General features: G+C 34.3%; 6 protein-coding genes across 6 annotated transcripts in view; 4 read left to right on the top strand and 2 right to left on the bottom strand.

The window, feature by feature from the left end:
- Positions 1 to 5,050: 5,050 nt before the first annotated feature.
- Positions 5,051 to 9,057, top strand: TRIADDRAFT_19623 (uncharacterized protein; the record flags this gene model as incomplete). The annotated part of the gene is made up of 11 exons (XM_002108643.1): positions 5,051 to 5,165; positions 6,088 to 6,126; positions 6,301 to 6,443; positions 6,495 to 6,604; positions 6,704 to 6,926; positions 7,036 to 7,126; positions 7,218 to 7,289; positions 7,389 to 8,536; positions 8,606 to 8,707; positions 8,794 to 8,865; positions 8,956 to 9,057. The coding sequence occupies 11 exons, from the start codon at positions 5,051 to 5,053 to the stop codon at positions 9,055 to 9,057; spliced, it is 2,217 nt and encodes a 738-aa protein (XP_002108679.1).
- Positions 9,058 to 11,098: 2,041 nt separating this feature from the next.
- On the bottom strand, positions 11,099 to 14,259 carry TRIADDRAFT_51854 (uncharacterized protein; the record flags this gene model as incomplete). Its single annotated transcript, XM_002107853.1, has 10 exons — positions 11,099 to 11,176; positions 11,263 to 11,403; positions 11,512 to 11,580; positions 11,659 to 11,718; positions 11,798 to 11,867; positions 11,977 to 12,030; positions 12,151 to 12,223; positions 12,727 to 12,850; positions 13,206 to 13,327; positions 14,235 to 14,259. 10 exons carry the CDS (start codon positions 14,257 to 14,259, stop codon positions 11,099 to 11,101), a joined length of 816 nt encoding a protein of 271 aa, XP_002107889.1.
- Positions 14,260 to 16,274: 2,015 nt separating this feature from the next.
- TRIADDRAFT_51853 (uncharacterized protein) lies at positions 16,275 to 27,655 on the top strand (the record flags this gene model as incomplete). Its single annotated transcript, XM_002108642.1, has 46 exons — positions 16,275 to 16,379; positions 16,865 to 16,939; positions 17,524 to 17,637; positions 18,015 to 18,116; positions 18,240 to 18,318; positions 18,438 to 18,491; positions 18,590 to 18,665; positions 18,764 to 18,815; positions 18,903 to 19,003; positions 19,113 to 19,176; positions 19,305 to 19,365; positions 19,573 to 19,688; positions 19,792 to 19,877; positions 19,957 to 20,022; positions 20,105 to 20,136; positions 20,244 to 20,331; positions 20,560 to 20,637; positions 20,674 to 20,743; positions 20,874 to 20,965; positions 21,060 to 21,196; positions 21,266 to 21,336; positions 21,407 to 21,515; positions 21,596 to 21,648; positions 21,795 to 21,881; positions 21,959 to 22,048; positions 22,166 to 22,272; positions 22,344 to 22,422; positions 22,530 to 22,618; positions 22,704 to 22,907; positions 23,006 to 23,096; positions 23,353 to 23,385; positions 23,554 to 23,655; positions 24,560 to 24,612; positions 24,714 to 24,768; positions 24,885 to 24,938; positions 25,031 to 25,246; positions 25,332 to 26,063; positions 26,219 to 26,353; positions 26,480 to 26,514; positions 26,608 to 26,736; positions 26,846 to 26,888; positions 26,980 to 27,031; positions 27,106 to 27,161; positions 27,238 to 27,306; positions 27,397 to 27,456; positions 27,602 to 27,655. 46 exons carry the CDS (start codon positions 16,275 to 16,277, stop codon positions 27,653 to 27,655), a joined length of 4,506 nt encoding a protein of 1,501 aa, XP_002108678.1.
- Positions 27,656 to 28,612: 957 nt separating this feature from the next.
- On the bottom strand, positions 28,613 to 38,329 carry TRIADDRAFT_51852 (uncharacterized protein; the record flags this gene model as incomplete). Its single annotated transcript, XM_002107852.1, has 20 exons — positions 28,613 to 29,488; positions 29,613 to 29,704; positions 29,822 to 29,941; positions 30,114 to 30,180; positions 30,261 to 30,679; positions 30,773 to 30,919; positions 31,021 to 31,058; positions 31,242 to 31,481; positions 32,099 to 32,166; positions 32,241 to 32,304; positions 32,426 to 32,484; positions 32,576 to 32,617; positions 32,756 to 32,842; positions 32,949 to 33,009; positions 33,221 to 33,310; positions 33,490 to 33,560; positions 34,072 to 34,122; positions 37,193 to 37,258; positions 37,331 to 37,396; positions 38,297 to 38,329. The coding sequence occupies 20 exons, from the start codon at positions 38,327 to 38,329 to the stop codon at positions 28,613 to 28,615; spliced, it is 2,757 nt and encodes a 918-aa protein (XP_002107888.1).
- A 4,678-nt stretch (positions 38,330 to 43,007) lies between these two features.
- TRIADDRAFT_1085 (uncharacterized protein) lies at positions 43,008 to 46,466 on the top strand (the record flags this gene model as incomplete). The annotated part of the gene is made up of 7 exons (XM_002108641.1): positions 43,008 to 43,308; positions 43,513 to 43,691; positions 43,853 to 44,051; positions 44,179 to 44,344; positions 44,442 to 44,686; positions 44,848 to 45,083; positions 45,987 to 46,466. Coding segments are annotated over 7 exons (1,806 nt in total), but the record flags the coding sequence as incomplete, so codon positions are not given.
- Positions 46,467 to 62,396: 15,930 nt separating this feature from the next.
- TRIADDRAFT_18605 (uncharacterized protein) overlaps positions 62,397 to 62,582 on the top strand; it is a gene marked incomplete at both ends in the record, with an annotated part of 1,798 nt that continues 1,612 nt past the window's right edge. The window contains one exon of the mRNA XM_002108640.1: positions 62,397 to 62,516. Within this exon, the coding sequence (XP_002108676.1) occupies positions 62,397 to 62,516 (120 nt within the window). The remainder of the gene's footprint in view (positions 62,517 to 62,582) is intronic.

Genomic DNA, 62,582 nt, shown 5'->3' with positions numbered 1-62,582 from the left:
AGCTGATTGCTACAAAAAATTACCTTATTCCTCATAAATTAGTACGATAATTACCACCGGTAATACGTAGTTGAACTATAGTATCACCCATAGCAAACAATTTGAGATATAAAAAAGCAAAATTTTCGGTAGTTATTACATGACGATCATTTACGCGCACAGCAAGCGGCAATAGTCGTTATTACTAAGCACTGAACAATATCACATAAAGAAAGTTGTTATAAAAATGAGACTATTAGACGGATTATAATTGATAGAAATTTACAACAAAGATTAGCAATTTTCGGTCTAATGGCGCACTAATTTGAGTGTACAATCTTACTATAATGATTTAATCGTTAGTATGACAATAGTGAATCCTGGGATAGGGTAATTTATAACATTTTGCGTGTTCTAATGATGTCTTATTATTTGAAGCGATGCTAAAGCTTCATTGATAACAATTCAATGTTCAATTAATTATTACTATACTTCAACTAGCAAGCAATGAAGCAAATGCCAATATACAAATAGTTATTTTATATATAACACATTAACTAAGTCAATAAACAACGAAAGGACGACCACTTATAGCCAATACGCATTCCGAATTGAATAATCGCTTGGGAATAAATGTAATATCATACACGACTGTGTCTATGTTTTGATTGATTTTTTACACGAGCAGATCGTCGTATGGCATATTTGGCATCCTTACAACGTTGACATATAAATACCTCAGGTACGTTTGATTTTCTAATCTTTGCGCATGATAGGTGGATCCATGTATTACACTCAGAACACTCGATCATAGGTCGACCTGCGAATAGTTATAAAAGTAAAATCAAAGGAGGCACCATAACAATCTTATAATAACGACAAAGAATATTGATCGGCAATTATATGTATAAATTATTCACAGATTTAGATTCATTATGTTTAAAAACATACCAGCAAATGGTTTAGCACAGTAGCATGTAACAGTGTGATAGCCTTCATCCTCTATTATATGCAACATACAGAAAATTAACATTAAAAATCTCTACCACTCAGAATAAAATTGCAGCTAAAATTGAAATCAATTTATAGCTATCTTTAGCCCAACTAAGGAATTCAAAATGAGTTATTTACATTACTTTCTATTAGTATGAATGAATTTTTAGTACTCTGTAAACTGCTAGTATGAACTTGGATATAAAAAATTCGAAATGTATTTCCGTACCAGATTCAAAATCGCTCCTATCGGAATCATTATGCAATATAGGCGATGGACTAGAAGCCGTAGCAGTGGAATCCATACTGTTAGGGCTAGAGTTTATCAGTCTTCCGTCAACGTCCTGTTCATTCATTCAAATAAATGGGTACACAAAATGATTAGAATACAAGTCGCAGATTAATATTGCTAACTTTGATGTACTGTACGTTTAATTGAAGAAGAGTAAACTCCTCAACTTCTCTATGACACAAGAGATGTATTGCAATTATTCATAAGTGTTTCTTTGCTTGTATGATGCATTGTCTGCCGAGTAATATCGGCATACCACAAAAACGTATAGCACTTGAAGTCATAGAATGACAAAGTTACTAGGAGTTGTAACCACTAGTAGTATACAGTACTGTACAGTGTACACTCAAAGTGTACCATTGTACTTCAGTACGTGTGACTATATAATCAATTCATTGCATTATCGTCTAATCAATAAAGCTCACTAGTGAAATTATACCTTCTAAGAAATGATATTACTATACTGTCGCGGATTATTATCGAGTCTGGCACGAAACAAACATTTTTATGTTTAATGTTTGCTGTTACAAAAGGCAACACCCGATGAATGAAAAGTTCGATCTACAGTACTGTACTGTACTTTAATTAAATAGTGTACTGTATGTACTGTACCGTACTCGGCAGGCGTGTGTATCGTCCAAAGAAATGAACCGCTTTTCGCTCCATTTCCTACAGTACTTGTACTGTACACTAGTACAGTACTCTTTCTTTCACTGTACCGGTGTACTGTATACTTCCGTCCGTCTGTAGGGTTAAACATAGGAGGTTGACTTGTACCGTGGTACACTATATCGTATAGTACTGTAGGGCTATGACTACGGAACTGCACACTGTACAGGAAACAATATAGAAAGCACAAAGATTGATACAAAATATAGTCCAGTACTGGCTAAGTATCAATATACCGCATTCAGTCATGACATGTTTCTAAAACGCAACTGCACTGAAAGAAGTTCAATCGTCGAAAAATAAGAAAAGTTCTGAAAGTTGTAAGAAACATTTACGACGAATTATCAGGCACTAGGAAAGTCTACGAAGAATATGCAGTGATCGTTTCAATTGAGACCATTTAGCAAGAGGCATGAAGTGTACGATAACCATACATTGAGGGGGTAAATAAAGCACAAAACATCGCCATCTAAGTTCATAAAATGGAATGGCAAAAATGAGGACATAGCTTTCTGCTTTGAAATGTCTCAACCTGTTTGCGGTACTTGGTAGAAAAGTAGTGATTACTCTTGAATCATGCTGCGTACAAGTACAGTATAACATTTTACATTGTAATTAGAATTTATTAAAGTGCAGTTTATAAGACTAAAATGCTTGGAGAGCAAAACATTTACTGTACAGTACAGTATATAACAATTATAATTCCATAACAATATTGGAGAGTTTTAAAACCGAGGATTTTATCTTGAAGGACAAAATACAGATTTTTGGACGTTTATGATCACAGTACTGTGGGTGTATAGTACTTCAAATATCTAGTAAAAGGGAATAGCTTCGAAGAATGCTTATGACACGAGTCAGTCCACAGTCCATGGTTAATCAACAGTCATGTAGTAGAGTACAGTAAGCGCCTTCAGGTTACAATCAATCTGACTTGGTGTTACGTGATAACGTTGTTCAGAAAGTAGAATTTAAAAAAAAATGAGAGATCAGTAAAACAAAAGTCTAACCTCTTTAGCAACGTAATCCAATATGTAGTTCACCATAAGATTGAAATCTTCTACGGTCCTAGGTTTCTTTGGCTCGGGGTAAGATATCTGAACGTTATTCACAAAATGATAAAATTGATGACATAAAGCATCTCGACAAGATATAGCCCTATTTTATGAGACTACAATTGTAATCGTGGTACACGCTCTTATAGAAGGGATAGTTCAAGTTATACAATAATAGTACAGAAACACTCAACATCTTCGTTAAAGTTGGCCAATAAAATTTAGCTTGGCTAAATTGGAACAAATCACGTATGTACAGTAGAGTATCCTCTACGATAGCACCTTCTATAGACACAATACTTTTCTATGCGAAGAGCAGACAAGATTCACTCACCTGAGAAGGAGCCTGTCTAGTGACAGCTATATCTAAGTATCGCCATTGAAATAAAAAAAGAAAAAATACAATCAACAACAAGTATTCAGTTACTACACAGTCAATTTGTTATATATCAACAGCGCTATTTCATCCAAACAGTGGCAGTCACTACAGCAAAACTGTGTCTGATTCAATCAATGTGATTGCCGGATCATGTCAGACACTTGGACGAGACTTTTGATAGGAATTGAAGATGATTTACAACTATGGAGAATAATCTGATATCATGTCATCCATTTCATTCTGCACTTACTGGCTTCGAGTTTAACTCCTTCCACTTTTACTTTACTATTGGGCATCTGACAGTAGCGAACTTCGCTAAGAGCTTACGCTACAATCAAAAAGTACCAAGAAGGCTGCGAAACCAAATCTGTTCCGATCTTGACACAGGATTTCTCGTTATGATTAGGACGAAAATAAGACACCGTACGATGATTCCAATCGATACTGTAATCCTCTAACACTAAGAGGTTGCTCCGACATGTATTAACGTCGACGCTTACAACGTTATGATCGATTTATGCTTGAAAGAAGAGATTCATTAAACTACCAATATTCCACAGAAAGAAATGTTGTGCGTGCCAATGCTTAGCGCTGGAGAATAACGTTGGGAAGGTTTCTCCCGTGACAAATAAACCTTGACGTTGACGGTACAGTACATACGTCCTCCTGTATGTACGTACTACACTATACTCAGTAGCCCAGTAAGTGAGTACTCAGCTCAATACTGTACAGACGTCAGTATTGATGACTACAACAGTACTAGCAACGGTAAACACGGACGTTATACAGTACCAACAGCAATGGCACTACAGTTCAGTCAATAGTCAGTACAGTACAGTATTTCACTGTAAAGAAAGGCCTCTTATTTGTACTGTACACTGTACAAGTAGGCAGTGCCATGATACTCAAACATGCCGTCGTACTACTGTAGTAATACTACATGAATACAGTTTACTGTCATACTGTATGTGTGATACAATAATGTGACGATCGTGGCGATTGGGTTGTGACACTACTGTACTACGCGTAAACAGTCACTCGTCACTGCCGTGATGTACACATTTGCACAGTGTACTGCACAGTATGCCGGTGTCACCAACGTCGCAATGGATATGGCAGCACTATGGACTACTATCTAAAAAGAAGCGACGAAACGGCTTCAGTGCAAAATAATGTAGAGGTTTACCACTTTTTTACGCATTCTACTATAAGCTAGCGATGAAACTGTAGACCATATTGCTTAAAACCAAGCTTAGTAGGCTAAGCAGGCTAATAGCAGCCAATTTTGGATAGCGATCGTGGACGTTATACTGTAGGGTGCTGTTACAAACATGCGATAGAGTTGAAATGACCAGTAAAATGTACTGTAGAATCAGCCTCCACATTACAGTACAGTATTCGTATACTACAGTATAAAGTACTGTAGTAGAAACAAGGGTTTTCCTGTTCTGTTGCGTCTCTTTCTAGCGTACCGTACACTGTACACTGTACTGTACTGTAACCATACAGTACTGTACAGTATAATGACTGTGACGTCGGACTCCAGCGAATGACACACACTGAAGATGATACTACTGTAAGGTCAGCAACGCGGTAAACGTGGTCGACTTCTCTACTGACGTCTTCTGTAGCCTACTGTACACTGAGCGAGAGAGAAGCTGCTTCGTTTTTCAGTTTGGCAAAATGCCGAGTGTAGAAGCTTCGCAAATTGAGACTAATGGCAATGGAGAGCAAAATATCGAAGAAGAGCCAAGCAAACCCGTCATTGGAATTATCTATCCGCCTCCAGAAGTGCGCAGTATCCTCTTCAACCATTCATTATTATACATTCAACATGATTATGGATAGGACAGTCACACAGTCCAATGCTCCTTTCTTTTTCTTAGACCACTTCTCCTTGTAGGTGCTAGAGAGTATAGAGATTGTTTCACTTTTATTCCATTACTACCTGTTTAATAGGAATAAAACGTTTTATAATACGTTAAAAAAACACTTTTACTGTAGTAGAAAATTCATTCACTCCAATCTTGTGTAATCTCTTAACGTAATCATACTGTAGAGTAGTGTATGTAACAGTACTGTTCAAGATGTAACCATCTCCTATTTTCATAATGATACTTACAATTGGCTGGACACTGAGACTCAGTGTCGAAAGTAGAATGACATAGATAAATTGTACGGGTATAATTAGGTTGTTTTGAGCTCAATACTATTTGAATTTTCCTTACTGGAAAAACTGATATAACAGCAAATTGATTCAAACTTGCTATTTTCACTACATACTCCATCGTATACTATATCAATCCATCTGAAGTTAATGGACGCTTTACTGGCTTGTATTGTAAATTCTACTGACAGCTAATTTACCTTGTACATATAGTGCTGTAGTACCCGCACCTTTCAAATAGAAGCCGTTGCAATTTTAAGCATTTCAGAACATTTTTTGAAATTCCTAATTTGAAAGCAATACACTCTGTAGTTCGATGTACGTGTACAGCATCTACCTAAGCAGCACAAAAATACCCTTTCTACAGCAATTATAAATTATTGTTGTGAATGATATACGTATATATCTTATACTTCTTGTAATTTATCCATGTACGTCAACGTATTGTTGTCCATTACGTAATATCTTATATTGTAACTACTGCAAAAATTGATAAAGTTGATATTAGAGGCGTAAAAAACATTGTTAGATCCTTGACACCAACCAACAACAGATATCGTTGATAAAACGGCAAGTTTTGTGGCTCGAAACGGTACGTATATATTGGTTAATCTGCTTTCTTACACTCAAAGTTGCATTCACAATTTTTCTATAGCACAACTTGTTCATTAGTACTGTAGTGAAAATCGACTTTGTTGTAAGATAGGTTTAAATTTGAATTTATACTAAATGCTATGCTCTAATCTTATTTGTATGTCGCTTCTAGGTTTGGAATTTGAAACTCGTATACGTCATAATGAAGCAAATAATCCCAAATTTAACTTCTTAAATTCAAATGATCCGTATCACGCGTACTATCAACATAAACTAATAAACTTTCGGGAAGGAAACTCAACCACCGAACCTCCTGTACCGTTATCCTTGCAAGAACAGCAACAACAGCATCAGCTACAGCAGCAGAAACAGCAACAATCTATACAATCGCAAATTACTGAAACATTTATACCCAAAGATCCTCCACCTGCTCCTCAATTTATAGCTGAACCACCTTCGATATCGGCTTTTGATCTGTAAGATAAAACCATAAAAATTCGGACTGTGCGAGAATTCTCGTTCTTAAATTCATATTAATGATACTATCGAATATTGGCGCGTTGTATATCTTTTAGGGATCTCGTCAAACTGACAGCATTATTTGTGGCCAGGAATGGTCGCCAATTCTTAACAAATTTAATGAGCCGCGAGCACAATAATTATCAGTTCGACTTTTTAAAGCCTCAACATTCACTCTTTCAATATTTCACTAAACTGGTAGAGCAGTACACCAATGTTTTGATTCCTCCAAAAGACATTGTACAGAAATTAAAGGAAGACTGCAGAGATTCGTCTAATGTATGTTTATCACAAGCTATTTTTATTCATTTTCGCTTGATTCATTTGACATGCCGAGTTTAAAGTCTCGTAAGTATAATGACCGCATTTTATATCGGTATCTGTTTAGATACTTGATCGCGTAAAGTATGCGGTAAATTGGGGCAAGTACAAGGAAGAGCAGCGACAAAAAGAAGAAGCAGAACAAGATAGAGAGAGAAGTAAATAAATCCTTTTAGTCTCTTGTTAATTTTGAATTCTTTCAATACTGCTACATATATGACAAATGATTATGATTAATATATTTTTTAGTTGCATTTGCACAAGTTGATTGGCATGACTTCGTAGTTGTAGAAACTGTTCCATTTAAAGATGACGAAAAAGGTTTGATTGTTGAACGCAGCAAGTAGTATTGAATTTTCAGATTGTGCGACGTTAATGAACGTTGTAAATATTTTCTTTCTATCATTTTTATGGCCACAGACAATCTTCCACCTCCTGTAACACCGGAAGAATTGGGCATTCGTATCATAGCACAGCAACGTTATGAAGAAGAACAAAGAACTACTGAAGTTGAAATGGAGGTTGATGAAGACGATCAGGAAAGTTCACCACCCCCACTTCCACCCACCGAAGCGGATAACGCTAGTATGCCACCTCCACTACCTCCTGTTGCTAATGCTGTCGTTAAGAAAGATTATGATCCAAAATCTTCTAAAAAGCTATCTGAATCAACTACCCAATACCTTATATCTCCATTGACTGGTGAGAAAGTACCTGTCGACAAAATGGACGAACACATGAAATATGGTCTTCTTGATCCGGAATGGCGTAGTGATAGAGATCGGTCGATGAAAGAAAGAATGGAACAATTGGCGGTTTATGCCGTTGGTGGTGATATAGGTGATCATTTGAAGAATTTAGCTTCACGTCGTACCGATATCTTTGGTGCGGCCGATGAAGAAACCATCATCGGTAAGAAGATTGGAGAAGATGAAATTGCTAAAGCAAAAGATCAAAAAGCTATCTGGGATGGTCATAGTGGAAGTATGGGATCAGTTACTCGAGCTGCCCGAGCCAATATTACTACTGAAGATGTAGAAATGGCGGAAAAGAGAGCAGCAGGTATTACTAGGGAAGGAGAGGATAATATCGGTCCGACTGTAACTTCAAAGACAACTGAATTGTCCCATTTGTCAAATCCAACACCTACATCGAGTACCAACACGTTACCACGTCCACCTATGTCTATGCCATCATTACCTCGTTCTCTACCTCCTCCTCCTCCTCCGCAATCCTTTGCGCCAGGCATTACTCCAATGCAATCAAATAATACTATGAGGCCAACTTCACTTCCATTTAGTCACCCACCACCGCCCGGTGTTCCTTCGCATGCAAATCCAGGAAACATGCCACGAGTACCGATGCCACCTCGGCACGGCTTTATGTTAGCTCCACAGCCTCCACCACCAGGTCAAGGAGGTTTTGCCCCACGACCACCAAGTGGTATGCTACGTCCAAGAGCAGAACCTACTCGTGAACCAGATAAGGCAGAACCATTACAAAAGAAATTAAAAGCAGACACAGATACAGGCCTTACTCCTGAAGCAGAATTTTTGGCTAGAAATCCGGTTCGTAATAGTTTCCTGTGTCTAATGCTACAGACTAGCTTCTGATGTAACAACTATTACCTTTTTTAGCCGTTCGTCACGTTCAAAGTGCAAGTACCATCCTTACCTGAAAAGAATGAATGGAAGCTAAATGGCCAGATGATATCATTCAATTTACCTCTGAAAGACCAGGTTATGACTAATTCATATCAACATTTGTACTTGATATTATATTCCTCTATTATTCGATATGCTAACTTAACTAATACTATATGAAGATATCTACTATTAAGACGAAAATACATGAATCAACTGGATTGCCGTCAGGAAAACAAAAGTTGCAAATTGGGGTTAGTAGCAGCACGCTTTGCTGATGTTGTGTCCTTTAACTTAAATCTAATTAACACAACAATTATCTATATTGTTTCCGATATTCTTAGACTATCTTCATCAAGGATTCCTTCAGTCTTGCTTATTATAATGTAACCCCAGCAACCGTTATCCAGTTACAATTAAAGGAAAGAGGAGGAAGAAAGAAATAATTTTTGCGTATTTGCGTTGATGGAGACTCTCGTTGATTTGTACAGACTTGAAAGTTTTAATATTAGATAACAATTTTAAATCACCTTATTGAAACGATCTAAGCTGAATTTGCAAACTGCTGTACTAGTCAAATTTCATTACTTAGCCTCTGCGATATGATAGCAAGGCTACAGTTGCAATTTTGATGTTGTTTGGCATACTCACATGATGCAACCATTACATTCTTTGCATTCTACTTTTCTTTCGAATTATGTTAAATGCTAAGGATAGCATGAAATTTGATACAGCATAAACCTTTTAACTTAACTTAATAAAATGGTCTATTTGGAATGTTATACTGCAGTAAATGATAACTTATGTTCAGTAGTATATAGCACAGTTGACCTTCGACTGATGAATAATTTCAATTGATTACTGTATCCCATGTAGCAAATGTGTACTATTATATCCCTATACTGTACGTATTAAGTCTGCCATTGCACTTTAGTGTGCAATGTCTTGTTTTTGTGAACTGTTAAAACGTTAGGCTAGCCCTTTGAAACTGATCAAAAAAGTCTAAGACTACTTCGTTTTATATACCATATACGTATATACGAATATGCGGGTATACGAGTATATAATCTGATGCTTTTATATTGCTCTACAAGTATTCAACGTTAAATGTAATAAAAATGCCGCGACTCACTTGCAATTCATTTTATAAGAATAGCGGCTGTGTTATCGAAATGTTTCTCGCCACCTGTCCTAATAGAAAGTATTAAACATGCAGGAATGGTTATTACGGTAGCAAGGCTCTTAATATTTGCATTTGTAGACTCATCATGACTTTGATTAGGCTATGAAAATTATAAATAAATCTGTTAACGATTAACGGCTGTGTTCAAATGGTTATAACGTGAGTAGATATGGTAATCTATCAAATGGGAGACTTCCTTATAAATTAAAGTAATATTTAGGTTGAAAGTATCAAAGTAGCATCTATGCATAAGACTAACTGTACGCAGTGTTTATTAGTCCCTCATTCAATGTAGAGGCATGGACTACTAGATCATAGTAGAGGGTAACTAGGACTTTGTTCTATCGCTACAACGCAAATGCTGAAATAAGACATGACAAAAGTTTGTATGCGTTATTGCTCGCATAGTAACGTATCTGTACAGTACCAAAAAAAACAGAAACTACTAAGCGAAAAGTATAATCATATAGTAGAAATACGGAAATTCCGATTAGTATTAGTACAAATTCTAATAGTTCAGCTTCAAGCAAGCCAACAATTGTAACAAAAAACAGCCTTACGCAGAAAAAGATGACGTCATAGTAATTTCCTTTATTACTTTGCAGAATGGTTAATATTCATATAACGTTTTAAAATTTACTAGTTTTATATAAAATAATTTGGAAGACAAGTTACATGAGTTGCATTAATTCTTCTTGACGAACTAATTTCACAGTAGTAGGTATATCCATTACTTTATACATTGTATCTTGATACCGCATTAACGGTAATAATATAGTTAATTATAATTCACGGTATAAATTACAATATATTATATCGTCGTTGTAATTAGTAATTTTAAGAAATCAGTTTTATTCTAGCCAAACTACTATGTATTGATTTTTATATACGCCACCAAGACTATTTCGATGGCATACTAGAAAGTTGAAAAATTAGTACGTTTAATTGCCTTCTAAAATTATAAAATTCAGAAAGGAAAGTACGCAGTGTTTAGAAGCTAATTTTCACTATTTAAGAATTCTCCTACATAATTACCAATAAAGCCAGAAACTAAGTATACAGTATATACTCATATTTTTGTACAAGTCAATAGTGCCTTAATAGCTGCACTTTTAAGCGAGGCTTTAGTTTTGCTAATAGTACCCGTAGTACTGTATATGCTATTACGTTAATTGTAAAAAGATCTCAGGACGTCAGAGAAGCATAGTGCATAACTGTATATCATGAATGCTTTGGTTGTTTGAATAGCGATTACCATTACGACTTGTCATAAAATAGTTTAACTGATTTGTGTTTAACACACACTACCATCCAAACATATATTCCATTACTTTAGCAATTAAACCATCATTCTTTTGAGGAGTATCAACCTCTGCAGAGACCTAAAAAATTTATCAAGGAAAGAGTAAAAATTTAAGAATTTATTATATAATTACTAATTCCATAACGACATTATAATCAATACAACCTTATTTTGGTTATTAACTGCGCTATAAGTTGCAACCAGTGGGCGAATTCCAGCAGCAGATTTTGGTGTTGAAATATTAGAATTAACTGGGTCCGGACTTTGAATTGTTGAAGACATTTCTTGATTACCGATTATAGCAATCTGCATAATAAAACAGATTTTTAGTATTAGCATAAAGCAACCATAATAGTGTCACTACGTTAATGTAAGTCGATTTTGGATCATTTTCAAAGATAGAATAACAAAAACCTTGTCAATGCACGGTCGAACACCAACCATTATTCCGTTACCGAATATCCTTCCTGATTTACTTATAGCCTACAGTTAGCATTGGAGGGATCAGATACAACTGGGTAGGACCAAATATAACTGGTAAAATTTATAAGTTTTACACACCTTTTTCGCTTGGATCTTAAATTGATATTGAATATGCATCCAGTTACTATTTGCCAGCATCTGTTTGGTAAAGGATAACCACTAATTTAGTATATTTATGCCTCACACTATCACATCAGAAGTCATTAATGACACTCACCACATGCTTTACGATTACGCCATAATGGGAAAATTGCTCTAGGATATAGGTTGCAGCTGACGGAGGAAAACTAGAAATAACAAATAATTGTTTTAGTCAAGATATCTCCAATATGCTAAGAGAAAACTGAACTTTACACCCGGTACATTTCCGTATTTTCATCTTAACTTAATGCATACCCAAATATCGTTACCCAGCATTCATCAAATACATCATCGCTAGTAATTTCTTCTCTGTAAATGGAAAAATTTGACAATCAATGCTTTAATTACGAATCTAAGACTGCTTTTGCAAGGTTAACCTTCGTTGGAAAAAAGTAAAGAAACATTTCTTTTCAGTGATCGGAAGCTTACCCTTGAGTATAAAAAGGATCAATCTGAGTAGGAGAAGATACTTGAGAAGCAAAAGACTGACCAAGAACTCCCGCTGCATAGTATTAGAATATATACGGATATAAGATTATCATAAATCAATCAATAAAATACATAATGAGTATTTATCGTAGCTAAGAATGACTAATAATAAATAAATTAAATATTACTGGAATCGTAAATTGAAGTTCGTGTCGCATTCATAAACTCGCTCGTCTGACTTTCATTCAAGTTGTCACTCCTCATAAGGTGTCCATACGATGACTCCTGAAATTAGCAGCAAATATTATCACAGTTAGCATTGAGAATAATTTATTAAATAATTCGGATAGAAGAAAATAGTTGTTACATCGATGCTGTTATGAATACGAAATGTTACGTACGCGTTTGCCATTCAGGAAGCTATCTTCCAATCGATTTATTTTAGATGATGTCTGATTTTGGTACATGCTATTGGGAGTACTATATTTTTTATCGGCGCTTTCATCGTAAATTTAAAGCAGATATGGTTAGCATCAACTTGCCTGCTACGAAAAGGAGTTGACCCACTACCATTACCCTTGCCAGTAACCCATGGAGCATTTCTATGTGATGACGAGTCTTTGTTGGTTAATGTACTTTTCTCACGCGATAGGTTTCTCCGTGTTGGATGGCCAGTATTTTGATGATACCGTGATGGTGTCTATAACAAGAGAACTCTATTAAACCCATCGCCACAGAAACAATGTTATACTTATCTGCTACAACCGTCATGTAAAGTAATGATCGTTACATCTTGATGTTATGAAAGTAAATCAGGCAACACTATTTTTTCGATATTATTGTACCTTGTCTCTTACAGTTGTGTATGGTGCAGTATAACTGATGACAAAGAGACGAAAGTTATAATAATAATACTATGTCATTTTTCAAGTAAGAGACTCCGGCACTGGAAATGGAGTTGTAATAATATAGACAGTACTAGAATGTTAACAAATGTTACCGGTGCCAAGCATTTACTTCTACGGACGCGCTAAAAGTAAAATGAGTGCACATACATTTCCTTGAGGCGTTCCTCCACCAAGCAAGTATCGTGGTAGGTAATTGCTGTTGGAAGTTGGCGAAATGGATGGTTGATCAGTGGTATATTGCTGTTGTTGGTGTTGCTGAATAGTTGAAACTGTAACAATTAGAATAAAAATTGAGTAAACGGTACGATTTTCCATTCACCTTGTACTGTAAAAACAAATATCATAGTGTCCGTTTTTGGTTTGTAGGTGGTCAAATACACAAGGATAGTCCTGTATGCTACTATATAGTAATTTGTGTAGGAGTAAAACCTGTTTGTAACAGAACGATACATGACTTGCACTCGTCATGACCAAGTTTGCATGTCTGACTTTTAGTTCCATTCAATTACTCGTAGCCATAGACGTATATGTCATTAATGGATTGATTCACTTCACAAGTAGCACTTGCTACCTATTTCCTATGGTTGTATTTGTAATAATACACGTATTTTATGGGATAATATAGAGGAAGTAACAGCATGTGCTATCCATTTGGCGTTGTCCTACAGTAGTGCTGTAGTGTATTGCATTTGTAGTCTTGTACAACTGTAACGGTAAAATAGCGTCTATTCTACAGTACTGTATTCGACGTCCATGGAAGTATATCGTGTATATTGGTAGATAAAGGGGCAAAACGAGATTATCATTTACCCTTATTATCAAGATACTGCATCAATGGCATAAAATAATGCTTACAAAGTTTGATAAAATGTAGTTTAAACCATTACTCTGAGTCTACATTGTCAAGTTGATAGGCTACACTTGTTATGTAGTTAAGCAGGCATTGGCTGCAGCATGCAGTGATGCCCATCCTGCAATACGCGCATGCAGTACTCTCTGCTGTGCATACTGTTACTGTACGTATTTTGATCAAATCAACTGATTGTGTTATCCCTATTGATATTTCAACATACATAAGCGGATAGAATATTGACAATATTACGTCTGACTGATTTCAATCATGATTGAATGGCTTATTTCCGTTTCAAATGTGTAAAAATAGCATGGGATACTCACTTGCGATGCCCGATTGAAGATCCATCCTTTCCGGATGATTCGCTTCCTTTTCGCATGCTATGGCAACTCGTTTTAGCTATGCCGTATACTGTAGTAGTGCCCTGACTGCTGAGCTGAGTACAGTACTTTCCACACAGTACAATACACTGTTGTTTACAGTACAATGCACTACAGTACTGTACCGTGCACTGAACTACAGTACTTTCCACACAGTACAATACACTGTGCACTGAACGACTGTACTGTACTGTAGTGATTAGGTACGGCATGAACCAACCAGTCAATGCCAACTGCTCAAGTCTAGAGCGGACTTGAATTTTGGCGCCAGTCGACGATTACTGTACTGTACAGTGTACAGTACAGTACAGTACCTAGCACCACACTACCGCTGTCCCAACATTGATACTGTACAGTGTACAGTGTACAGTACAAGAGATTAGTGTCAACCAGGAAGTACTGTAGTAGGACAAAAATACACAATTTGACCAGAGTCCTGCTAGCTGTCCAGCCTGTCCTAGTCCTGTAATTAAAGCAGAACAATCATTTCTAGTGTACTGTACTGTGCCGTCTGCTGCCTACAGTATCAAGAGGGGACTGACTGTTCTGGTCATACAGTACAGTACAGTACAGTACTGTACAGTACAGTACTGTAGCAATGTACTGTACTGTAGCAATGTACTGTACTGTAGCACGACTGTCAGCCAAAATGATGCCAGTAATAAATACACTACAGTAATAGTCAATTGTTCACAGCGCAATACTCTGATATTGCTCATTACTTCCAAAAGCTCTTTCATTTATTACCTTTTCTGAAAAAAAAAATTGGTTCACTGTGCATTAACCTTGCCACCTTGTCAATAAGCGGATTAAAACAAGGAGAGATCAATCAAAGAGCAATGGTATATCTATTACTGTAATTGAATGATCATTACTATACATAAATAAATACTATTTTACATACAGACTGTTGATTCAAAAAGACCTACCAAATGATAATGAATAGTAGAGTGACTGCAGTGCTAAGACTACCACTTCTCTAACAATCTGACTGACATCAAACGCTGCAAATGTTCTTCACTCTCCGATCTTGCAATCAATGCTATTGATATCGACTATCTGTAATGTTTTCGTTAATTCTGTCAATGATTCTAGTAAAATTCAATTTCACGCCAGCATTGTATCCTATTATTCTTACAGCATCGTTTCAACTGCGCTGCAAAGAATTTACTTCTAGATAGATCTCTGTGATAACAATACAAACGCACCCGTAGTTATATCGTATGACAAATGCGTAATTTTACCAACCAACAGCAATATATTGGAAATGAATATCCCCAATATAAAGTCATTAGCAAAATTCTCATTCATCGAGTAGACGAAATGGACTAATAGTAAAGTGCTAGAAATGACTTGGAATGATAGTTTTGCGTAATACCGTATCGCACGATCCATACTGTACTGTACTGCTCATCCAATGTTGTTGAATGACGTTAGTACCACTACCACGATATGACTATATCATACCATAGCATTTGCATCGCTTGGTCAATTTATTCAGTACAGTAGCATCATACTATAGTTTTATTGCTAAATAATCAGATGATGGTTAATGGATAGACTTGAAATCATGTTCAGAATTTAAATGAATCTACTATATACGTATTCACTACTGTATTACAGTGATAACGAAAAATGCCTTCGATAATGCTTTGCTGCATAAAATTGTAAAAATTAAATTGACTGTAGACTGTTTATAGTGTCATGATAACTGCACCGTCAATACAGTACAGTATAGTAACTCTATTACATCATTAATTAATATTTCTCAATAAGGAGTTTAAAAATGCTGATGAATGCACAGTGACAGAGATATAGAAGCATATGGGTATAGATCTACTTCATGCAAATTAAATGGTTCTGCAATCTGCGACAGCCATATTGAATTCTGTAGTAAATAATAGTCAACCAATTCGATATTCGTTGTATAGTAATACTTTTATAGTTCATTATGAATTATAATTATTTATGCCTTAATTGGAAATGCCACAACTATATCCACCTTACGATAGCTTAAAATCCTGTGGAATGTCAATTTTATTATACATGCTCAAAAATCCATTGCTAAGACTTGAATCCCGAGATACAGTATGTACATTTGAAAAAATGAACAAGTACAATACTATACTGTCTTGAGATACGTACTCTTTCGTGTACGTACACAGTACTATCTCCATATACCCGTATACTCATGCTAATTGATAATCCACAGATACTGTAGAGATAATAGAATTAATAATCACTTCCTTTTCAATTAGTAGTAAGCTGATAGCTAAATCCTATTCTCCAAGTCTTTCTCCTTATTTATTTACTACTTGTTAATTATCAGTCATTTCATTCAATGGTTTAATTATCTGAAACCCTGCTACATAAATTATCATCGATCATACCGTGCTTTCATCAAAGTAATTGAAGTTGACTGTTTATATAGTATCTTCGGTAAATGCGTTATAAAGATCTAATAAAACCGTTATATTAGATTAGTTAATACATACTATTCCTACGATGTTTTATCTGTATGCAGTCAAATAGTGAAATAAATATTGTGGTGTTTTGTACTTTTATCATTTTAGGGTAGATTTCGAGCTATCGAAGAAACATCATCGGATGGTACTAGTGACGACGAGATTGCAACCAAAGAATCCCAGGTAACACAGTGTATTATCTTATATAATATAGGAAATTGTACTTAAACAAGATAGTAACTAGATTAATGAAACTAAACGCTGACCACTTAATTTATGTACTCCTTGCAGAGCCATCATCAGGTTGTGTATAAGATACACAATAGTTATTAAATTGCTACATTTCAAAGATCCAGTCTTTCCCATTAAGATTAAACATCATTAGATCGATAATCCTTTTACCTACAGCACAGTATACCAACGTTGTTAACTTTTTCTCAAGTTACTGGGTTTATTGATATCAACTTTCCTTTTATAGTCCAGCACTCAATAACGGACATAGTATGGCATACAGCATTCTCGCCTGCCTACTGAATAGTTGATAGTAATATTAGAAATGTAGTACACAAATTGTTTTCACCATGCTATAGGCTTTTGTAAAATACAATACCTATCAAAATAGATAGTCTAAAATTTTCGCAATGTAATATGGTATAATTATTACTGATGTTCTACGTTGCAAATTACATGAATATAAAAGATTACAAACTACTGGCAGAAAGATAATTTTTTAAAACGTAATATTGATATCTTTACACTACTTCTAGGAAGCTGAGGCCAAAGGTAAATATTATGATGCTTTAAAATCTCACTCGCAGGAAAATTATGAAGAGGCAAAAAAGCTTTACACGCAGGTCTTAAATTCTGATTTCATAAAAGATGTAAGTAAAGCTTGCATGCCAATGTATTATTGCTGATAACACCAAAGGATTATTTGCTAAACTTTGTATTTTTTCTACAGTAGGTGTGTTTTATTTTTTGTACGGTTGCAACTATAAAAGTTCTTATATTTGATACCATTTTATAATATCTATATATATGGCTTAGATCTTGAAGCATTCAATTGAAAGCAACAAAATGATCCACCCAGCATTTCAACTCAAATATGCTGTACATAAAAATCTCGGTAGCATTGCGGAAAAACAAGAGTTTTTCAGTACAGCAATTGACTGCTACAACAATGTATGCTTGTATCTATAGTTTACTGTTAACTCTGTATATACCTTTATTAAATAATGACTATTTTATGTACTAACAGGCCATAGATATCGATGATACTGATGTTAGCTTATGGTCTCATGTTGGCTCTCTTTTTATTAAAATAAATAAATTCGCTGATGCCCGCACCGCTTTTCAGCAAGTAATCTTTAAACTAACTACTAGAACTACTTTATACAGCAAGCTGAACTTTAACAACTGTTTACTGCTCTAGAATTAACTGTTTTCAATGATATCGTATTTCTGTGATATAACCAACCGGTAGGGACTAATTCGAAATCCCGCATACAGGCCTTGCATCGATAAATTGATGACTCTCCTATTTGCTGTTGGTGACTATCACAGTAAGTGATATCCTTAAAATGATAATGAAAGAACAATTTCTGATTTTTAATATTATATTGTTTGCAGTATTAATGCATTTGTATTGATATTCAACAAATATTATATATAACCCTTACAGATTGTTTAAATCTTATATTCATTGCATTGGAATTAAGCTGTGCAAACAGCAGAGGTATGGTGCTTTACACCTTCAATTGATTAAATAATTTCATGCATTATTATATTTCATTAATGATCGCTGTTTTAACACAATTAAATTACTACTACTAGCATGGTGTTTAAAAGAGCAAATTTTTAAGGAATGCCCATATCTGGCCGACGTAAATCAAAATTATATCTTGCAAAAGTAAGCAGAAGGGAAGATATTCTATATATATTTTAATTTACCGTATATACATATAGGCATGGAATTAACCATCTCATGTGATTTTATATGTATTGTAGGATAGGAATTTCTGAGAGCTCTACGGCGATTGACCCTGAGTATAAACAACAGGTAAACAATCTCATCTTCCTTTTATCAATTCAGTATCCTGATAATATTGATATCAATTCCTTTTTAACCATCTTTTGGTGATAATAGATTATAGAAGAAGCTTTGTCAATGCGAAATGAGCATAAGAAACTTGTCGAAATGACCCTCCCGGAAGCGGTTCATCTCAAAAAGCCTCTAGCTAGTCTGACGTAAGTTATCTTCTTTATTGCTCACTTTGCTCGTTAATTATATATAGGTTTTTAGCTTCAAATGATAACATTTATTCTTGACTTAACTTTATGATATTCTTTGCAACAGCTGGTACCATCTTGGACAGCATTTAATAAAAATTTACGACGACCTGCAATCTTTACCAGATGCGGTAACTCTAGCTTATACTTAAAAAGAAATTCTACTCTTGGTCTGGTTTAGTTTTAGTTTAATGATTAAACAATATTATGAAGTGACTCATAAATAGTCATCTTATTCGGTAATCTATGAAACTGATAGTCAATGCTGACATTGATCGATCTGCAAAGTATGGTACGACCAAAAAAATCTAATAGCAAAGGTATTACTGTGTTTAAAATTGTTTTAATTTTTTAATATTAGATATACATTATTATATAACATGGACGAGCAACACTATTGCTAAGATTAATATAGATTGCGTTTTATTATATTTTATACGATATATTTGATGCATTTAGATTGTAAGTTTTACTTATGTATTTTTACTTAAAAATAAAAACAGAATTGATGATTTTATTTTACATAGATAATAATGAATCCCCCACGAAAGAAACAAATACTGATGGTAGAAAACGAAAAAGGATAGCCTCTGAGAAAGCTCGAGAGCCATCAACTCCGGAACCAAAGAGACGATCTAAACGAGTAATGACTCATTGTTGACACTTAACAGGAGATTCAGACGCCTGCAAATACATCGCTATCTATGCTTACCTGCAGTACATCGTATACTTAATACTCATTCTAGGTCAGAACGGTCAGCGCTAGTGATGATCAAAAAAGTCAAGCTTTTATAAAAGAATTAACCAACCTTATTCCGAAATCACTCCAGATGTAAATTATTACTATTCTACTGTAACTATTCAATTTGATAAAGTCAACTTCAAGTTGCTATGTTGTATTTCATGTGCAGAGACATTAATAAGAATTACGATGCAAAAGGAGCTAGCCAAGCAGAACTTAAAACAAATTCTGGAAGGTTAAATTATTAACTCTTTCATTGCAAAGTAGCTCTGATGATAATACTAATGAAATATCATAAACTATTTGAATCGTCAAAGCGAACAGAAACAAGCTGCAGCAGAACAGAAAGGTTGCCTTAGAGAACTATTCGTGACATGATATTCTTTAATGCAATAGGCTTCTCAGCTGTAAATTGTTGTAGTATCTCGCTTGCTAACGAAATATTCTCTTAATCAGGTTCAAGCTGGTCTACTCTTGGTGACTCAGAAATGATTGATGAATCATTTGACGTTCGTGAATTTATCCACAAACAAAATGATCATAGGTAATATATAATAATGTGAAAAAGTGACGTATACATAGTAAAATAGTTCTTCACTGTTTATGATTTTTTATAATCAAGGAATATCATACAAATTCTTCAAGATTTTATCATATCATTAACTACAAAATGGGCGATGAAATGGTACCTAGATTAATTGTCTTCAAGCTCTTTTTATGGACCTTTTATTGCTAATTACTTATATTAGTATCCTTTCAAATACCTCTGTAGGCCAGAAAATCTGACTGACATCGTACTAAAAGTTTACGCCAGATTAAGACCTCACATCATACTACCGTCTATCTTCAGGTAATTTGATTTTTCGTACATTAATTCCAATAAAAGTCAGATACATAAGCGTTGTTGTAATTACAGTGATGAATTAGACGAGCAAGCCTGCCAAGAGCTAGTTACGGTATGATGATAAGATTATACAATATATCTAAGCGTGAGGCCTTACTGTCTTCATATATGAATATTGAATAAAGAAGTTACTGTACCTAAATTTTCTGCTGGTTGTATTCATGCGTTGTTTTACTGGTTAGTTATGTCTCGTAGTTTTGGAACTTCAGCTTGATACATGGCTGTGTATGAAAGCAAAGTCTAACAACTATTCACCTTCCAAAGTAACTCCTTTGTAAGTATACCGTAAAGACCGGTACGACCTTTTCTATGTTATGACAATTTGTAAATCTGACACCGTAAGAACTTTATAATATCGTTATCCTTAGAAAATTGCCAGAATGTCCGGTCACTCTTCCACGTTCCTGTGTTGGAGATTGTATCCAAAATGATATTACGTTCATTAAGAATTGCGTTTTCACGGATCGGTTATGCTTTTACAACAGAATGGAAATTGCAGTGCGAGGTATGAAAGAAATCAGAAATGCAATACATCACTATAAAAGTATGGATTAACTTGCAAAATTATTATTAGTGTTGTGGGCTCAAGCAAGGTATATGATGCACGAAGGTCAAATAGATACTAGTCTGTATATATTAAAACAGGTTAGTAAGTTATGTATTAATTTTATAATTAAATTACTAATTATTCAATGTTATTCGTCGTACGTGATAGTGTCAGCAAATAATTAGTAATGGCAGCCAAGAAAATATTTCAGATGCACCGAAGCAAGCTTGGAGCATAACATTAACTAACTGTACCCTAGATAGGGAAATATCACAAGGTTTGGTGGTGGATACTTAAATACTTGTTACGTATAAATTGCTTTTTAAACTTACAAATTTAAAATAACATCTATCACAGAAACAGTTGCGAAAAAAATTAAATCACTTCTACGCTGTCAATCATTTGATGAAGTAAGCTATATGCCATTAGAAACTATTTTTTAAATGCAATCTCTTAGTACTTGTTCCGAATTAAATAATTTAGTAGGATGCACAGTCATTCGAGTGATTTAATTGTACTCACTATTAAAATCGATGCGATCTATTCGTTATGTCAGGTCCAGCAACTATTTCAAATAGATGAATTTGAGAAAGTTATAGCTATCCTTGAACTAAGACTAAATGATGAAGGCAATAAAGAGGAAGTATGCCTCTCCGTAACTGATACGTTTTTTTACGAATCACATATTCTATACTAGTTAATGGATACATTTTTTTAAAGTCACTTGAAAAATACGATAATACCATCCCTGAGAGACCCGCTCATTTTATGCTACTGTGCGAGAGCTACTTGAAACTGAAAGATTATCATGTAGGTCCACCTAGCATGTAATATCGAATAGAGAAAGAAATTGAATCTATTCTGTACTATAATAAACTACTTAGGCTGATCGAACTATTTTTAATTAAAATAATTTTGGCTTACTAGGGCTACATTAAGATTGCTGAAAAGACTCTGCATGAGATCATACTTAAATTAAATTCAAGTGCTGCTTGGAAAAATATCGTTGGTCAATTGCTTAATGAAATACAAGAGTGAGTATTCTAAAACAATTAGCAAGTTCTGATATATCCTAAAACATAACGAAACTTGTCTACTTTTATAGTTGTTTAGATCAACATCCTAAATGTTTAAAAACTTTAGAATGGGATAAAACCGTTCGCTTTGTTCAAAATATTATTCAGGTACTTTCGTATAGAAGTATTAATCCACAAAGTAATTGCCAGATTAGCTATTACTTTACAATAATAATTTCTGTCTATTCCGTTTCTAATTAAATGATCTCCGTCAGATGATTGATTTGGTAATGAATACAGACTCAGTTGATACGAGTGAAGTTAACGTGCAACCTTGGATCTGTTTGAATACAATTGTTAGACAGTAAGTTTACAAATAAAATATTTTTTACCTTTACTTTACTCAGTTATATGTGAATCATTTCGGTCTAAAATGTATTTAAATGTAGAATGGAAAGCGAAAGGCATTTAAACGAAAACAAGAATGGTAACATCGACACAGCTGGAAATAATCTAGATCTTGCCAACGGAAACCAAACTGAATTGGGTGAACCTTCTGCATCTCACTGTAATGACTCTACAGCTAGTGCTAATTCTTTTACTGAACCTTGCATCTTTCAACTGTTAAAATGTAGTCATCAATATCTAGGAAAGTAAGTTACTCGCTAGTTTCTTAAAGTTATGTAAAATTTTGTGGCATTCTGCATTCTCATATCCTAAAATTTGTGCAATTCATTAAACAAACTTATAGAAAATCATGGTGTTGTCGCAATGACGGAGCGTTTCTATTTTTTGCGGAAAAAACCTTTACAGAACTCCTAGACGAATACGACTATTTAAAGGTTCTATTCAAATCGAAAAAATTCAAATTTGATTAAAGATGTAAATCTGACTCTGTGAATGCGACTTTTACATCGTGACTAGGACTACATCAAAAAGGAAATAGAGCAATGCTACTATTGCTTGTATGGACATCCTAGAAAAAAGTCTAAAGTATAAGTTCACATATTTAAATATATATACTATACAATTAAACAATGAAACTGTTAAATCTATGCAAATTATTTTACAATTTCTTCCCTTAAATTGAACTGTTAGGCAAAAGCCTTTGAACAGCACTTATCGCCACAGGTAGATTTTTATATCATGAAAATTACAGAGAAATTATTCTTGTATTCGTCTAGCACTTATACCCATATATTTAGCAGAAATGATTTAATTTACAGTATTTTAGTCGCAGTTTATAATAGCTTGTTATGATATCAGAAATTAGCAATTAAATGTGCTAACTATGCTTAGGTCGAAATCAAATGGGAGAATGTCTCTGCTTTATTCAATTTTCTAAAACCGAATCCATTACCAAATTTCAATAGTCCTAAGACACAATCTATATCCCTAGAGGTATTGCATTACTGTACTGTTGTATGTCATTGTTGTTACCATCACTTGAAATAAAGGTTTCTTAAGAATTTACTAATGACCAATTTTTTCAGTCACTGCCTATTTTACTCACGATTTCAAGTACTGTCCCTACAACGGATCAAATCGGTAACTGTTTCGATATATAGTATAAGGTTGCATTATTTTAATTACATTATCACTGTTGGATGACTAAACCTGTCACACTAAAGACTTTCTAAAGTTCGACCTTATTAACACAATGAAAGCTGTATAATGTTGCTATTAAATTTTTTTGATCTCGTTCGCAGAGGATGTAGCCTTCAGGTTTAATGAATACCTATCTGGTAATAATGAATCCTTTTCTGATGGCTTATCACTTGTAGATAATAACCAACCAACGTTAGTAAAATCAGGAACTGCTGTTATCTGAATATTAATTAAACAAAATTTTTCAAAGACGTTCTTCATTGTATATTCCAGATCAATCTTAAAAAATCTATATTACGTGCTTGCGGACTCTTTCTTTAAAAATTTCGAATACAAGTACAGTATTTATTACAATTATGTGGCAAATTCATTTTTTCTGTTTCTAAAATATTCTATTTCTATTCTCAGTAAAGCTATCAAATATTACACCTACGACATTTGCTATAACTGGAATCATTTTGATTCATGGATAGGAATGGCATTAGCATGTAAACATCGAATAGAAAGTAAACTGAATAATGTATGTTTTAAATAGATATAGTTGATTTTTGTAGCAATGCGCTATATATCGCAATAGCTTTGTCCCTCCCAGATGCACTACTCTATCGTAGGGATGGTTACAAATTCATAACTTAGCTCAAGCAGTAAGATAAATTCTGTTCTAATCATTATATATATACCTACCATTAAATATTAGCGTGAAAATCGATTTGATAAGGCTCTCTTAAAGCATTGTTCATTTGCTTTAAAGTAAGGAAGAACAATAATGATTTGATAATGACCTAGTTATAATTACCGGTAAAGCATGTCAATGATTGATTAAAATCTCTACAATGATTTTTATCTCTCAGATGCTTTGAAAAGGCTACACGTCTCGATGATTCCTACTGTTTAGTTTGGACAGAGGTATGCTAGCAGAGAAAGTAAATTTTATTTATCATAAATGGCGGTCTTCTTGGTTTTGCAATATAACGAAGGATTCTTACTTGTAAGTTAATTTAACCGGCGTTACGTTATTACAGTATGGATCTTTAGCGTATATGATGCAGGCTCATACCTCAAGGCGGATGAAGGAAGTAAGGTTCATTTATTAATCTAAACGAAGGCATCGTACGGATGTAATTTTATTGCAGCACATAAAATATTTTTTTTCACTTTCTTGTTGCAGCCATATAGAACTATGTATGCATCTAATACATCGGAGAATGACGAATTTATGATTAAGAAACACAAAGAAATGCTTGAATTAGCTTTAAAATGTTTCCTGAAAGCAACATCGTTAGCAGGTGACAATGACGAAAAGTGGTTCTTGTATTACATGACTGGTAAATGTTACGAAAAGTTGAAGATGCCACCGAAGAAAAGCTTAGATTTATACTTGAAGGTTTGTGATTAAGCCACTAAATCAGCTCTGCTAGTTATCGATATTAAAATAATTTACTTAGCTAAGTGTTGTGTGCGTTCTTTAGGCTGCCTCGCGGCTTCATCACGAAAAAGCAGACTATCCGAAGAAAGTAACATACTCCCAATCAAGCCAACTTTTAGCAGTAGAAGCTGTAGAAATACACTATCGATTATTTGCATCGATGCTGAAAGCTTTGGAAAATAACTCTGAATCACAACATAAAGTGATCGATGAATACGTATCAAAAGTTTATAAGTTACCGTTTATTTTAGCTGAAGAAAAGTCTAGTAAAGATTCTGAAAAAAATATGCTTGATCAAGATCGTGTAGAGAAGATAACCAGTGCAAAAAACGAGACAGCAAAGTCAAACCCTATTCATTCGAGAAAAAGAGTAAAGGAAGAAGACAGTGATACTAACGATACCCGAGATAATGATAAGAATCTATCGGCTATTCGTGTGCTTAGAGAACATGATTATGTAGAGAACGCATGTCGTGCTACCATTAATAGAAGATCTACAATTACTAGGCGAAAATCAATCGATAAGAAAATCAATATTACTTCACCTGTCGGCAATCAATCGTCTATAGTTAAACATCAAAGGGGAGATACAAATACTGATTGCTTAGATGAATCCGTAAGCCTTACTCAGCAGTCCGAAACAGTGGAACTCCGTCGCTTAAAGAATATTGAATTATGTTTAAAAGGCATTAGTATATGTCTCGATCGGTGTTCATTTAGTTACAAGTCTGTATATCGACTTGCTTCTACGCTGTTCTATTCCAGTGTTCATAAGGTAAATTTGCTTTACTAAACAGATCACTTTTTTATATACTTCTTAGAAAACTTTTTAAAGGCGTTTGCTTTGGAAACTTACGTTTATACTTTAAATTTTGTTCTTATTACGCATAACGTTAAACCTTAACTGATGAAACATGTATACTTTATCAGGATATCACTCTGTGTCGTTCACTGTTACTAGGATGGAGTAAATCAACTTCAAGCGCATTCCCAACAAAGACAGATGTCCAATTTAATATTCCAAAATATAGCATTTTCTGTCTAAATAAGGCGAATTTTTTTAGTGTAAGGCTGTAACAATGCAATAATTGAAATTTTATAAAAGTCAAAAAGTGACAAATACGCCGCCTATTCGATGCATACGTATTAAAGGATTTAACAACTAATCCTTCTAACTTATTTTCGGTACAGTCCATGTATAAAAACCCCGTTGAAGACTTTGAAAGGTTAGTTTGTATTACGTTAATAAATAACTCTTATTTCTCAGCTTATTCTTAAGTCTTTTTTAACCCTCTACGTTTATACTTTTCGTACAACAGAGCAGGAGGATTTTGCGCTGCTATCAATAAATCATTGCTACTTCTGCTTAAAATTCTAGCTGAAGTTAAGGATATCTCCATGATATTTACCCTTTCTGGTATATTGGACAAAAAGCCACAAGATAAACGGTAAGTGTTATCAATTCTCTCCTCAGAGGATGACGATAATAATAATAATTCAGGCCTTTTCTAACACTCCAAGAGTCATTTTCCAATATGTGTTATTTATTCAATTCAGGAAGTACATGAAAGATGTGGATAGATGCCACCTAGCAAAGAAGGTAATTGTCATTAAAGTTATCAACTCTTTATTATAATTCCAGTCCAGTAGTAATTTAAATATCGTAATACTTTTAATTACGGACATTTTAGGCGTATCTTATAGGAGTTGGTATTGTTTCGGAACTAGTTGATCAACTAGAATGTAAGTGTTCAGCTCTATTGTAGTCGATTAGTGATAAATAAATATCATTAATGCATGCTTCTATCATTACATAGTTACAACAAGCGGTGATGTATCGGATGAAAAGGCTAACTTACCGAAAGATTTTAATGTTAGTGAAATAGTATTCATTCAATTACTATCAAAATACCACAAATGCTTAATATACTTGTTTCTGAATTTGATAGAAAGCAAATCTCACTTCAGCTTTACCAAAAATGAAAGAGCTGAAAGACAAATTTGAGGACGAAAATCAGGTATTTTCGAAGGAATTACAAAATAATGTCATCTGCACAACTACGCTAGTCTACTTGCATTTATTTGCTATATTAAACTTTATAATACAGGTTACAGAAACTTTGTTGGCTAAAGCTGAAAAATTATTGTCCTTAGCCAGTGATAAGCAAGTTAGTATATTATTAACTATCGCATTTACCGACTAATTGCCGATAGTCGTTTTCAAATAAGACTATTTTCATACTTTACTCTGGTAGCTTTGTGCAGTAAATATCTTCTTACTAATTAATAAGCTACTACTTTTTCTGATTGTAGCCCTCAGAGACTCAAAAGGAAGAACTGCCAACAACTTCAGATCTTGTAAACTAGTACTGCACATAATTGGGATCAATTTGTAAATAGCTATACGAGTCTTGTTTAGTCTACCGCTAATGTAGGCCCTTGTAGACATGTACTGTACTAATGTAATTAATATAATGAATTTTTTAAATTACCGTGTTGTGTTAAGTAATAAAACACCATTACTTCACATCTTGGAATGAGTTAAAATCATGAAATATTAAAAACCTATTTTGATTTCTTTAAGGATTTTAACTAAACCCGGCATTTTTACGTATGCGCCGCAGTATTATATTTATAGACATATACTATAATTAAAACGATATCGCTCGAAAATAAATTGTTCAACATTGGTGATTACTATAGTTACTGGATTGGCTCCATTGATAAATCTTTAAAGTGATTTCATAAATTAAAAGCTTTTAAAATTATGTCGTTATTGTCAAAACCTTATTCACAACCTTTCCATGCTTACAATTCAGATGCTACACCTATTCACAGAAAGCGATTTGTTTATCACATTTTATGATGGATGCTAATAACGCTGTGCTGTGACAAAAGATCCCATGTTTTAATTTGCGACGAGTGTGCGAATGGAATCGATCTATACCATGACGTACACGTATACAATATAAATACAGGCATCTCAATTTTATCCTATGAACTGATGTAAAATTTATCGGGTAACTTGTGACCAAACTAAAACATACTGTAACTATTATACAACTGTATTCATGCGCTAGGTTATGACTCATGATCATCGTCAAATCATTGATTTACACATAAAACTCTGATAATTATAATTAAGGGTACTATATTAACCGCAACTGTAGTAGTCTAGTATAATCTTTGAGTAGCAGTGATTAAAATTTCCTTTGACTTAAATTGGCAACAGCGTAACGTTGTAAATCAAGCGATTCGGTATGCAAGAATTTGTCACAATGAAGTCTTTCAAATTTACAAATTTATTGTTGCCTAAATTTATTGCTATTCCTGATTGTGTATTGATTTTTCATAATTAGTATTCGATATGGAACAATTTTTCCTGATAACTGCATGCAATTTAGCTTCACAATCCTGCACCTCTTTTTTTGTATTCTCAATTTCCACCTCTAAATGATTAACTATCGTGTCTGGATCGGTGTCTTTATCATAATCGACAGCTATAGATTCACTAAATTTGGCAGGTAAAAACCCTAAATTTAACGACTCGGTGGTTGATTTAACGTAAGTAGCAATTTCACTTTTAGCAAGGTCATTATCATCGGTTGGTTTTTTCGATTGAAGTTTTCTTTGTCTTTTCTTCTTATTCTTCGAAAGCGACTTTATAACTTTATTGTCGGTTTCATCAATATCATTGTCATCTTTTCCTTTAGTTTCATGGGCCTTTGAAGGCACATTATTGTTAATTACGTTTGTTTTAGGTTTTATAGCAGTTCCTGCTACATCTACATTTGTTTTCCAATCTTTTTTAACAATCCGCACTTTTGACGATTTATCATCACTTGTGTCAGCTTCCGTTTGTAACAATTTGGGCGCTTTAGTAGAATTTGTATTAGTAGAATAGGATTGGTTTCGATTTTCAGCTTTTCTCGCTGGCAACGTATTACTTGCTCTATCACGACCAGGTGAATTTGGATATACATTCGAGCGTATGCCACTTTTTACGTTATTCTTATGCTTATGTTTATAGCTTTGAGCTAGCTTTCTATCTCCCAACTGACTATTGACAGAAGGTAAATAATTCGTCCTTGTTACATTATCATTCTTATTCGCATGTATGCGATACTTGTTCCCTGTAATATCCTCTACTTCATGCTTAATATTCATCTCCTTCATTTTATTAACAGGAACGACGGTTTCCTAATGAAATTACGACCCATCAATCATGAAGGTTTAAGAACACTTTATAAATCTATTACAGTATAAAGATATATGAAGCTAACTCAAGGTTTATTAATAAGTTATCGATATGCAATCAATCTACCTCAGTTTTAATAAATGACGGATTTTCAGTATTACCTATTTCATCACGACACATAAAACAGTCGTTAATACCAATGTTTAATAGAATTTTACCTAAAATATTCCAAATATGCTATCTATCCATGTAATAACTAAATTAAGACCGTAGTAACCTATTCCATACGTATTTATCAATAGAAGCTTCCTCATAAAATATATAACTGAACTTACTCTTTGATTCAATTCCATGTTTCACGTCGCTTTCCATTATATGATGCGGTTTTGACTGGTCGTCGTTCTCTTTATGAGATAGATCTTTGCCAGATATTTCGGTACCTTGCAGAGTATTACCTTAAAATTGTAGTTACTTAATTAGTCATCACTAGAAAGTCTAAAATGACAAACTTTCATCTATTCACGGGGGGAAAGTTAACAACCGAATTTTGGCGAATCCGAAATAGCACAGTACACATCACACCGACAACCACAAAACTGATTAGCCATAGTTACTGTAACAACTTACCAAACCCAAATGTAATATTGACATTAGGCAGTAGAGAACGAAAACCAGCTTGCCATTCTCGAACATTCTAAAATTTGAATTCCGAGAAATACCGATACCATAGGTGTCAATGATTAAATCAAATAGAAATTTAATCTTCGTACGTACCTGTAGCATTCCATTATTGCTAACACAGGGTGTGGACGTGTTCTTATCATTATGCTCTGCCTTGATGGCCGTATTAGGAACCTTTGCCCCTCCAAAGTTATTCGCAGATGAACTGTTTCCTTCAAAACCGCTTTTTATACCAAAGCTTTCGGTATCAATTCCAACGTTTGAATACGAAGATCCAGCATCAATATTGTTGCTGCTACTATCTATATATTTTGACATATTAAAACCATCACCAGGATTATAATAATTCCCAAAATGGGCATAATTCTGCGCATTTTGAAAGTAACTCTGGTTTGATTGCGGGAAGATATTCTGCTTCCTATTAGCATATCCTGTATTATTGTACGGATTTCCGGAAGCCATTTCTGTATTCGTATTATCTAATGAATCCACGATATTACTATACGTATTACCTAACATAGACACAATTTAACGGGATTATCTCGTAGAAGTCAGACATGTACACTCTAATCTTACAATATACAACGATAAAGCATGATACTAACCAAGCATAGATGTCGTTCCATTTTCATAGAGGTTACCATTTCTTTCGTGCTCAACTGTAACTGGCAGTTTGTTATTCACATTATTATTACTTCCAAGTAAGAGTAAGTCTGCAAAGCCTTTATTAGATTCATTCCAAGGGTCAAAATCTAACCAAAAATCATTACGTATTTCATTATTAATGTTTCAAAATTCATACTGTATAATAAAGAAATCTATTTAGATAGCATGTAAAAGTTTGATTACATACCTAAATCCTCATCTGTATTATTAGCATACAAGTTTACACTATAAATTTGGCAAAAAGTGACGATTAACATAGAATAAGACCCTGGTCAATTCTGTTTACGTAACTTTACTAACTTTATGAAGTAGAACTGTGATATCGACACAAATAACACGACTAACACAATATTATAAAGAAAATACCCGTATTTATAAATGTGCTATATATAAAGGAGAATGACTTACTGGGATGGAACTGCGTCAGTTGCACGAATATTCATATAAGGAGGATTGTAAAGTTTATTTGGGGCTCCACTGCCCACAGCTTTATCATAACTATTCTGGGAAATTGTTCCCTTCGTTGGTTTTTCTACTTGTACATCACTTTTCATTTCTAATTCCTCTTCATAATTTTCTGATACTTCAGTGACAACCTTCGTGCTAATTTGTTCCGAAATAACCCTAACAGAAATCAAATCTTTAGATCTAAACGTGGTATAGAATCACCCTTATCACCACTAAATAAGGTCATTTACGCTAGAGACTGATTTTCAGGTTGTGAATTCTCCGTGTTCACGTCATCTAGAAATAAATATAAAGCAAATGATGCCAACTATTTACACACTTATAAATGCAATTGCGTCTATTTGTTTAATGCACGAGTATAATAAATTAATAGATTAATAACTAATAGTAAAAATTACCTTGCACGGCTTTTCCCGTAATTATCTTTTCCTAATTATGGATAGGAAATGAAAATTTAGACATACTGAAAGACGCAAAAAGTCAAAAATGGTAATTGATTGAAACCTTATTATCAGGCCAATCAGAATTTTCTGAAATCTTGCGCTCACGAACTTGACTGCAAATTTCGTAACAACAAATACTTAACGTACTATCAGATTAAGATAACTATATATATTACCATTATTGTATTTCCCATCTAACATTTACTAAATTTTAATTTAACTCTAAAACCAACCTATGCTTTGAATGATACGTGCTTATACCTAAGTGTTCTAGATGTTTCCTATCAGTCATAACGCTTCTTTAGATAAATTGTTATTATCATATACATGAGAATATGTAATTCTATTTATTACCTTTGTTGAACATCATCTTTAGTAAAAACACATGACTCATCACCAAGCTCGTGCAAAAAAGGACAATCCTACAAGATATCAATAGGAATTGGTTCATAGTTCATATTCAATAATAAAGCTACGCCATAATTTTAGAACAAACCGATTTCGTGCAAGGAATATTCTTTAAGAAGTAATTGCAATATTTTGTAGTACCATGAGACGTTCTGAAAAGTTGTTGTATTCATTGTTAGTAAAGTATTTAAAATTTACTATCATTATATTATAGACCCATATACAGTATAGTGATATTCTTTTTAACGGTAAATTAAAAGAATGATAACATACTTAATTGTTCTACCATGAATAATCAAACCGGAAGTATTTTTAATAGCTTCCAGTGCATCCTGTAAGAAATTTGGCAGTATTTCGAGGCATTACTACAACCGATCAACATAAAAACAGTTTAAATTCTTATACGTAGATATTTAATCTTACCTCATTTCTAGTATATGTTATGTAGGCACTTAAGCTTGGCGTCTGTCGGTATATGATTAAAATAAGCATAAATGAATACATTAATGGATAATATCATCTAATTATTTACATCTTTTTGATCAAAATTACCCTTATAAAAGTACAGAGAAAAAAATTTGTACATTCCTATTCTACTGTTACCTGGCTTTGTGCGTAAGACGTGTTACTGTTAATAGCAACACGTGTTATTTTACCAAATTTACCAAAATACTCTTTACTTTTTAAGACCTTTATATAATATTAAATTGATAATAAATTAATTAATAATTATCCAAAAATATCCATTAAATTCACAAGCTGTCAAAATCACTTTATAATATACTTTCAATTTTACCTCCTCGGTCGCAATACGTGGTGATAGACCAACAACAAACACTAAATTTTTTTGTATTACTCTAATCAATATAATAAGATTACATATTAGTACATAATAGCGAATATTCCGTACAGTATTGCAGTCAATGCCAAGCAGTAATCAATACGTAAACAATGTAGGGAATTATCGGCAAAATAATAAACTAGTATTACAACTAATAAGTATAAGTTCAAATTTGATTTCTGCTAATCAAATATCATAGAGTGTATCATTTGCCGTTATAGTAGTACCTCATTTTTTCTAGATGCTTTCTGGATTCATCTTGTTTCTGCTTTTTTTGATGATCTTTTTTCTTTTTATCTTTCTTCATAGATTTAATCCTAAGATATAGCCGATTAAATGAGCCAATAATGCATGAGATAACAATCAACGCAATCATAAACCACTCGTAACACATCAACACATTTACATTTATGTAGGAATGCAAGTGTTAAACATCAACTGTATATTTCTATCGCTATACACACATTAATTAATTATCAGCATATAATAACATCACAATGTTAAACCTTTATCACTTAACTGTTCTTCAGACAGCGGCTTAAACTTGACCACATCTTCAGAATAAGTCTAATAAAGTTTTAAGCGAAAAGTTACAAGCATTAATTTACTGCTTGTAATGACGCATAGTAAACAGCATTAAATCAATTACGATAACGCATTAATGTATCTAATTTATTAATTTTTTTCAATCGTCTCAGGTTTCACATACATTGCTATTATTATAATAAAGTCTACTGTAAGAAAAGAAGTAAAGGCCATGACAAATATCGCAAAAATATTATCAAGAGAAGCCTGTTATCGTACAATAACTAAGAAAAGATGCAAATCTCCAAAGAGTATGCGTATAGCAATGTAAAAAGGCGCAAACAATGTATTGTACATTATCAGTATGTCATACAAGTAAATATGATGTAGTCAGAATTAAATATTTAATATATGACACTGGACTTATTTAGTGGGCTATACGTTACTTTATTAATTGTTCACAATTGGCAACATCACTAGTTTTATTATCTATTTAATTATGAAATTAGTCGAGAATTGCAGTACAAATTTGAAACACCGTAAAAGCGATTACCGTACTGATAATAATTAATTCAGAACCTTTTTGGAACCCAAACCCATAATCCTGTATAATGGAGTTACAGCAATTGAGAGAATATGCGTATAAGTTACTGTCAATATCAGGGAAGTAAAAGATTTACGTTATAATGGAAATAGCTCTCTATATGATACTTTAGCACAAAATATTTTATTGCTCTATTCATTTATTGAAATGACACCTTGAATTAAATAAAATTTACTGCAGGCCTACAATCATTGAGGTACATTGCAATAAAAATTCAAAGTTGGATGATTAACACAACCGGAATTTCAAGAATAACTTTTGACAATACGTCACAACATTTATTACATCTACAATTTCACAATCTTTAATTGAGCAAGTTATCGATATTTCCTGTCAGTATAGTCTAGTATCTATGATGAAAGAATTAAATTTATAAATTGAATTCAGAGTATACTACTTCAATTGAATAAGACTACCCCTGATAAGTTATGCAAAAATATGTTTAGGCACATGAATAGCATATTCATATGGGATCTCAATTCGGGCTTGCATAAAAAACAAATGCAGTCCATTGATGTAGTGAGAGAGGCGAAGATATACGCGCATAAAGAGGTAATCGAATATTTGAGCAATCCTTACAGGTTATGCCCGTTGCTAAAATTAAAGTTATAACTAATGTTCCTACAGTTTTATCAAGGATGATAACACAGCACAGTCCATATTAAAATCAGGTGATTAATACTCCATCTACTATACGCACTTTCAGTGCTGATATTGTGTTTTCGCTAAAGCCGGATAGGCAACTGCATTGATGATTTCATGCCAACATATTTGAATTTTAATGTAATATTGAAATACAGATGACGTACAACGGAAATGTCTTTCTAATTATATATTTATGAGTAGACTTTTATCAATAGAATGGCATTACTGTGAAGTTAGATTCTTCCATTTAAACGTTAGTGCATTTGACAGAGTCAGTAAATGTCCGGATCAATAATTATAATTAATGACATAAAGGTAAAAAATGATAGACAGATGACAGATCGATATTGGATCATGAATCGATTATAATTATTCTCTATCTATAGTGTAAATAAAGTTGATTATAAAATTGATAATACAAAATTGGGCAAGTCCTTGTCATTAACGTCAACATTTGATTCATATTCGTTCTTGCAGTCTAGATTGAATTGTGTAAGTCCAACTATACAATTATGATTGGCAAAAGACATGGTCAATGTCTACAAATTAGGCTAATACTTGCGATTGTAACAATACAGTTCTCACAATAGTGAATTTGATTTGTAACCCTAATTGTACAACTACGATTAACAACCGTTATTGTCTGATGATTATCAAACTAGGTTCATCATAATCATTAAAGTCAAAATTTGATTTCAATTTATTCTAGCTACATACTACATTAAAGTCATTCTTGCAAATATGGAAATAAAACTGAGTGCCAACTAAATGGATGCCAATGTCTAGAAGTGCGCAAATTTAGAGCGTGGTTACTTCTCTTCGCTTACGTCGATAGTACAGTAAAAGTATTATGTTGATTCCTGCAGTCTTGCCCAAGTCAAATTATAATTCGTATCTATGATTGAAACAATACCAGCATCACATCATGTAAAAGTACTAGTCTTTGAAAGTTGTTCTTCAATACTGCATGATTGACAAATGCATAATACTAGTTTTGGCAGAAGTAAAAAAAAATCTTTTCAAACTTGATAGAATAAGTACCAATACCTATCCATGTAGAAGTACTGTACTAGTCTTGATGCAAGTTTGCGAGTATGATTGAGCAAATATCATCACAGCTATGTACAAGTACTAGATTGGCAGTAGTTAGAAACTTCTTTTAATAAATAATGTAAGCCAGCAAGAACGATCGCAGTGTATCAACTAAACTCTAACGTTGTACTGTACATGATGTTCAAAATAAAAGAATATACTACTATACAATGTAGTACTGTATAGTGTACAATGTAAATGTTGCCTTCAATAATACGGATGTTACATCGATGTACATACACCACAAATAACACCAGAACAATTTTATGATAACAGTTGACAAGGCTCCATGGACTAATGCGCTTACGTAAAGTCATATCGGTTGAGTGCAGTACACACTCGAGACGATAACTTTTGATCGTTAAATCTCATTTTTCATCCAGGAAGAAAAAATGTCAAGGTGTTTTCCTTTCCACTGTTAACTCCACCATCGATTGCTAAAGTACTACATTAACACCGTAACTAGTCATTCCGTCACTCATCCCACTTCCTAAACCGGGCAGGGCAATAATCTCACAACGTCAAGTCAAAACAATTGCGAATAGGGTTGAAAAAGACGATACGTATACATGATGTGATGAAATATAGTAGATATATACCGCCGTCCTGTAGAGCTGTAGATCAGAAATGAAAGCAAAGGAGAATAAGGCTGATTATACTCATGAATATCAGAAGAGTACAGAATCACTCTGGGATATAGTTCAGAACATGAGTAGATTACTCACACGATATGACGTCTATCAATCTTATAACCTCTCAGGATTAATTAACCCATATTTAGTAACAATAGCAAGATTGAATTCCACGCACGCTGGATGTCGGTACTTTATCGAAAGTTTTACATGATGATGTAAATGATCTTTTTGGTCATGGAATGATGATAGATTACCCAAATTGAAGAGTTCCCCAAAAAGTGATATCTGATCGATAGTCATGGAGTGCTAATGTAGCAGGAAAATATGAAAGTCATAGTCCAAGCTATCTATGTTTACATGTACGTAGACTGCATAGTATAGGTTTGATTTGTATTTGGTTAGTCAACAGTAAGTAGAAAGACATGAGTTGATACAGATTGGACATGAATTTGTCAAGATAGAAATCGATCTAGGAAAGCAATTGCAAAATAACACTAATTGTTTACGTTGAATGTGGTGGTGTGTTGACGTACTGTAAGCGAAATCTATGTCAGGGATAGAATGCTAATAGACTGTCCAAGTATGGTATCGTTAGTGAGAAATTTTGCACATTTCTGTATTCATGTATGGCAGTTTGAAACAGGCAATACATAGTTACGGCTAGGATAGGTAACCGATTTCATTTCTAGTTTACTTACACGTCGGCAAGCGGGACATAATCCATTTTCATGGGTACGTATACGGTGCCAACAAAAACCGCAAATCTATGGATAAATGAAGGTGATATTATCAAGTTGAAATGAATGATATCAGTATGAAAATTGACTTGTAGTTACCTGATAGCCACATTGACATGGAAAAAAGTTTAGATCATCCTCCAATGGTTCCATGCACAATGGGCACTAAAGCATGAACGCCCAAGAGAGAGAGAGAAGAGAAAAAAATATTGCAAGATGAAATAATGCTTTTCCTCCTTCGTACTATTCTACGCGTCTTATGATGATGATGACGATAACCAATAATGATCACTTCTACATCAGCAAATGGTATATCAACTTATATTTGCAATCTATCGTTATAGACAGCAAGTACAATCATTGATTGATTGGTATAACTTTGGTTGAAGAGGAAAACTGCCTCATGACCTAGCCATGGCAATTTGGCAGGAAAAAAAATTAGCTTACAAGGTCGAAATGACTACATTATCCAGTCATGCTTTTACTCTGATCCATGCTAATTGTAAAAACTAGGGTATAATTTAGAGTCAAAGGTTAACTTGATGTATTTGTAATCGATCTCTATTGACAGCCAATACAATAATCGATTGCTTGGTATGGTTGAGCCAAAGGAGGAAAAGCTGATTCATAGCAATTGGATTGGAGAGAGTTTAAGCCATGCAGTGGAGATGACCGTCGGCTCCATTTTATTTATGTCAAATGCATTGTCACTAGAAACTAGTGTAGAGTAGAGTAGAGAGGAATCCGTTCTATCGTCCTTTGCCTACTTTCTATACACAGTGACTACAGTAAGCAATCCATCATTGGTCATGTATCATCTCAAGTAAAAGAAGAAAATGAATTGCATTTGCTTTTTGCTATCCTCATTGCAGAGGTTTTAGCCCATCCAGTGCAAAGTTACTAACGACTACGCCATCATGCATTTTTGGAGGGGGGTTGCACTCCACCCATCCTCACATCAAAAGTATTGTATAGTATAGCATACATTGGTCTACTTTACGACTAGGATAGCCTACAGTATGAGAATGCATTTCGGTCAAAGTAACTGACTGTCATTTTGCTCACCTCAACCACTTCTTCATTTTGTTCGTTGGACATAGTACAACAACAATGTCAACTAGGCGATTTTATCACATAGAGAATTGCCTAATGGTCAAGTTGACTGAAGAAAAAGAAGATGGCGGATTCAAGATAGAGTCAAGGCGGAAAATTTCACTGGATTGATATTCAGTAACGCTTGTTTGTCCACAATTTGCAGTCGATATGTTCGTCGTTGACTGGCAGGAGTTGCCGCAAGGCTTCCACTTTTCAAGTCCTTTCTCACTGTGTGTCTGTCTTTCGCGCTGTTGGTGGAGTGAGAGCCAGGCGCCGACTGAGATATTCTTGCAACTCCCTTCTCTACTCTACCCTCTACAGTATGCTACAGTCCTAGTTTAATTAAGGTTTGCTGTGACTTCCATCAGCCAGTCAATCAATGGTGGGTCGAGCCACTGTGGTGAAGTCGTGTATTGTACAGTACAGTACTGTACAGTCACCAACAGTAGGTGACGTACCGTGCATGTCACTCGTCTTCAGTAATACGTACTGAAATATTCTTGCGACTCTCTTCTCTACTCTACCCTCTACAGTATGCTACAGTCCTAGTTTAATTAAGGTTTGCTGTGACTTCCATCAGCCAGTCAATCAATGGTGGGTCGAGCCACTGTGGTGAAGTCGTGTATTGTACACTGTACAGTACAGTCACCCCAACAGTAGGTGACGTACCGTGCATGTCACTCGTCTTCAGAAATACGTACTGAAATATTCTTGCGACTCTCTTCTCTACTCTACCCTCTACAGTATGCTACAGTCCTAGTTTGAGGTTTGCTGTGACTTCCATCAGCCGGTCAATCGATGGCGGGTCGAGCCACTGTGGTGAAGTCGTGTATTGTACAGTACAGTACTGTACAGTCACCCCAACAGCAGGTGACGTGCCATGCATGTCACTCGTCTTCAGTAATACGTACTGAGATATTCTTCCTACTCTACTCTACCCTCTACAGTATGCTACAGTCCTAGTTTGAGGTTTGCTGTGACTTCCATCAGCCAGTCAATCAATGGTGGGTCGAGCCACTGTGGTGAAGTCGTGTATTGTACAGTACAGTCACCCCAACAGCAGGTGATGTGCCATGCATGTCACTCGTCTTCAGTAATACGTACTGGGATATTCTTCCTACTCTCTTCTCTACTCTACCCTCTACAGTATGCTACAGTCCTAGTTTGAGGTTTGCTGTGACTTCCATCAGCCGGTCAATCAATGGTGGGTCGAGCCACTGTGGTGAAGTCGTGTATTGTACAGTACAGTCACCCCAATAGCAGGTGACGTGCTGTGCATGTCACTCGTCTCCAGTAATAGGTACTGCTGTCACTGTGGCTGGTTGCAACGACAACGATACTACAGTAGGGACAACGACTGCTTTGGTCTATACATACTACAGTAGGCTCACCGCTATAACATACTAAATCTTACCGGTGCTGGTAAGATTTAGAGTACAGTAGAGTACATTAAGTACAGGTCCATACGGTAAGCTCACCTCCACATACTGTAGACCTGACAACATACTAAATCTTACCGGTGCTGGTAAGATTTAGAGTACACTACATGTACAGTGTATAGTACTGTAGCCCTGTACTGTACTGTACGTACTGTACGGTGGCTACCGTATGAAATGATTCTGCGCATCGTGTTACCATGTAGACCACGGACTCGTAAGCCCCTGACCGTCAATAGTGGTGTACTAGTAGTCAACAGTCAACGATCACTAGACTGGCTGGACTGGACGACAGTAGACGTCATACGCAAAAAATTTTTTACGCTACAGTAGTTATACGTGTGTGGTGCACCTTGAAATAGGCGCATCATGCTGACTGAGCTGACATCATTCTCACTGTACTAGCGATTTACATACAGTACTGCTCTACATTCTAAAGAGTAAAAAAGGGAACCGAAATAATGGATGGAGCGAGCTATAGCTCAGCCCATCGCTTTTCCGTGACGGACACTAGTATCGTTTGCGTACAGACCGCGTATAATTTCATGAGGTAGCACAAATCGTTTACGTTAATACAATCATGATTCATATCCCTTTTTGTACAATAAAGTATGCACTAAAATGACATAGCATCACCGGTGGCATCACTTTTGATCAAGGCTCCATTGCTCCCTTCCTTAACATAATCATAACAAACTAGCAACAGCTTTACAAGTCTGTGTCTACCAGCTGCCACTATAGCGCAATATCAGTACAATTGGTTGCTGGAAGCAGAATAGAACTATAACGTAAGGGGCTACAGTGAAATTCTTTCTCCAATTCATTTGTAATAATGGTCCTATCAGGGACTAATTACAAAGAGAGAAGGGGGTGTGCAGTGGCCGTTTAGTGCCAAAATTAGGAGAACCATTCATTTCCCTTGTCATTCTACTGTACAGTACTCTACTCCATTACCGAAAATAGAATGGAGATCTGTAGCTTATTAAATATCAATGGTAAACAGCATCCAGGACTTGTCCTAAGAGAAAATTCGCTTGCCTTGACAGCATACGCGTACACTTTAATCACTCAGTGACGTCATATGGTTTCTATAGAGACGCCAGCTACCCACACTATCTGCATCCATGCTAAAGACGACCGTAATATAATCTACGCATAGTACTATGATTACATTTATACCAACCCATTCATGTACACCTCAACATAATTATCAAACTATAATGACTGAATTAACGTCGATGATAATTTAAATGATATTCCTTCTTATTTCTGGCAAAGCCATTCAAAAAATTGCACTCAATCAATAGCAAACCGATGATATTACTCCTTAACGGAATTGGTCTCAATATTCAAGCTTGATTTCCAATTCTAAATCGATGTGGTAAGTCTTTACTTAAAGTTTTCAATCAAATATGGTATACGTAATGCTCAATTGCATCTTTTTCTTCTAGACGGTAGCGCATATGAGTATTCTTTCCACTGTAGTGTTTACACTCTAGAAACGTACACAATCAACGATATACATTGTCGAAGTTTATACCAACTTGCCCAGTTTATCCCCATAAAATAAAAAATAAAAAGAGACTGTATCGTCTTTTCTCTACAATATATTATCATTTTCATTCGTTCAAATTAGTTAAAGAAGGATCTCTACTCATCCACTGTTAGTTGCAATATACAAAAAAAAGAGCTTCCAATAACTTATCATACAACACTGTAACTTATTCGTACGTTCAGTCATGTATTGTAAACCACGCTTGATGAATTTGACCATTAACTTCGCTATAAAAGACGCAGTATGGTACAATTTTAGTCTAGGTCACAAACATATCATTTAATTATAAGTAAACAATTGATAGCTTGTCTTCTAATTCAAAAAAGCGTTGTTGTTTAATATAACCCTAATATACTCTCAACCTTTTGTATAAATAGTTAGTCTGCTTAATATAATCATCCGTTCCGGTACAAAAAGAATTTTTCTGCGAAAACCGTAAAAGGTGAAATACTGAACATCCATGTCAATGATTTTGAAAAAATGAACACTAAGTTATCATATCCATATTATGTTATATATTGTTTAACAAAATTGAAATAACCCTACGTACATTACTATGTGGTAGTACTGGATACTCGTATGTTGACACGAGAGAAAGCGCGTATTATATCAACCTCCATCCTAACGGATAATCTATAGTAGAACTGTTTTGCACAAACTGTTTCAATAGCTGTAAAAAAAAATCTTCCCTTTACACCTCAATACAATTCTAGATATTCATTATGATTTAAATACATTAAACAAATTATTGAATATCGTAAAACTACTCCGCTTCAAGAAATTGTCTATACCAAAATTTATTACTGATTTTAGACATTTTATTCTCTAAGCAGATACCCCAATTGGCAATCAATTTTAATAATTCGTAAAACTAAGACTATTGATAAGAATTTCAGTGACGCTGCTATTGTAAAAAACTGTCATTATAATAAATCATGACTACAACCAGACAAAGTTATGCAATTGATCATAAAATTGAAAACGTAACAAATACTGTGAATATTCAACTTTAATTACTATAATCGTAAATGTTACATTGATTACAGCAATATAAATTAAACGATAACGCTAACGACTATACGATCTTAAATATTCTTTTATAATCACGAGCTAATCCAATCTCATCAGATACACCTAGCATTCTGGTCTTTTTTTTACATAGGTAATTTTACACGAGTCAATAGGTATCTTTACGTATTCAAAGATATCTAACTGTGGTTACCATAATTGATAAGCAATTTTGGAATAATTCACTGTAACTATTCTTGACGTAAATTATACACAGTTCTATCCATTAGCGCTCAAATTGATGGTACTCGCCTGTAACCAGCCTATAAAGTGATAAAGTATTGAGTTAACTTATAGTCAATTTATTAATTACGTTATACTTTAATACAATTTCTTTATTGAGCTATGCAGACTATTAACTTAGCAAAATATGATATATAGACAATAAATCTAGACTGACTCCTAAGGTTATCAAATCATAAAAGATTTACAATATATTCGGCCTAACTAAAGCTACTATTCAATTGTTATCAATTACAGTATTTTTATAGAATTTCAATACCACTGAACTTAAAACTTCATGGAACTACAATCATTATTAATTAGCGTATCTGAAATTTAATAAAGTTGCTATAAGATCTCTTTTTTAAATGAAAAATTGTTTCAGAAGAACTAATCAAACATGGCTGAAGCTGTTAAAGTGATAGTTCGATGTAGGCCAATTAATCAGCGTGAGGTTGATTTGCGCTGCGAAAATGTAGTTGAAATGGACGAATCAACCTTTCAGGCCCGCCTGAAGAAACCCAAAGCCGATGAACCACCGAAAAGTTTTACTTACGATGGCGTCTATAATATAAATTCCGTTACTGATACAATCTACAATGATATTGCCTATCCACTTGTTGATGGTGTTTTAGAAGGTTATAACGGAACGATTTTTGCCTATGGCCAAACTGGATGTGGCAAATCTTATACTATGCAAGGTATGACATTGACAGTAACTTAAACTTATGTCTACTCCTGTCTAATATTGTAATTCTGATTAGTCGATACTCATCGTTAGCTATAAAAAATTACATCTTATAATAAAATATCATTTAATGCTTATGGTTAAATAAATTTTTTTGTCAACTCACCTTAATGAAATGGCATACGTATTAATTATGTTACATAACGCAAATTTGTAGGTGTTACTGATCCCCCGAGTCAGCGTGGAATTACACCACGTGCATTCGATCATATATTCGAAGCAATACAGACTACTGAAGGAACAAAATATCTCATACGTGCATCATATCTGGAAATTTATAATGAAACCATTCGCGATTTACTAGCCAAAGATGTTAAAAACAATTTAGAAGTTAAGGTTAGATGTCATATGACATATTAAATTAACAAACAGCCATTAAAATATCTATTATATCATAAAATAGCTTGATAATCGTACATTAAAAATGTTTATGATATCATAACTTGTTTGGTATAATAAAGGAAAGAATCTTATCTTTCAATTACTTGACAATTTAGGAACACCCGGAGAAAGGCGTTTATGTGAAAGATCTATTAAGCATACCTGTTTACAGTACTATTGATATGGAGCGATTGATGAATATTGGAGGCAAGAATCGTTCAGTGGGTGCTACCTTAATGAATGCGGATTCCTCAAGATCTCATTCCATATTTACTATTAGTCTAGAAATGTGTGTTAAAGGTAAAATAACGCAAAGTTTAAATTGGATTCTAAAAATTTCTAACGATAAATAGATTTTTCAACACGATACGTATCTAAGGATCACAATACTTGCGGATTTTATTGCATCATTTAGATGATGACGGCGATGAACATCTTCGAGCTGGAAAACTAAATTTAGTTGATTTAGCTGGTAGTGAACGTCAATCAAAAACGGGTGCATCAGGTAGTAGGCTAAAAGAAGCTACTAAAATCAATTTATCTTTATCCGCTCTTGGTAATGTTATTTCAGCATTAGTTGATGGCAAATCCAAGCATATTCCATACAGGTTAGTATCATAAAATAACCATTTTACAACTTTAATTAAATAATAAGATCATTTAAGTTACATTATAACTGAAATACTCTGGTTATTATCATTAAAGAGATTCAAAATTAACAAGATTACTACAAGACTCTTTGGGTGGCAATACTAAAACTTTAATGGTTGCTTGCATTAGTCCTGCCGATAATAACTATGATGAAACCTTAAGCACTTTACGATACGCCAATCGTGCTAAAAACATCAAAAATAAACCTCGTATTAATGAAGATCCAAAAGATGCATTGATCAGACAATATCAAGAAGAAATTAAAAAACTTAAATCAATGCTAACTGTTTCACCTACGGGTAAGATAGCTATATCTCTTTAGCGAACATGTTAGTAGTATTTCACTAATAACGCCTAATTTTATATCATAAATTCATTGCGTTAAATGGCATATCTGATTGCCTAATAGACGCATCGGTACCTACACCGGATCAAGCTAACCAAGCTGAAATTGAAAAAGAAAACGAGCAAAATGAGCAAGCGCGATTAAAGTTAATGGAAGAAAAAGAAAAACTTAAAAATCAGTATGAAAATCAGATGTCAAATCTGGAACAAAAATTTCAGAGCGAACAAGCCAATCGAGCAAAGTTAGAATCAGAAGTGGCTAATATCAAAGATGAGTACGAAAATAAATTAGAACAACTACGCCTTGAAATGTTAAATTCCCAAAAGCAACAGAAATCAGAGACAAAAGAAGTTCCTCCAGATACACAACCGAATGAAGCAACGAAACCTAAGCCAGCCCAAAGCACAGTAACACAGGGTACAAATGCGAGCATAACATATCATTAATTGAGGAATATTTCTGATGATACTTGGTTAATGCACACTGTTTTAATATACCGTAATTATGCTACATAAATAAGAACTATCCTATAATAACTCAAACAAATTAGATTTCCTTTAATTTAAATCTATATTAAGATTGATCCCAGTTACATGAATGAACATAGGATACACAGTATATGCAATTCCTGTACATATAATAATTACCAGTCTTAACTTACTTGTAACTTCAGAAATTACAAAACTTAGTGCTTTATCATCCCTTGACAATAGATAAATAATAATATAGTAGCTACTGTATATAGTATGTGCATAATATAAACATAACTTTCTGCACTTACCGTATAAAAATACTTCCAGTGATTTATATTTAGGTGTATTATAATTATTTGGGCTCATAACGATCGTCTCCAAAATCATTTTATTATTAACCTTATGCATATATTGTTATTAGAAACTGCACAAAATATAGTTGAAGGTGAAAGAAAAGAATTTATAGGAACTGAACAGGAAGCGGTATGAAAATTTTCAGTAGTAAACGATACGTAGTTTTAACACAACGTACAGTATATGAGAACTGAGAAATAAATACAGCAATAGTCTGAACTAAACTAAGTAGCAACTGGATATTTCGTTACTATGACTTGGTATTTACCTTAATTTATAAATTAATAGGTTACTACAGAAATTCAGGAAGGAGTAGATAACCACCTTGAAATGAATATTCGTGCCATGGTACCTTCCAATAGTCCAGATGCTATCATGAATAGCCCAAGCGAAAAACAACTATTCCAACATGATCAAGCACTACAGCGACTTCAAGAACTACAACTCAAAATGATTGGAGGTGAAAAAGCCAATGATGAAGCGTTAAAAGAAAAGCGACTAAAACGTAAACGCCACGCAGAAAAGAAACGACAAACTTTATTAAAAAATATACAAAAGATGGAAGATGATGGCATCATGATTAAAGTATATGATTCATTACATGATGATATCAAGAATAAAACTAAAGTTGTAGATGACCTGCAACAAAAGCTGACAGCAAGCGAAATTGAAATTCGTGATTTACAAAGCGAATTTGAGACTGAAAGGCAAGACTTTTTAGATACAATACGAAAGCAAGAAAGAGAAATTAAGTTAAATGCGCAAATACTAGAGCGTATACAGGGATGCATTCGTCGCGACTGTAACTACTACAATATCGATAAGGTACGTATAGAATGCAAATGGGACGATGAAAATCAGAAATGGACAATTCCTGATTTAATTTTATCTAAACTATCATTACCACCTGGTGGCAAACCATCGACAACGTCGAGTAATAAAATGCGTCAGCAACAAGCGGCTAATAACGGCAGTACTAATTATTCATCTGATAATGATGAAGCAGTAACACCGGAAGAAGACAAATACCTTCAACGGTTGAACAAAAAGAATGATAGTAGTACTAATTATTTTAAATCGAAACGTGTTAATCAACTCCTTGGAGGTAATACCTTGGGGAATAGCGGCTTAGACCTACCCGATCAGCGAAAACCACCACATAAACTGTTAAATGGCAATGCACCATTATCACCCGTTCATCATAACCCTATGCAGCCATCGCGACCGGCAAAATTGGAATCAATATCTAATAATCGTCCGAATTCAAGGCATGGTAAGTTGCAACCTTTAGGAGGCAAACGATCAACAGGAAATTAGCCCAAATAATAAATATCGGATTACATGACTTCAAAATCCTTGGTCACTTCGACTATGATATATTAGTAGCTAACCAACATTGACTTGACCTTTACGTCATAAATTAGGAAACCGTAACGAATGATCTCAGTAAATGTTATACGAGTATAATATAGTCTCTTCCTGTATTATAATAAAGACTTTATGAACGTTATTCAATCGTGCCTTTATAAAGTGTAATTAAGTACTCCATAAAATCAGTCTTACCAAGTATCATAGTTTACAATGATTGTAATCGGAATCAAGTACTATCTTTCCGAATATAATTCGCAACAAAAGACGTCATAATGCCAATAAATAGCACAAAGTGATATTTAGACTTGGATCTGAACGATGTCTAGCAAAGATTAGCTTTTAGTCTTACTATAAATTTTAGTTCTTGATTCAAATATAATTTAATACATAAATTTAATGATAACATATTTGTATGAGTATAATTCTTGGATCTATATTAAAATTAATCTCTTTCTCATTGTATTGAATTCACGAATTTGACTTTGAATAATGTAATTATCCTATAAAAAAAATCCCTTCTCTAATTTTTAGAAAATGAATAATTGTACATTACGTGAGCATTGAATTTTGTTTCGTTTTTCTCGGTAGCTTAGTTACAATGCATCTGCTAGTGATACACTGTTAAGCACTATCAAATAGTATCTATCGCTAAATACGAATATGTTATATGCATAGCGATGATTATATTGTAACACCTGGTTGCAGGCAGCAATAAACAATCCCTCTTAACCTTATTTTATGATATACATGCCATAACAGTTCATAAATCATTCCATTGTGATTCGTAAATTAGTTCGCGGCTAAGGTGAGCGTCAAGTGTTTAGTGAAGCTTTATTTTACAAAATTGAGCTGCCTATCATTTCGTTCCAAAGCGTTAGTAGATGTAAAGCATTCAAGGAATAGCTTGGATAAAGCAGAGAAAAGCTTTTATTTGGAATGCAGGAAAAACAATATACCGTCGATAAGTTTCAGATTGCATGCGATTTTTAATTTCATTTCCGCTTTATATTTAATCTGTGCGAAGGAGATTGCCAGGTGGAAATTTAAAATATGGCATTGCCTATTTGTAGATCATGCTTACTCCTTTATTACAGTAGAACGAGAATGTATAAATTGAGTCCTTTACTGCAAAATAGAAAGGCAGTTTTGTAGGTCAGGTAGCTGTAAAGCAAAAGTCAAGAGTTTGCATACGGTAGTGTAATTGAGTAGTCCATGACTGTACAGTGTACAGTCACAATATGCACCCGTTAAGGTACTGTACACTGTACGGTACTGAACTGTACAGTACAGTATAGTACAGTATACTGTACATACAGTGTACACACTACAGCGAGTGCACTGCTGTCGTGTTTGCACAAAATCATAGAAATTAGCCCGAACATACTCAATACAGTACAGTATAATCGTATTTTCTTGTCTAGTCGCTTATTTTAGTAACAACCCACAGTACAGCGAGTGCACTGCTGTAGTGTTTGCACAAGAATCATAGAAATTAGCCCTTCCACTACTCAGTACAGTATACTGTAATGGTATTTTCTTGTTTAGTCGCGTATTTTAGTAACAAGTTACTAACAACCCCAGGCTCCCAGACCATTACCTTATGAAAAGCACTACCTACCAGTGTACAGTACAGTACGGAGGAATTCTACTGTACTGTACTGTACACGAAGGGAACTTGCATGATGTTCGAATAAAACGATCGGTGCGCATGCTTACTAAACGTCCAATAGAATTCAAGTTCCATCGCGGCGGTCACCATAGTAAACTACGCGTCGGTTCGCCAAGCCTTCAACCAATCACCAGTTGATGCTGATCAGCTATAATTGGGTCATAATATTCAGATGCTACGCAAACCCAAATATTCAACTTGGCGTACAATTAATCCCTGTTCAAGTAGATCAAGATCGCCAATTACTTTCTTACGTCTACCATCGACAACGTAAGATTGTAGGAAATTAATCATCTACAATTATTGATGCTCAAGATCAGGTAACTCTTGATCAAGTCACTACCAGGCTAAACATAGATAGAATTCGCGGTCGACAGTTTCATATGTGTCTTCAGGCGATGATCAAAATCCATTCCATAAAGTTTATCCTTTGTCGTACCTAATGGTAGAAATTGTTTTAAATTGCTTACGTTGTTTTCTTTTCTATACTTTCATTCTGTACTAGCCATTGACCATCATGATCTTATCTCGGTCGATCCCTTTTCATTTCTGAATAAAATGATAAACATATAGAATCATGAACTATTGTAAATCTTCATTTCCATCCAAGGAATTGAAATTAATCTTCCTTTTAACGCCGACAATATCATGCAATATCATGCTACTAATGAACCAGTCAGTTATAAAATGTATGTAAATAAAATTTTCATCGTTTATCAATAGAACCTTCTTAATTGTCCAACATTTTCAGTAGTGATACAAGCGTAGAGCATGTAAAATGCTATTGAAATCGCTCTAGTGGATCATAATTGTACTATTAGCGGTGTCATGATAGTTAAAAGAATTCAAAAATTCAAAAATTACTTAAGCAGACAACAGTCGAAACCAAAGCCTTAGTTTATAACGCGTTAGCGCACCAAGATTGAATTACCTTAATCGTTACCAAATTCAGGCAAAGCAATGTCTATAATCAGAAGATACCACAACGGTAGCTTCAAATATATCTATAACACCATCCAACTATCCGCAATTCATACATGTTAAATGATACCGCTAACAACGATAATATTGCAATATACAGTTTTACTTAGTTTAATGGAAGGAAGAAGCGGAAAACTATCATCAATAGGAACAAATATTAATATACAGAACGACAAAAATGTTACGTATAGAATAATATTCAAATTCTTCATATGGCATTTATAAGACGAATTCCTATATTCCACAATTTTAATGAGATCGGCCGATTCATGAATTAATATAGGTTATCATTTGCATCGATAAGACCACTCTCATCCAGACGGACACAATTTACGAATTAGAATGGCGGTAACATGGCAATGTTTTCATATTTTAGATTACAAATGTTACAGTTCCTCCTTCTTATGTACACTCCAACGAAGACATTCTACGATCACCTATTTGCTCCACTGCTAAAGAGTACGTGTATCCTCGACCACCGCCCCCCCCCCAACTGCTGACATTACACTATTCGATTAATGAACATGATGATATACGAGGGGTATTTTTAGCTCATATAAAATCGTAATTACCCATCATCAACCGTAAAATAAGCATTACTCTGCCATTTTATTACCGAATAAAATGTCCAAATCATTTTCCCTTATTTATTTATCATCTAAAAGATTAGATGTGCAGATGGACATGTACGTTAGTGTTTAGCCAATCAACAAGAATTAGTAAGCTCTAAGCGAAGTAACAACACGTTTGAGTCCCACCATACTAAAAATAGAACATGCAGAAGTAAGAATCGATTCAATATCAGTAATAAGTAACAAAGTAACTGGATATAGAAATATGTAATACTAATGCAACTTTGTATACTATTTAAGAGGAATGAATTCATTTATTCTTAATGGAATAGTTATGATATCGATATTCTGTGTAATTTGACTATCGAATAAACGCTACACCAATGTAGTGATAGGTTAAAGTGCATTATTAATTTTCCATCAGCTTTACGTTATTATCGTTTGGTATATAACAATAATACACTACGAAATGATAAATTAATTACTATTCATAATAATCATCAAAAATCAATCTACTCTTTCTATTTTAGACGTCTTTATCCATAGAATCATTGTAGTTATTACTTTTAAAGTTCAGGATCCTTATATTCATAATGACTATCATCGTTAAAAATTGCATCTTTTCGTGGATCATCCCAACACATATTATCATAACTAGAATAAACATAGTAAAATAATATTTTTAAATAAAATTAATCGAATTACTTCATAACTAGCCTTTCAAATATTCAATCCACTATAATTACACTATTATTATCATCACCCTACTGTATATTTTCTGCCAATCAATAGTCAAACTACCTTCCTTCCAGTTAGAAAAATTAATTAAATCGATTATTGTGACACATTGAAGCTTGGCTACCGTCAAGTAAATATAGCGTACCTATTGTCTTTATATGTATAAGACTGTACTCGCCCTACTTACACGAGTTGTATAAAGTTCAGGAGTAAATAATATCGTACGCAACCACATCGTGAAATCAGTTATAGCAAATAATATCCTCTATTTAATTTGAGACACATTACAATGTAATTGAAAGTAGTGACTACTGTTATATCAGAGAGTGATCGATGACGATACAATTATCTAGAGATTTTAACTTGTATACCATCATGCACTGCCAAGCAACAATCTATTTCAAGCAGTATTTTTTTATTATTGATGTGTTTACATTAATTACATCTAGCATATGTAAATAGTGCAGCGTTACGCAACACAGGAGGATATTAATCGATCATTTTTAATTCCGTAAAATCAATTTTTCCATCGCTAGTTAGGATATACTTAACGCTCCCTGATTCCTTTAGCAATTCTATATTAATATGGTACTTACTGTTATTGTGTTTGTATACTATTGTGTCAAAATAGAACAAAATAATTTCCTCATCTACAGTTAATGCTTTAGTTTCGGACAACAATGATACGTTAATAACTATTGTATCGACAATTTATCGCTCTAGTGGCATCCTTCCTCTTCGTTTACCGACATACTTTTCATTAAAGATTTCGTCAGATAACAACAATTTGTGTTAACTTATTTGTAGGCAATGAGAAACTAGCAGAATTTACTGGTAATAATTTTATACTGAAGATTATATTAAATTACTACGATTAACTTTCTAGCGATAATATCATAATCTGGGCTATTGTACTATAGTGGACAATCACCCTTGACCGTTATCGCCGAAATCATAATCATTTCTCGTAACTTCCTACTTTTATTGACCTTTGTATCAAATTGGAAAACAGCGATTGATATTATCTTCCTTATCTTCTGATAGTTCAATTTCAATGATATTAGAATCTATAACGAAAAAATTATAACTATCTACAACATTATTGATAGTAGCCTCTTATTGTACTAAATGCTAACATCAACCGCCCAAAATAGCTAGTAAAACATTTAATGTAACTGATACATCAAAGCATACAATTGTATTCTGGAGCCAGAATTTTTGAGCTTACATCTTACAGTAGGCTAATTGGACATCAGTATGTCGTCGGTAGGATTTAATTTTGATTGCACTTAAAATATTATCAAAATATGCACGATGCAATGTGCAAGCCTTCAATTGACGACATAGTGATACCATCGCCGCATTACTGAAAACATTTATTATACGCAGTATATAATCAAATAGAATAAACGAACCTTAGGACTGAATATACGTAAAAAAGAGCTCTTTATGCATATAGTATCAAGTAGTTTGAGTTCATTTACCATTAGCTAAGGGATCTTATAAATAAACTCAAAGTTTGCAATGTCTTATACGATTGTAGAAGATGAATTTTTGAATAGAAAAATAAAAACATGCTCCTGTAATTAACCGAGACTTTCCCATCAGTTAGGTTTGTAGATAAGTGATCATGCCATCCAAGCCGTCCATTCTAAATACTGATACGTTGCTGTCAGAGGCTGCCATCTTAACAGGTAAAAATAAGTAAACTGCAAAAAATTTCTTGCACAATTAGACTAATGGAGGTACAAGCTCTGTAGCGTAGTAGTATCTGTATAAATTGCAGGCTAATTGGTATGTGTATCTTTAAATGGTCGTAGAAGGAATAATGAACACAGTTTATATATACGCTAATATATTGACTACTATATTCTTTCGATAAGGTGGTACCGATCAACGAGGTGGCCCAATTATTACCTTGCCTGCTAAACGTCATGGAACGGGAATAACCGATTTAAGTACTCTAGAGATGACCCAACTACTTAACTTCTGGATGGGTCTACCTAGGTAATTCATACAAGATTAATTTAGTAAAAAGTTATTACCACAATCTTAATGCAACATCGTTATCTCTCAGTATTTATTTGCACTGTATTGCAGCTATCTATCGTTTTCATTCGAAACATCATTAATCAGAGATTTCATTAACTCAAAATAATCATCGATAAGATGATTATATTGTATTATACGCGTATATACTAGCAATTCTCCTTACTTAACGCTAGTCTATTTAATCAGTTTAACTAAAATTCCTACTCATATAACATATATTTGGATATTTCTAAATATAGGATGGAACAGCGACACCGTGGCTATACTATTATTATAGATTTATCAGCATCTCCATATGAATACATTAATTTTACACTCGATGCTCTCGATAACATCAAGGTACAATAAGCTTTCCGTGACTTAAATATCGCTTTATTATTTAAAATATTTTGTGATTTCACTGCATTACTAACAGTTAAAATCAACCGTCTAATTTTTTCAGGCATATACAGGGCTGATCCATGTCGTTTATCTCATAAAACCCAGAAGTAGAGCGAATCAAAAGTGTCTATCAAAAGCACTATCGCGATACAAACAATCGAAATTTAAACAACCTCTACCAGTCAGTGGGCAAATCTATTTCGGATTTTAAACCTTAATTTAAGATTGATTACTGTAATTTAAAATCACCTTGTTACTTGTCATTGTTCTTGTAGATTAAAATCTTGAACGAAGTACATGACTTAAAATCTCAAATTGATTCGAGTCAGTTAACTTCGGATCTTGGTGGATACCTTGTTCACGATCATCAAGCTTGTGTCAGATACTTGCAGGTGCATTAGTAATTGTACACAATTTCATTAATCAATAATTTTACCGTCAGTTCTCTTCCATTTATGAAAAATTTACCGAAGTACTTCAATATTTCGAAGCTAATCAATATTTGTAAATTTCCACATTGGCTCGCTTGCTATTTTATTTATTTTTAGATATCTAATTAGCTTGCAGTCAATCATATCTATCAAGTTCTATCAATTTACGCTACATTAACATCTTTAATCTACTTCATGGTGTATCTTTAGATAATTCTACCATTTATACAACAATGTGAAGATACAAATAGTAAAGCACCTAGAATTATAGCTGAACTAGAAGCTATGAAAGAAAATGAGCTACCATCGACATTGGATGGCGCCGAAGAAGTCTTTAAGAAATATAGGACCGAATTCGCTCGCATTTTAAAGTACGTATGGCCCAGTATCAACATTGAATAGTGTTGGATTTTAGTTTATAATAAAGGATGGCAAGCTCGTTTCTAATAACGCTCTTATTTCTACTCCTTATTTTAATTTATATAGAGAAATAAACATAAAATCACTACTTAATGATGGAACCGCCATTTTAAAGAGGCTTCATAGATCAGAAGTTGATCCTGGATTATCGACTTTCGCAACTAAACCTATTTATCAAGATTTAGCAGAAGATGCAGATAAAGGTTATACTAAAATTGTTAATGCTAACAAAAAGATTACGTCAATATGGAACGATATAGAAACGCAGTTAAGGCAATGCTTTGATCTAAGAAATTTTCAAAGTCGCGTTGACGAGGTATGTAAATTTTTTTTATATCGATAAATTTTAACTATTGACAGTAAAGTAAAGTTTTTCGGTCTTTTGTAATATACAACATACGTGTATCGATATAATCTCTCACTTCTCTACAATCTACCGGTAGATTACTTAATTTATGCTTACTGCCACAGATTATGAATTGGTTGAAATACCGTGGAGAATCATACCTCGAAACACCTATAGTAGTAGCTACTTCATTGTCCATGGCTCAACAGCTACGCCACGATTTTCAAACCGAATTCTATGTTACCGCTAAGGTAAATTATCAGATAACATCAAGAATGATATAGCCTAATTAATTAAATTCGATTTCATGACTATACACCACTAACGTATTTCTACCTAATAATATAGAATGTAATCGATAAAGCAGAAAAGCTACAGCAAGAAGCTGAAGATATGATCGGATATAAACATTACGATACTAAAAATATAGGTTACTTCAGCGAACAGTTCCATTCAGTAATTAAAAAATTTTCAGGCCGACTAGACACCAGAAGAAAGATCTTAAATGCTGTATTCAGCTTTTATTATTTATTAACTCGGGTAAGTTCTTATTCACTGTCACTGCGATATGTTATCAAATTACTACTCTATTGAGTAGAGGTTATTTTCCGTCACCAATGGGAATAAGGATTTACATATTGTAATACAATCTACTTCATTAACGATTACAAAATTTACCCAACTGCTGCTAATGGGTTAAAACAGATTCTAACACTTCTAATTCTCTACGTATTGCATTACGGTAAAACAATACCACAGGAGATGTAACCTCCGGCACAAATTAGATTTAGCGATAAGGTTCATCGTATGATACAACTCTTACTCTGGACAGCTGAAAAGAGTACTGCGTAGGAATTATTTACGATCTAGATATACTATACAATATCGATAAATGATATATCATTATCGAATCTAATTTTGGAGGAATAATATTTCTCAATTACAGATCAGGTTATATCGTTAGATCCAAATACGTCTTGACTGGATCATCAACTAAGGCAGTATCTGTAAATAGTATTCATGAGTGAAATGTTTTACTTTCACGACATGTTTTACGAGCTAAAATTATCTCTTATAGACTAAATTTACGCCATCATTTCAGTAATCTGTTAGTAGTTTATAATGCTTAACACAATGTATTTAATTTATCAATTATTTAAACATAGCTAAATACTGTAAATAATTATCAACCATTCATAGCTACATCTCATACTTACGGAAATTGGTTTAGGATCAATAAAAATATTGGATTATTGATTGTATTTAACTTAATCATTAATTAAGATAATAAGTCTATACTAATCAACTGATATATCTTGTTTACTTCGAAAAATAGCTGGTAGGGTGGTATGAGAAAGCAATATCGTTAATTCCGCCAGCATTGTTATCCGCAGATCTTAAGAGAATAAATAAGTCCGACTTTGATGTACTGCCTTTCGACGCAAGTTTCCCATCGTTTATTCAGAGTTCACCTCCACCGTCACCAGATCAACTTAAATTCTTCATTGCGTGTTCTGATTACCTACAAGATGCAATACTCAAACATGATGTCGTCGTTTTAATTAATAAATTGCAATCTATTCGAGAATTAATTGAGCTATACTCTAAATATACGTCAGGTATTCCTACCAGCGTATTGCAAAAGAATCCAGCTTACTTTGATGTAAGTTACTTAAATTAGATTCACCCTTTAATCTTAAATATTACTGTATTCCCAATATTTTTATATTTTGACTTAATTTTGTTAAATTTTAGGTAAAATTCGACTATGTAACTTACCAAAATGATGATTCCGCCTCTATTGCACGCGATCTCAGAAATATTGACCAACGAAGTAGATCAGTTTTATCAGATAGAAGCAGCATTGATAATCTAGTTAATAAACCCTTATCTCCCAGGCAGCGACAACACATGGAATTTCAAAAACAAATGATGGAAAATTCCAATTCTCGTATGTATAGTCCAACCAGCGATATTAATCCAGAAGACTCTATGTCTAATATATTTGATTCGACACAATCAAGCCCTTCTCAATTAGATAATCATTACCCAATTTTGCAAAATGGTATGGATTACAATTCTCCTTCTCCTCCTCCAATCTATAATCAACCTAATCAATTCAATCACAATAATCAATATCATGACGCTGTTGATAATATTACAGAATATCCATCATTTACTGAAGATCATGAACAACATTTCAACCAACAGCATTCTGACAGACAGCGGTTTACGGATAATTCTAATCTAAATCAACGCTCTATCCCAAATTCTGGTGATCGCCAAAAAATACCACCTGCAAGCTCATCACCACTTAGGCAATCTAATGATGCAAATGAAAATTCTATTATGAGATCACAACATAATGTCATTAATCATGTCTCTACTATCGATAATGTCATACCTAAAGCAGATATTACTGAATCAGCAGACACTGACGATTTAATGCTTAAATATATCAGACAACGTCATGAGGTAGAAGATCAAAAACAACACTTACAAGATGAACAAATTAAACAATTACAGCATCGATTATCTCGCTTGCGTAAGGATCGCGAAAATGGCAATCCTTTGGCTAGTAAAGTTTATAATAGAAAATCAACTAGATCCCCCAATAATAAATCCAATGTGTCATGGTTTGATCACAATATAGCAGATTTGATGGATAAAAAACGTTATTATTCCTCCACCAAAGACGAGTTCAAATTATCAGATCGACATAGCAGTGAAGATGAGTTTTCTACCTTATTTGTAGCTAATCATGATGATAATCCTATATCTGAATTGAAGGCTATTAATTCTGCCTTGAATACCATTAAAGATTATCGGATTGACACTGAACAACTACTTAACCCATCAGCGCAAGATAATACTACCACAAATTCATCAATTGATGTTATATCGCCAAAAGCAGCGGAAGAATGGGGATGGCAAAATGTTAATGATCAGATGGTATATCGACCTTTACCAATTGGCAGAATTAAGAATGGCCCAAATTCAACAACGGCTAATTCAAACTTGAAAGGATCACCAACTCCGACTGTTAGTAGTTCAAAGTCCATCAGATCTTTAAGAGATCAGAAAATATCCCAGGCAGGATCACCTTTATCACAAGTTAGTAGTAAGCAGCATAGTTCTTCATCATCAAACCATCGTTCTCCACAAGAAACGAAAAGACCTAAATTTATGTCGAATTCAGCTCAATCTGATGATGAATCACAAAGTTTAAGTCCAACCATTGAACTTCCGTCAGAAGTACGCGAGAAAATGAAGCAAAAAGGTATTATCGACATATTTGATGACTTCGATGACAAAGACAATGATCAAGCGATATCCCCTCCGGCAGATATGAGCAATCACGGTCATAAGCGAAAGCATCATAATAAACTTAAACAAGGTAAAAAGTTGACTGCCAGTGATTCAAATATTCGTAAGCATAGAAGTAGCGGCAAGGGACTAAAAATTTATAACAATTTACGTCAATCATCTCAACGATTTCGACAGCGGATCGTTGGCCATTCACCACCGAAGAAAAACCTCGAGTATGTAAGTACTCCGGATTTATTACAACGTCATTCTCCTTCATACAGTTCAGTCCGATTTGGAAATGTGGATAAAATGAGTAAATTTGATACTAGCAGCATGCAATCAAATCGTCTTATTTATCAACAATTACCATATACTGGACTGTCATTGAGGCATGCATCATCTACAGCTTCCTTACCAATTATGGGAGGAATACCACCACGATATAATGGATCAATTATGAATCGTAGCATGGCTAAAGTAACAGAACAGCAAATTATGAGAGAACAAAATAATCGACTGAAAACATTACAACATCAAGCTGATGCTCAAAATCTTAAGCAGTTACAACATAATAACCAACAGAAATTATGTTATGAATTACGGCGAAAGCTTGAATCTGAACTATATCAAAAACGAGAGCAATTAAAGCAACAACGAGAGAAAAGACTTATGCAGGAAAGAGCATTAGTTTTTCGGGAAACGGAAATATTAAAAAATGCTGTACACGAATCTCGCACCATTCCTGTTTCTCAAGATAGATCTCCGCCATCAACGAATCAAAAATCCGTTCCTCAGCGAGCATCCCCACCAAGAAATCAAAGCACATCTAACGTGCAAACACAGTTACATCAGCAACCATCTAAAGGTGTTATAATTAGGACAACTTCTCAATCATCACCTCCATCTACCCAGCAAAGGACAAATAATGTTACAAGGGATAAAATGGGATTAGCTTCTTCTGCAACTGCATCTCTGCAACTAGCATCATCATCCCAATTCAAAGCCACACCGACAGATTTAGCCATTGCTTCACGCTATGGTAAATTTTCTAACGTTAAGGTCAATCCTGACCATATTGCGGAGCTAAAAAGTGTCGTTAGTGATAGAACTAGCCAACTAGCTGTTCGAAAGCCAATTGTTAAAATGCCAAAGCATGACAGCCATAGCAGCTATACTGAAAATACTCAGTACCCATACCAAGGATCAACTCAGACACCTTATAATCGTCCATTAAGTCCAGATCATGCCTATTCAGGTACTCTTGATGACAGAATGAATCGATCAAGAAATAATGTAAGCCATCAACCAACTAGTCAACTAGATACCTCCGACGAAAGGCTATATTTCGAAGCTAATCTTCGTAAAATTGATGCTAACCCAAACAACAATTTTAACAATGTTCCGATGGAAGAGCCAGTAAAAGATAAAGCTGTTGCAACTTCTAGTAAGAATTCGAATCCCCCAAAAGATGGTAATACTTCTTCAGAGAATATTCAAGATAAATCGATCGAAATACCTCAGGTAGAGATTAGCAGAGCTGCCAATGATGACCACCATGTCAACAAAGATCATGTTGATAATCAAGAAGCCGATACTACTAGTCATGACATTGCCAAACCGTCAGAACAAAAAAACACTGAAGAAATATCAATACAGATAGTTGAAAATGAAATTGTCACCACTACAGCTACTACAATCAATGCAGTTTGTGCTACAGTCAGTAGCCAAATAATTACACCTGAAGAACTTACTTCGACAGTCCACGTAGTTCAAAATGCTTCCTTAACTACCGCAGTTGCCACAAATGACTCAACAATAAATAGTACACACGCTACAACAAGTTCCTTTTCGACAATTTCTTCCAATATATCAAGCCCAAGTATGGGAGCCAATGCTCAGATGTTTGATTCACAACAACATGTATCTCCAACTGCCAGTAGTAATTTATCATCCCCGGTAGGACGTGCCATTGCCGGACAAGAGATTTTCACTCAATTCAGTCCACAAAATATGATGTACTCCAATTTTGCTGAGCAAGGAATGATACCAAATGCCCAATATCGGGCGATGTATCCCCATCATTTTAATAGTCCAGAATTTTTAGGCTATGGTGGAGGCTATCCTGCTTACACTTCGCCAGTGAATGTGATCGGACAACATCCAAATTATGTCACCTATATGCCAGGGATGCCTCCAGCTAACTTTTACCCGTCACCTGGGCAAAATCCCATGTATATCAATCCTGCATTTCCACAGTACTTTCCAGGACAAATGCAATATTCAGGATACCCATTAATGATGCCCAACTCTTCACAACACCCTGGTTTAAATACAACAGCAATACCGTCTACAAATTGGCATCCAAGGAATATATCAGCTGAACAACTGAGATCAGACCAACTCCAGCAAGCTGGAATACTCTCATCTAAATCCAATGAAAGCAGTCATGAAGGTGGCATTAGCACTGATATCAAATCAACTACAGAACTTACTTCCAATCAAGCTAAAAGTAATCAAGACCTTGTCCAAGGTCAATTAATGCAAATAAATGATCAGTCAGGAAATACTAAGGAATCTGTTTCCTCCACTGGTAGCATAGAATTATCAGCTGTAGCTCTTCTTCCAAATTCTAATACACAAAATGATGGTAATACTGATATCTCAATTGAAAATATCAACACCTCTTTGCCTGTTTCTAATATGCAAGAAACAACAGCAGAAGTCAAAAGAAACGTGAAAGAAAACTATCAAGTTGATGAAAACGCTGAAAACGCAACGGTTGATAATATAGCAAGTAGTAGTTTAAATGAGATTCATATAACAGAAGTACAGCAGAATATAACCGGTGAAACGTTAAGCTTAACTGATAAACAAATAGCAAATGAAAATGAAAGTAGTAATTCATCGTTATCGAAAAGTACTCCCGTAGAGGTAGCGGATCAGCAATTAGACTCTCCAAGTATTGACGTCCATAATTCTACACCCGAAACCGCAAAGCAATCTGATCATGAAAATAAAGATCAATCTGAACAACATCTTACTGGAAAGGAAGGTGAATCGCAATCTGTTGCAGAGGAGAGCAGTAGTAATAACACCGTTGAAATTAATTCTTTAGCTCAAGCAAGTACAGAAGTAACGGATGATGCCATACAGTCTAATGATATAGAACCTGCTGACGAGTCTTCAGATCAAGAAATTATTGAAATTCCTAAAGCCAACAAACCTAAAGGAAGAAGTAGGCGGTCAGCAGTTGATGAATCAGAAGAAGCAGCTGCTTTATTATCACAAGAATTAGAAAATAGACTTATGGCCATGGATGAACAAGAGAATATCGGTGATTCTGGCCAAGGGGAGAATGCAACTGATCCGTCAAGTCATCAACAAGAATCAGTAAATAATACACAGATAAATGCAATTGAATCCGTTGCTAATGCGGAATCGACTCCTCAAAGCGATACTAATGCCGAAGTGGAATCGTCCTCCGATAAATTAAAAGAGAACCAAGCGTCCAATGAAGAAATATCTACCGATAATGCAGCCTTACAAGATAGTAGCACTGACAAAACAGATAATAGTCGTACACTCCATGCTGAAAATGTAAATAAGGAAGTTATAACGATTAAAAAATCAGATACTGTCGAGGCCGAATCGAAATCAATCTCAGATCAAGTTACTTTAAACCCAGAAAATATATCTTCCGAATATGAGGATCAAAATACCGTAATGAATAATTCTAAAAATGATAACGCGGTCATAAAGGTAGCAGACTCGCAACAAAATACAACTACTACTAGCGAATCTAAGGAAGTAGTCAATAATAGTAAGGAATCTATTTCTGCTGATCCGGCGCAAAACGAAATGGAAACAGACATTAAAAGAGCTACCAATGGCTCAGAGGAGTTAGTGATGGAAACAGCAACAAAAAATGCTCGTGAAGTAGATCAAAAAGTACAAACTGGCACGGATACCGATGCATCAGACGGAGCAGCATCATCGGCATCGCAGCGAAGTTTAAGCGGAACAGCATCCGGTAATGAATCTTCTAGCGAAGATAACGGACATAAACCCTTCTACTCAGATAATAATATCAAACCTGAGAGTGCATCAGAAAATAGCAAATCAAGAAGTAGTAGCAGTGAAGGATCAAATAATTCACAAGCCCAATCTGAAACAGCAACAATAGAAGATGTGAATGATAGAACAAGCCAGGAATCCGCAAAATTAGCTAAAAGCAACGACAACGAAACAATAACTGCAGACGAAAGGGCTGCTAAATCTACGACGGCCGAAACTCTTGAAAACCTATCCTCAGCTAATCAAGACACTACTAAAACAGATGATCAGCCTATAAGCGAGACCGTTGTCGAAACGTCTGATGAAGCTAGTAACAGATCTAAACTTAGTTTGGATTTAGACGACCACGTTAAATGCTCACCTCTTCAGTCTCCAAGTTCAGAAGTAAGTGAATATAAATTTCGCCACAAGAATAAATGGTAAAATCACGAATCCTTACTCTCCCAAACATAAATTAATTTTAATACAAATCTTTTTACATCTTAGACATTTGATGATTTTAAAACACCTATAGTTATTGATAATGGTTCAAGCAGTATAAAAGCTGGTTTGGCAACCGAAAGTAATCCCAGCGTAATTTTTCCTTCTATAGTTGGCCGGCCTCAATACAAGGTATAATAAATACATTTGGCGTTTTGTCCATGTATTATAAATTTAACAATGATAATCGAAAAAGAA

Source organism: Trichoplax adhaerens, genomic scaffold (genome assembly GCF_000150275.1).
Source record: "Trichoplax adhaerens TRIADscaffold_1 genomic scaffold, whole genome shotgun sequence".
NCBI classification, from domain to species: domain Eukaryota; kingdom Metazoa; phylum Placozoa; class Uniplacotomia; order Trichoplacea; family Trichoplacidae; genus Trichoplax; species Trichoplax adhaerens.
The sequence above is the reverse complement of the archived record's forward strand: the minus strand, read 5'-3'. Positions and strand labels throughout refer to the sequence as shown.